We start from the raw sequence: 72,089 nt of genomic DNA on the forward strand, positions 1-72,089 counted from the left end.
ACATAAGTCTCAGGCCTGATGTTATTCAATAAGTAATGTTAACAGTAAACATAATTCAAGAATTAATTGTGCCCTTCGAAATGACTCAAGGATAACTGGTATCACCAGCTGATACTCAGAAAGTCACTGTTCTCGGGATTCTAATTTCACTGTTGTTACTGAAAAGGGGCTTGGCATTATTTTCTCCTTGAAATTTTCACTACTTGATATCAAGTATGAGAAAGCGAAATGAAGACATTACACCTTTTACTCAGAAATTGAGAACTAAGTATCCTAAAATGTACTTAATTAAGAAATCAAGAGGCTACCCGGAAGGCTCGGTTAAGTGTCTGACTCTTGATTTTGGTTCAGGTGTGGTCTCAGAGTCCTGACTGAGATCAAGCCCTGTCTCAGGCTCGGTAATCAGCAGAGAGTCCGCTTAGGATTCTCTCTCCCTTCGGCCTCACTCTTTCTTAAAAAAGAAAGAGAGAAAGAAAGAAAGAAAGAGAGAGAGAGAAAGGAAGGAAGGAAAGAAGGAAGGAAGGAAGGAAGGAAGGAAGAAAGAAAGAAAGAAAGAAAGAAAGAAAGAAGAGAAGAAGAAATCAAGAATCGTGTTCGGTATTCTAAAAATTTACATAGTTCATTTCATTAATATACTTTAGAGGTTTATGAAACTCAAGGGAAAATACTTAGATTCTTTTGTGTTTGATAGTTTTGAGAGACTGAATTTTCCCATTCAAACTTCAAATTTAGCTATAAACATTATAGATTTTTTAATAAAATTTAAGATAATCAGGTATCACCTGTATGTTGTTGATATTTTATAGCAAAACAGCTGATTAGGAATTGCAGGATTCCATGTTTTCCTGCAAAGCGACTGAGAAACATCTTATCTTATACTACAGCCATGATATCTAGTTATTATTTCATTCTGCTTGAATAAATAAGCAATATTGGAAAGACAATTGCAACAGGTTGTCCAATTTCTAAACACTGAAAGAATTAAATATATTTGTGAAAGAAAGACCATTGTCATAATCAACACAAAGGGAATACAGATATTGTAATTTATTGTGGAAACATAGCTGCAAGTAAGTGCTGGGTAACTGTGCAAAGATAAAGGTGTACAGATTATATGTACCCACTCAGAGAACAAGAAAATTACTAAAGTAAGCTTTGTCCATAAATATGTTCTTTGTTTATACCCTACCCTTACCACCAAAATTTAGTTTAATTAGAACAAGATAATTACCCAATTATCTTACTGGAAGAAGGTATGGATAGATTATTAAATACTAAAGTAAAAAAATCAGATAGAAATTTAATTTAATTTTGTGAAAACCTATGCATCAACATAACTCTTTGTACCCTCAATAATGCTACCCCATTTATATATAAGTGGATAAAAATGTTAAACTACTAGCCTTTGGCTCAAGTCATGATTCCAGAGTATTGGAACTGAGTTCTGGAGTCTGGCTCCCTGCTCAGCGGTGAGCCTGCTTCTCCCTCTCTGCAGCTCCCCTGCTTATGCTCTCTCACTATCTCTTTCTCTCTCTCAAATGAATAAAATCATTTTAAAAAGAAGCAAATTCCATTCAGCTGTTCTTTTACCATCTGACTGATGGGCCACTTCATTGGCTTTTTCACTGGGGAAAAACTATTATTATGATACAGGATAATTCACAGGAGAGTTATCCTCAAATTACACTTATGGACAAACGTGTCAAGTGTGTAGACAAGACAGAAGTTCATAACATTCACAACCACTCATTCTGCCATGAAGTCTACACTGTCAATCTACATTCATTTAAAAATTGTGCCCTAGCCTAGACATGTGATTTCTTTGCCACCGAAGAGAGGTAGTCCACTGCATCTCCAAGGTAGCCAGAACCGTTGCTATAGAGAATCCCTCTGTAAACAGATTAGTATGTGGCTTAGCTGTTCTCTGTACCACAAGATGGAAGATTTCAATAACACGCAATATTTTGGAATTTTAGATGGCAAGTTCCATGTGTTGCGGGCAGTGAAATTTTTGAACACAGGATTCTGTCATAAAGATCCAATTTGCTGTAGTTACTGGTGGAAATACCAAAACAAATCAGAAACATGGTTCATTTGCAGTAATTGTATAATGATATTGTGAAGGCTGGTCTCTTACCTGGGAATAGTCACCATGTAGAGGAGTAGTGAGAAAAAAGTGAACTATGGTATATTGAAGAGTATGTTCAACAAACAGAAGCTGTCAAAGAACTGGAGTATGATGACATGACGGCTCCTGATTCCTTCTTTCTACCTATCTATCTATGAATCAAGAACAAAATCACCATTCATCTCTCTCTCTTACCATGCCTTTTTTGTTTGTTTTGTAGAGAGGGGATAGGGAAGGACAGTAGGAGAGGGAGGCAGAATCTTAAGCAGGCTTTACTCCCAGAACTGAGCCCGAACCGGGGTTCCATCTCATAACCCTGGGATCATGACCTGAGCCAAAACTAAGGGCCAGACACTTAACCAACCGAGGCATTCAGGGTCCCTGTAACATGTTTTTTTTGACAATGATTTTCAAACAGTCTTACCCTAAAGCTCCTGAACATTATCACTAGATTCTCTGGGAAGGGTATGAATTAATTTAAAAATGGCAACCTTCAATATAATACAGAAATTCTATGAAGTCAAAATATTGGTAGTTGAGTGAGACCAAATCTCATTTATTTACATCAATAAAATAGGCACCTCAAGACAAATGGTCTCCCTTGAGTAATGTATTGCATTTCCCTCTGTTTTTAGAAGGAATGAGTAATGACAGTGAAAAGCTTAGGTTCATTAAAGAAAAACAAATTTAATGTACTGGACTCCTTTATTTAGAAGGAGCCTGTGATGTGAGTTGACAGTTGCTTTGTTTAGACAAGTGTCATAGTTTTATTTCATTGACCACATTTTCTGAAGTCCAATAGGGTAATCATTCTATCAGCATCCGACTTAAACATCCAACATCAACACAAAAACAACGGCTTCAAACTAAAGAACCAAAATATTCAAAATCAAATAATTATACTTTTTTTCAGTAATGGTAACATTTTACATAATTTGACCCATATGGAGCTAGATAATCAGTGTTGCTGAGGTGTAATCTAAGTCCAGATTTCCATTAAGGAAAATGTTTTTAGGAAAATAAAACCTTTTGAAACAAATCAGAGATGTGTAGTTAATTAACTACTGAAAGCTAAATATGCTATTTTGAAGTTTAATATGATGTAAATGTAATGCTCTATTGAATACCCCTTGATTTTGAACAAATGGATGCTACTTCCTCAGAGCGAATCAAAATTAATTTAGATATTCCCTGTCTCTACTAAGGGTGATACCAGCTGTCCTTGAATTGTTCTAATCTCCAGTAAATACCAATAATAGGCTGGAGCAGGTGAAGAAAGCTACATTCAGGGTAGAGTGGTCTGAAAAATTCTAAGTAAATTTATTATTCTTTTAATAAATTGCTACAATCCCTTTGCAAAGAAGATTCATCTACTAGAAAATATTTGAGGAAAAAAAAATCACCTATAATATAAATTTTAGAAAATACTGTCTTTGGTGATTAAAAGCAGATATTTATGAACTAATTTAAGCTATAAATGAACATTAGATTTTGCTTTCTAGTATAAATCATCATTTATGCTAGACATCTTTGTAGCTTCTGTCACGCTCAGGATATTAGAAACTGCCATCTCTTCTGCGTGGGGTATGTTCTTTCTTTAATAAATGTTTAAATAACTACCAATGTTCTTATACTATGTCTCAAGACACAAAACTGATCCACCGAACAAAAATGATTGTCCAGGTAATTTCAGTTAAAAATAATTTAAATAAATTATCTAAAATATAGTATCAAAAGTTTAATTTTATTATTCATTCTCTTTCCTCATCTAATTTCCTTTAAACATAATAAAATTTTCTGCAATCAAAAAATCAAACAAGTCATATGTAGAACCCTATAACATGTAATTAGCCTGACCACAAAACATAACTATTAGGCAAAAAATAAAAGCAAACTCTACAAGAAATTTTTGAAGATTGTACAAATAACTGATGGGGAGAAAAGGAAGATGATGCTGTTCAAATGCCCTTTGGCAATTTTCAAAAATAATTTTGTTTATTCTGTGTTACGAAAAACATAACATGAAGTATTGAATTTGACTAAACCTAGAGTTCATTTAAATGTTTTCCAAACCCATGATGAATAGTTTGTTTTAAATTAAAGCCATCACTCTCCCATTCAGTTTGTAGGAAATGCATACATTTAAAGGTACATTAGTTCCAAATTATGTATTTCAAAACCATCATACATTAAAAAATCGACTGATTTAGCAGCATATATATTGTCTATTAAATTATGTAAAATACCAATATAGAAAAAAGTCTGTGTCATGTAGTGATATTGTACATATTCTAGCTTTTCTCAATGCAGAGTGGTTGTGTGAATATGCAGGAGGGTTTTATCAAAGCAGCTCCAACAAATAAGTACTGAAAAAAAGTAAGGTGTATGGACGTGACTAATTCTTCTAGTAAATAATAAGAAGATAAAATGAAAATCACTTGGTGTCTTTGACCCTCGGCTGCTTATCTGAACACCTGGGGTTGGAAAGTTGTGATTTCTAAGTCTCTAATATTAAATGACCTTGTGACCTGTCTTATTTAAGTTTCTGAGATTATCTAATTGGGGCTTAGGTACACAGGACGGACTGTCTTGAAGGCATAGAAGATGCTGTTAACAGGAAATAAGTGGCAGGCTCCGGAGTCATTGGCTGGCACCCATGCTTCCAGGGAATTCTACTTCAGAGACCAGCAAATTGCCTTCCATTAAATTAGATGTGATGACTATATATTTAAGATCAAGTGATAAAGGTAACAGCTAAAGAACTAAAAACAAAGAGTAATCTATGTACGGATGACAGCCAGCTCCTTTACAAGGGTCGATTTACAATAAACTTGAGCCTCCTCAACATCATGGGAAGGGAGCTCATAATGTGGTCAGATGGTCTCATGGTTCTGTAAAATTTGTCAAGTTCGGTAATTTAACTATGATTTATGAAGATCACTGTCTCTTCTCACCCTGATTTCCATCCATTATACCATCCCTGATTTTAGTGGACCATTGAAAAGGCTACTGTGAATTTGGGGATTCAACTGAGGGCGGCTATTTTTGGAATTCTCTTCAACTGGGTTTGGTAATTCAGATTTATTTTAGGCCTTGTCATCACTTCCATGGCGAGTTTCTGTGGGCTGATCACGTCATGTATAGGGGACACCTTCAGGAAAACTTCTACTGTTTTCTGTGCTGACCTGTCCACCCTAGAGATTCTGGTCATTTGTATCATGTTGCAAGTACGTCCCTAGCCTTGACATCAGAGCCCTCACATTAACCCTGCTGGGAGAAGTGGAGCAGACATGAGAGCTGTGGAATAGGCAAGAACAACTCTTCCAAGCCCTAGAAATGCAGAATTGTGAGCAGAAGATGGTTTTCACTGACAATCAAAATAGAAATTCAACTCCTCTTGGTAGCAATACACAAAAATGTGTGTGTGTGTGCATGTGTGTGTGTGCATATGTATATGTGTATGTACATCATGTGTATGTGTATCATATATGATTAGAAAAGGACCTGACATTTTTTGCTTTTTTGATGGGAATTACTGAGAATGGAATTTTTTTTGAAGATTCTATTTATTTGACAGAGAGTGTAAGAGAGAATGAGTAGGGTAAGGGGTAGAGGGAAAAAGAGACTCCTGGCTGAGAAGGAAGTCTGACGCAAGGCTCGATCCCAGAACCCAAGAGTCATGACCTGACCCGAAGGCAGAGACTTCATCAACTGAGCCATCCAGGCACCCTGATCAGAATGAATTGATGAGAATCCCTGTGTTTACAGGGCACAATCTCAAAGCAGCTCTGCAAGGTTGAGGGGTGTCTTATGTATGCAGTGGCATGTTTTATGTGTGCCAACCTACCAACCTTGTCTTAGCATATCTGATGCATTTTTTTTCCTAATGAAATCTGGCAGATGTAGACAAAACAGCATACAAATTGCCACCAACTCAGCAAATAAAGTGAAGAAACAAGCACAGAGCACCTACACATTTTAACCAATAAATCAATATAGGATAAGAGTAATTTATTGCAAATTAGTGTAGCTCAGTGTACACAGCAACAATTTTAAAATGTGTTTGAACTGCTCTTGAGTATACCTTAATTTCAGATTACTTTTGTGTAGTGTTTTGGAAATATTAATCAAACCAGTAATTTAAAAATATAGTATCAAGGCAGGCAACTATTAATCAAAATATGCTTTTTTCTTCTTCTAGATTTCGTTACGTTTGTGACATTTGCCAGTTTTTTTTCTCAATTTAAATATTCTATTTTTTACTTAATTTTGGATGTATAATCTTATCCGTTTCCATAAGCATTCCCTGCAAATTATAAACAACGTGAAATTATAAAAGTTTCAGATCTCATAAGATCTAAATCTGTTCTCGCCTATTGCATATGTCAATATTGATAGAGAAGCTTTAAAGACTGAAACCCACTGGGAAGCATCAATTGTTTTAATGGCCTGTCTTGTCTAACATACTTGGATTCTTTGTAACTAATATATAATCATGTCTCCATTTTATAGTCACCACCATCATTACAGGACTATTGCTTTTATTCCACTTCACCCTGCCAGTCTCAATACAGGAGGATTTATCCTGGCTTAAATAGTCCATGTTTTAAAATATCTACAAAATCTATTGGCATTCATCATTAATCAAGCAAGTAAGATCTATTCCTTTTGTATTAATCACAAAAAGCACATGGGAGATTTTGACCAACCAAAACTTTTTCTTGGCAATTTTTAAGACACTAAAATGTTAGCTGGAAAAATGTCTTCCCTGAGGGTAAAGACTAATTCCCAAGCCGTTGCAGGAAGAGGGTTTGCGGATCCTTCCATCACTTTGATGTATGTACACCTGGAAAGCATTATTTTATTACTTGCCAAATGATTTTTGTTGACATTCATCAGCATTACTATTTATTTTTAATGATTTTATTAGTTGAGATGTTTTCAGCCACAAACAGAAACGCCATACTCGAGGTATTTTTTGGCAACATAATTAGAAATCTAGATGTGAGTAGACCTTCAGTCGTTATACAGTCATACGATGAGGGAAAGCCAGCAGGAACAGTTTAGAGATATAAGTGAGGCAATCCCATAAACTGACAAGACTATACAGATCTCTGATATCTTATCTAGTGAAAATAAAACAGCAAATAATTCAACAGAGCTGAAGAATGTTTTATATTCTTAAAGCCACAATGTGGAGAAGAGAATCCATGAGACGTTAGCCAAGCTGAGCTGAGCTCTAACAGTGGAAACATACGCACTCTGGCGACAGAACCCATGTCTTATAGTAAAGAAAATGGCACCAGAATGAGGAAAATAGCCCCAACCCCAATAGTATTTAGAGATTGTGCTCTGTTATGGCAGGCATTTGAGGAAACATTTAAAAGTTTTTATTTTACTTTTTGTTATTTCATTTTAACCATGGGGGTGGGGGGACAGGGCGCACCTATGTGGCTCAGTCAGTTAAACATCTGTTATTGGCTCAGGTCTTGATTCCAAGGTACTGGGATTGAGCCCCACGGAGGGCTACCCGGTCAGCTGGGAGTCTGCTTTTCCCTCTCTCCCTGCCCCTCTCTCACACTTATATGCACTCTCTCTCTCTTTCAAATAAATAAATAAAACCTGGAAAAAAAAGAAAAAGAAAAAATCAAGTCATAAGATTTTTTTTTTAAGATTTTATATATTTATTTGACAGACAGAGATCACAAGTAGGCAGAGAGGCAGGCAGAGAGAGAGGAGGAAGCAGGCTTCCTGCTGAGCAGAGAGCCCGATGCTGGGCTCAATCCCAGGACCCTGGGATCATGACCTGAGCCAAAGGCAGAAGCTTTAACCCACTGAGCCACCCAGGCACCCCTCAAGTCATAAGATTTATTTACAGATGTGGTACTCCAGAAGCCACAGATTTTTTTTGGATATGCAGAGTATTAATATATTTTTTCTCCCACTGATTTTATCGAAGCCAATATAGATTAAAAAATTAGTTGCATATCTACTTTATCACCTTTTCCACTGTTTGGCATTGTTGTCTGGAAGAATTCTTGGACTAGATGGAAGCAGAAGCTCCTCCAGTTTGTTTGTTTTTTGTTTGTTTGTTTTTTAAAAGATTTTAGTTATTTACTTAGAGAGAGAGAGAGAGAGCGCCTGAGAGGGGAGAGATCAGAGGGAGAAGCAGACTCCCTGCTGAGCAGGGAGCCCACTGTGGGACTGGATCCCAAGACTCCAGGATCATGACCAGAGCTAAAGGCAATCATTTAACCAACTGAGCCATGCAAAAGCCCTCCTGTTTAATTTGGTCCCATCTCGTAGCAAGGAGAGCAGCCACGGGACATTCTCATGCTTTCAGGACTGAACTGGTCATGTCCTCATCGTGTCCTGACACTGTCCCCTATCCCTATGTGATATTGCACTCGTGGTAGCTCCTAATTTATTAGGCTTTTAAAAGAATACATTAGATTTTATTAATCTTCTCTAATTTGTTGGTGGTGGATTTTTAACTTCTACCGTATCTTTATTCTTTCTTTACTTCAATTAATCTTGGTTTTTAATTTTATCATTTTTAATTTGCCTTTCTTCCTGAGCTGAAAATTTTCTTTGTTTATTTTAAAACTTTCATATTTATAGTAAGATGCATTTAAAGATACAACTCCTGGGGTACCTGGGTGGTTCACTCCAGTAAGAGTCTGCCTCTTGATTTTGGCTCAGGTCATAATTTCGGGGTCCTGAGACAGGCTCACACTCAACAAGGAGTCCACTTGTCTATCTCCTCCTGCTCCTCCTCTCTTACCCTGTTGGCACTCTCTCACCCCTAAAAATAAATAAATAAAATCTTTTAAAAATATATATAACTCTTTTTTAAGTATTGTTTTATCTAATTTTAATATATGTGCTGCCGAAGCGAGCACAGTATTGTTTTATCTATATTTATATAGGTAGTGTTGTCATTTGATGCAAATTATTTTAAAATTTCTGTTTCTTCTCTATCCCCTCAAATGGATAGAAATATGTATGTGTAATTTTTTTTTTAATTTCTAGATGTTACTTAATGTTACTTTCAAATTTCTTTGAACTGTGGTCAATAATCATGGGTTTTAATAACATAAAATATGAGAAATTGACTCAAATTTCCCTTGTGGTCTTATGTATGGTTATTTTTGTGATAGTTCACAATACATATTCACAGTTTTCTTTGTGACCATGGTTCTAAGTGGAGGTGGCACTGTTCCCTTGGGAACATTGGGGAAGTGAGTGGAGATGCTTTTGTTTGTCATAATAATTTTGGTGATTGGGTTTTCTGTGGTTTATTGGGTGTAGTCAAGGGAAACTAAATATTCAGTAAGACATATGACAGTTAAGCACATATAATTGTCCTGTGTCCTTCCTGTCTTTCTAAAGTTCTATTACACATTTATGTTGGCTAAAAATCTGTTTAAATCATTTGAGCCTAGAATCTAACACTATTTCACAGAGAAACCAAAGTCTTTTCACATTACTTTAACAGACACTTTGCTTTTCAAGAATGTAACTACAGCTGACTCTTGAACAATATGGATTCGAACTGCTTGGGTCCATGTAACACAAGGATTTTTTTCAATATCTGAAGCCAAGTACTCTAAAAGTATTTTTTCTTCCTTATGATTTTCTTAATATCATTATTTTTTTTTCCTGGTTTACTTTATCGTAAGAATAAGGTAAACAATACATACAACATATAAAACGTGTTAATCAGCTGTTTATGTTATTGGTAAGGCTTCTGGTCAATGGTAGATGACACATGAATTTTTGACCACCCCAGGAAGCTGGCACCCCTAACCCCCACATTGTTCAAGAGTCAACTGTATCATGTAAAATGAAAGAAGATTTTGCTTTTTTTGGATTTTTTTTAAAAGATTTTATTTATTTGACAGACACATCACAATTAGGCAGAGAGGCAGGCAGAAAGAGAGAGGAGGAAGAAGGCTCCCCGCTGAGCAGAGAGCCCTATGTAGGGCTCCATCCCAGGACCCCGAGATCATGACCTGAGCCGAAGGCAGAGGCTTTAACCCACTAAGCCACCCAGGTGCCCCTTTTTGGATCTTTCTAATCAAAGACTTCTAATCACAGTCACACCTCGAAAAACCACATTATCAGTGGAAAGCTACTTATAGTATTTGAGTTGACTTTAAAAAATGTGTATTTTTCCATGTTTTTTTGGCTGCCATATTCACTTGATTCTACATAGATTCGTAAACATCTAATTACTTTTTTCTAGTGCAGTCGTGCCTGTATCAAAATATGTATTATTTTTTTTTTGTATTATTGTATACTAAACTACTTGGTCTAGTGCCTCCTTTATATCACAAAACATTATTGATTTTGTATTTAAAATTTCTAAAAAGGTATGTTACATTAACTATAATTCTTTTTCTTTTTTTTTCTGGATATTAATTTTTGTTGTTATTTTTTAAAAAGGGGGGATGGGGTTGATAGAATTGAAAAAATCACACTTTTATATAGTACACATAGTCCTATATGGGTGTTGGCTCCCCCGGGGTAACGTTGTGATGGTAGAGGCATTGAGAGTGGTGAGGAGATTAGATGTACAATTTAAAATGGAGTGACATCCCAGGTTAATTTCATCATGTTTAATGATGTGAAGAATGAAAAAAAAGTAGAGGAATTTAGTTCCCCTGGCACCCTTACACCCTGTCAAATGGGCCTGGCTTAAAAGTCTTTCAGATGTGTCCCATGGAACCCAAGATTTATTCTTGCTTTAACAATTAATTATCTCATGTTTTTGCAACGGATGATTTACTTGTCTCCACTGAACTGCATGATCCCTGATCACAGAGACTCAACATACCCATTGCCTAGAACATGCTAAATGATATCCTTTTAATTACAGGCAACAGAAACACATTCTAACATGAGCAAAACTGTGGTTATAGACTTTAGTGGATGAGTATTGGGGAGACTCATATAATTTAAAGAAGAGCTCAACAACCAAGCCTCAGGGAAATAAGAAACCTAAGTAGCAGCAATCACATTCAGTGTCCACACTGTAGGGAAAAGTAAATATGATCATTCTAATTTGGGTCATTTGTTTTGGCAATGATCAGTCATCACTGAGGAAAAGAAAAAGTAGCACTGATAGAGTCTTTGGAGAAATTGTTGAAAGCTGTATAGTTGCTCCAGTTCATATCTATTGTAAGAACTCAATAGCATTTGTTTAACAGATGAGTAAATAAAAGAAAAGACTGTGGGCAAAAATGTTTTCCAAGAGGTAATGCTTTACATTTTTTTTTCTCTACTCTAGTTCAAAAAAATGAAATTTATACAGTTAACATTGAACTAAAGCATTTTATTTATACATTTTTATTTATATTCACATTAAGTGCATCTACCATGACTGAAAAGTAGAAAGAAATTATTCTGAGTACATAAAGGAAGTATTTTCAGAACTGGGAACTTTCATCATAAATTGATAAGAGAAAATATTTCACAACTGACTACACATTATTTTCCTCCAAGTATCAGATTGCATTGACACTTTATGATGATAAACAGTTTAAAAAGTCCTATTAGAATATGAGGTGGTTCACACTTTGTCTAGCATACTCTTAGACCAAATGACATTCCATTTCTTCCTTAATAAACTAGTCCTTAAAGCTTGGTATCTCATAGTAATATAGCTCATTCTAGTAGGATATTTATATAGATTGGAATATCTTATTTCACCAGCTAAATGTCATTGGGTTATGTCATATTTTAATTTGAACTTGATTAAATAAAAAAATACTTAAAAACTTAACTATTTAACAAATTAAAAATTGACATGAAAATGGAAAAGTGCAAATTATGACGTAATTTTGAACAGACCATTCCAATGTAAATCTACATAGTTTCATTTTTAATATAAAACTTTGTGTCCCATTGAATATTTTCCACAAAATAAAAGGGTCACTTGCTGGGCAAACTATTTACAATGAGAGTCAATGTGAACTTTGTCGAGAATCAGGAAAAGTCTGAGATTTCATTCCATTGAAAGCCAATAGCTCAGGTTGCCACATTCTCATGAGCACTCGGAAGACAGAAAAACCGAGTCAGAGCTGAAGCACGGTTGATTCCTCATAGCAATCACAGGAACCAAAAGTCAGCATTTCTGTTGCACTTCTCTGAACTCCATTCCTGGGGTAATTCAAAGAGGCCCAAGTGACATTTTCACATATGGTGGGTTGCGTGAAAGTAGGACTCTGAGACTAGGAAACCCAACTATTTTATTATGGGAAGTAGGGTTGCCTGGCTGTGGCTCAGAGGAAGACACCATCTCTATCTTCCAGTGTTGTGACTACCATACCTTAAGAACAGCTGTACCTGGGCACTCGGTGCCTCTTCTCCTAAGGATGCAGGAATTTGAGAGATCTATTGAGAACTATTTCCCAACAGCTTAGGAAAGCTGCCTCCAACTTTTCCTGGTGTCCTAAGTAAATGTGCCAATGTCTGTCTGAGATTGGAAGACACACATGATATAATGCTGGCTTGCTAGTGCTCCTTTCTTCTCCCATAAATGATGTCATGTCACTCAATCCCTAACAGACAGGCTAACTGTGAATCAAACAACCATTGTTAAATAAACACTATGCTCTGCAGACTGAGAATCCTGAGGGTCCCTACAAAACGTAGAGTACTCTGGCAGGAGGAGTTAACATATCCCGAATAAGATCATTTCTCATGGCTTATGCTTTTATTGGCCAATTTCTAAAATCTGAAATTTGCTTTGCTTTTTCTATCACCTCAGTTAATGTTAGAATTGCTTCCTCTTTTGCTTTACTGAGATTTACTTTTACACTAATACCAAAAGTGTTCTTTTGACTTTATTTTGTGCATGTTTTCTCTATTGATCTGAATAACTTCAGTTTCAGCTCTCTCTCCATCACCAAGTGGAGACTGTTGTATTACAAAGCTACATATATGATGTTAACCAACTAATAATGTCCAGATTCATGTGTGTATTGATTTATTTAGCTTGAAAAACTACTTTGAAAATGCTAATTTTAGAAACTTGTGTTGGAAAATCTCAATGCTGTTTCTCCTTCTCGTTTAAAAATAGATATTTGAAAGAAGTACCCTAGGGTAGCCTTCTGTCTAGTATAGTAGCCATTAATCACATTATTGGGAATTAGAGATGTAGCTAGTATAAGTAAGCAACTGAATTTTTAATTGTATTTAACTTTAATTTAAAAATTTAAATTTAAAAACTAATGGCCAATTTAGTTATTTGAAAGCTTTTATACATTTGGAATAATTGGGCTATATGAATGTACTTTGCCAACAGTAGACTTAATGAATTGTAATGACAGACCAAGTAGTTCCCATAAAAAATGAGCATCTAAAATGAGATGTGTTGTAAGAGTCAAATACAGAGCAGAAAATGCAGGGAGATTTTTTTGAAATTACCCATAAGGTTTGGTATATCTTGGATGGAGCTAGAAACTATTGGCTGTGTGTCTTCTTCAAGCAGCTGGTTACTCTTTATTTCTCTATCTTCAAATAAGATCTCTGTGTGGCTGCATTCACTGAGTAGGAATTAAGTGACATATCTTAAATAATTTTGTTGGAGTAACTATAAATATCTTTCAGTTTTATTAAATATCTCTTAAGCACTTTGAAAATCACTTCACGTGGGACACCTGGGTGACTCAGTCGGTTAGGCATTTGCCTTTGGCTCACTCAAGTTGTGATTCCAGGGTCATGGGATAGAGTCCCCGGTCTGCCTTCTTGCTCATCAGGGAGCCTGCTCTCCCTCTGCCTGCTTTGCCTGCTCTTCCTGTTTGTGCTCTCTTTCTCTCACAGATAAATAAATAAAATCTTTTTAAAAAATGTATGCAATGTATGTTTAAAAAAAAAAAGAAAATCATTTCACTAATAAATGATTCAAAATATAAGTGATTTAAACAAATCCAATTGGATTAATTTGTGTTTTACCTGATTAAGATTCTAAACCTCACATTGCTAGCCCTTGTTAGTGGTATTTAAATCAGTTTCTACATGGAAGCATCAAAATTATTTCTATGTAAACCCTGGTAGCATTATTAGGCTACAAAACAGTGCTACACCCACATACTTTCAGTGTCATATCTAACTTAATCCATTGACTTCATTTTGAAAATATCAAAACCAGAGAACCATTCGAAAATGTAATTTTCCCTCTGGAGAAAATTCTGCATTCTCTACCCAACTGGATAGTGTATCAAATTGATTAAGAAGTGGGCCAACACAAATGCAGATGTTTAGAAACGGATCCATTCATTGAGCGTAAGGTCCAAACTATCCCACAATATGTTTAAGATCAGGTCCACCCAGGGAGAAAAGCCCGGAGCACAAGCCGAGGGACCAAGACCCCCTTTGCCCCTCACTCTGGAATCCACCGCTTCTTCTTCTCTTGGTCCTTATTTTCTCCCTCACCACAGGGCCAAGAGAAACATCGGACCATAACTCGGAATTCTAAAACAGGAGACTGAAGAGTGTGATGTCTCTGATGACCTTGACTTGTGTATCGTGCAAATGTATGAGGACAGAAGCATTAGCAAATGGAAAAACAAAGAGAAACACCAAAGTTCATCATCACTGTGTGTTTGCTTTTCCCCTTAAACACGCTGGTCTGCCATCTACATGTTTGGAAGTTAATTTTAAACGACTTTTCTACTTCTGTTACTGCTTATTTCCCCATTAGCTGTGACTCCTTTTTACCTCGATGCTCCCCAATGGCGACTTCATTTAGCTTTTGGCCGACCACACAGTACGATTGACACATCTATGTTTCCACAACATGATGAACAGGTGGTGTAATTATTTTATACTTGAACATCTTCAATGGGCATTAAATTCACTGCTATCTTTGTGTAAAGAAATCCAATCATTACTCAGTTGTGACAGGGGAAAAAAATAAAAAGAAATAAAATATTGCTATCTGCTCTAATTAGTTTAAGTTGTCATAATAGAGGAGCTAATTTCTGATAGCTCTCAGATATTAAAGTTGAAATTTCCCAGCCGTTTGTGGAGAATGCCAAGTTTAAAAATCTTAAATATTTTCTTTAATAAATTATGGATATTTGATGGCTTAGGAAGTATTTTTTCTTTCTTCAGATTAAAATACTAGAATTCTATTTTTCCTGGTCTAGCTCTAAATATAATTAAGTATGAAATAAACAATGAGATGTTCTTAAATATCATTATTTCTCTGAAAGCCTTAATACTACCAAGTTATTTAGACATTGTTTCCCTTCATTTGTTCGTAAACTTATTCAAACCAGCAGTAAATGTTGTGATTGAATATTGATTCTGCAAAAAGAATTAAAACTTGAATGCATTCCATTTAACTTAGATAATTAAAATATAGACAATGAAATTACATAAGGTTGTAATGTACTTTTGTGTAAAAGTATCAGCCAAATTGAAGGGGGAAAAACAAATTTATCATACCTCTTCTGAGCTAGAAGGCACTCTTACATGCTTATGCAATTTTATCCAGGAAAATTATTATTAGAAGTCTTGGGGATAAGACAAATCTCAAGTCATTCTCAAACTTGAGCAGTTTAAGAAGCTATGAAATTTCTTGTCTCTAAATCTTCATAGCAATCCTGTGAGGTAGGCATTATCATCCTCACGTTGAAAACTAGAAGGCCAACTTTTAATTGCAAGATGACAAAATACAGTATTTCCTGACCCCTTATATTCTTGAAAATATCTAAACTGCAAATAAAATGCAAATCAACTTGATTTCCATATTCATAAAAAAATCTTTGATGTAACCTACAATTTAGGCAGAGAGCATGAAGAGACTGATAATGTAGCAAAGGGAAGAAGCCAAGGTCTAAAACTCATAAGGAGGCCACCAAATGAACAAGCACCAGTCATTCTAGAAGTGACAGCAAAAGAGGTCAGTTTGCCAAAAGTCTTCATAAGGGACCATTGGGCCATCATGGCCATCTTGGGCAGACAGATGTTTACAACTTCCTAGAATCTAGAAGACTCTTTCTGATGAATTGCAGAGGGTTAGTGCTATTAGGAGCAAGAGGTAGGGGGTGGAATTAAAGACAACCTCCATGCTGAGGGAAAAAACCACCTATGACCACCATATTCTCTGAACACCACCTGCAGGTCTCATACCGTGTGGATATCGGGAAGAGCCTTATCTGAAGATACTGAATGTTCCTGAATGATTTCATTGCTGTCAGCATGATGACTGTGCAAGTGTTAGGAAGGAAGGTCACTACAAGCTGTTTCTTATTTCCAGCTATCATAATTACATTGATTTCAATACATTTTACCTTGAAAAGGTATGTCCATATGTTGTCTCTATTTAAAAAAAAAAAATAGGTAACATAAAAATAAAAGTAACAATCACAGAAGTTAAAAATCATGCAAAGGAACCCCGGCAAGAAGGAGTGAAAGACAGAAAGTGTGCTCACACCTAATTTTCCAAAGCAAATGCTAGATCAGCATACAAGGGTGGAGCCCGAGCTCCTTTGTCTATATGCACATATACTAAGGAATAAATACTAAAACAAGGTGGTGTTTCTTGGAAATGTATTAAATTAAGAATTCAACATTCAAAAATCATTTGGAATTTTAAAAGAAAAATTTGGTTTGCAACAAAAAATCTGTAACAAAAAGTTGACATTTCAGAAAATTATTGTCAAGTTATCACTGAGCCTTTTAGCAAAATGATCGTCAACTTTTCTTACAACATAGATGGCTTGAAAACAGTTATCTATTATTACGACAAAATAGTCACTAAATTTTCATCCAGTAATAAAACTAAACTCACCCAAAAAATATGAAATAAAATAAAATAAAAAATAACAACGCTAGTGATTTTAAAATCTGTTTTAGTCTTTGTAGTTTTTTGGTTTTTTTTTAACTTTGATGCTACAAAATAAGTGACAATAATTTATTCATTCAAAAACACCTAGTGATCATCTAAAACACTCTGGATACTGGGTAAACTCATTTTCAGTAGCAGACAGATAGACATACAGCTATAACTCAAAGTATAATTCAGGGTTCAGTTTGTTCAGCAGAAATTGGGGAACTGGGAATGGCAGAGGTGGTGATTTGGGAACCAAAACCAATAGATAGATTACTGCAAGTTCACTGAGAAGTTAGAATGTGAAAAGCAATCAGGATTATCTGTATTATGACATGCAGGCATAAGAGTTCCTAGTGTTTTCAAAGAACTGCAAGTAACTCATTTGGGATGACATCTTTTGTTTTTGGAAACACATGAGTTCACAAAGAAAGGCAGGAGCCAAATCATTAAGACCCTTCTAGGGGAAGGTGAGAGATTTAGCCATTATTTTTGCAGGTAATGGATCCATTGAAGGTTTTTTAACTAAGAAAATAATAATTTAAAAAAAAATCTTATCAATTTGGAGAGTAAATTAAGACCAGGAAACTGAAGTGATAACATTGAAGAGAAAGGATTGAGTGGATCCGAATGCTCTTTGGTCCAGCGGCATGTGAGGGTCAAGAGGATAAAGATGAAGGGAGCTGGTGGATGGCAAAGGCGATCATGTGGTCTTGGTGCCATTCTCTGAGAAAGCCACTGTTGGATACTAAGTGAGATTTCATGTCTAGTGTATTTGTGGAATGCATTTATGAATTCATTTTTAAGCATTCATCTATTCAAAGATATTTATTAATTGCATTTTATATGTTAGGATTTATTTATATAAATGATCTTGGAATACCCCAATTAAGGTGAACAAAAATGTACTCTGAGATCCAGCCTAGAGAGAAGTATTAAAACTCTGATTTTATACTACCACATACTAACTCATGAAGATGGGGTGAATTTTCCTGGAGAAAAACATAATAATTAAGACAAATACGTCTTATTTTAAGATTCTGGCTGATGAAGAAAAGTACATGATATTGGTAAGAAGGGTCAGAAAGCTGAATGGAAAACTTTAAGAGAGGGACACATTTAGCTGAAAAATCTTGTGTTCTATTACAACAAATTTATCACTAACATTGCATTAATAACGCAAGCAAAATAAGCACTAATAAATGTTCAACTTAAAATTTAGAGGGAGATTTCATGAAGTAGAGATAATTGTTACTTGCTATTTGACTTTGCATGTGCGATCTGCGCATGAACGTTATTTAGACTGAGTCTCACGTGGAGGCCCAAGATTCATTAGAATAATAATTCTAGTGGAACATAGGGGAAACATAAATTCCCATGTGAAGTGAATCTAATATTTAGGTATCAAAAACTGTATGCAAACCAAACTGCATTTTTTTAAAGCCCAGCCCCTTTTTTCCCCCCATAAACTATGAATCAATATTATCTGTACTTAATAAGTCATGGCCTAGAGACTGTCATAAAGCATTGATTTATGTAAATACAAAAGATACAATATGGTCCAAAACAGCAAAGTTACACCATCAAAGTATCTTCAACCCTCCATAACCTACATTAACTACAATAGACTGCAATGCTCCTACTTTAAAAAATGTTCAGTACACTTCTTTGAGTATAAAACTACTTCTCTAAAATGTATGTTAGAAGCCAGAAATTAGATACAAATAAAAATTTTAAAAATGCATTTTTTAAAGGGATTTTGATAGATGTTTGCTCCTCAACATCGTTGAACTTGAACTTTTGTCAAAGATTCCAATATGAAATGTCTATATTTTATTTCACTGCCTACAGGAAATCAATTTCTAATGAAAATATGTTGAAATAAGAGATGATAAGTAGACATTCAACATGGAACACAAGTTTAAGATAATTTTATCAATATTATTTTTCTATAAATACTGAACACAGTTTCATGGAATCGTCACAGAATAAGGGAGTACAATCTTGATTCAAACTCTTTTTAGATGCTTGATTTTAGATAAGTTACTGAATTTTCACCTTCACCATCAAAAAAGAAAATATTTGGTTCTTTGGAAGAATGAGTAAAATCAAGCGAGTGAAAATGCCAGTAAATTAGAGAGAGACAGATAGAAATAACAGCTGTGATTGTACGGAAGGTGCTGAAAATAGCAGTGGAAGAGATTTCCTGATACAATTTCTATATTTGAAATTCAAGGAGAGGCAATGAGACTTGTCTAAAATCATTCAGAGCTGAGATCAAAAACTGAATCTAGCTCCCTCTTCCCTAACTTCTCCATTTTCATCAGTTGATTGCTTTACAAAGTACCATGATCCTGTTGTTGGGTTTTTATGATAGAGACCTTTCCTGTGTAGCTGGATGCTCTGCTGCTCTGCTAAAGAATGACTCTTCCATGGCTTCTCTAAAACATTTGTGTAGATAAATGACAAAGATCCTTGTCAGAGGTAGGGCAAGGGTGTTGTGGGACGTGGATAAAGGTTCCAGAGAAAGACTGAAGACACCATTGCTAAGCCCTTGCCATCACTGCGTGGCATGTGGAGATATTGGTTGGGGTTCCAGCAGCATGCTGGATGAAGATGATGTGAGTGACATTGGAGATTTGGCTCAGTGGCGGGGGCACATCATGAACAGAGTCTCTGGTGACTGTGGAGAAGCCATTGCAGACCTGGGTTGCTACTCCCAGATTCTTTTACGGGAAAAAAAATTAAAGTTTTATATTATTCAGTCGCTGTTACTTGGGGCTTTTAATCTTACACAGCTGAAACTTCTCTAATTGAAAATTAAATTAAATTAAATGTAGGGGTCTCATTAAAAGAAGAAGGAAAATAGATATTGGGATAGGCAATTAGGAGTTTCTGACACATTAATTTAATGAGCTTTTTTATATATTCAATCATTCATTTATTAGAAGTTAACCAAACATTTATTAGAGATTCTCTGCATGCCAATCTGTTTGCCACTGTGTATCTCAACCTGAGTAAAGACAGTGTTAAGAGGTAATGGTCCCCCACACCATAAACCTGCTACTCAACATGTGAGATGAAAACTGTTACTCATCTGCAATGAAATATTTACAGAAATTGGGAGTCTTTAATAATTTTTAAAGTAGTTTAACAGAGGGACACCTGGGTGGCTCAGTTGGTTAAGCAGCTGCCTTCGGCTCAGGTCATTATCCCAGCGTCCAGGGATCGAGTCCCACATCGGGCTCCTTGCTCAGCAGGGAGCCTGCTTCTCCCTCTGCCTCTGCCTGCCATTCTGCCTGCCTGTGCTTGCTCTCTACCCCTCTCTCTCTCTCTGATAAATAAATAAAATCTTCAAAAAAAAAAAAAAGTAGTTTAACATAGTAATTTATGTCTATTAAATCTCATAACAAATTGTTTAGGTTTATATTTTATTATTTTAAATTTTATTTTTTTCTATATTTTACAAAAGTATCAGTCCAAGATGGTGGAAACAAAACAGAAAGAAAATCAGTATGAAGACACTCTGATTCAGGACAAAGAGCAGACGGTGTTGAATCAGGAGGCATTTAATAGTGAAGGTTCTATTCGGCCATATTGAGATCATATAGAATCACATTTTGAAGATTACATAAGCATTATTTGCAAACTGGATGACCCCGAAACAGGTGATCTCATAGTCCTAACTTTGAAAAGAAAAATGGTATTTTCCTTTTTCTGAATGAATGGCACTTTTCCCAACCAAATGCAATTCTTCATGAGTCAGCTACCTACACACAAATGACTAATCATTCTACTTACAAAATGTATATTGAATAGGAACAATAAAAATATATTAAACAAAACAATTATAAATAACTAACATGTAATAGAAAATAGTATACAGAAGGAATATTGTGCATCCATGGTTCAGAGCATATCCTGTTGCACAGATATATCAAGGATTTCAGCCTTCACAGTGGGGTGAGTTTCTTGGTCCGTTAACCTGCTGTCTTCACATCTGTTCTCCAAAAGCACACCCCTTATTCAGTGTTTCATGGATATATCTAAGGAGAGCTTGGGGACTAGAAGATCACCCTGATGGGTAGACAACTATCTGCTAGGGTATATGACATAGGCACAATTTCCCTAAAATTGTCCTTGACTGCTGATTGAAAAAAAAGGGCCAATTGCAAAATCACGTATCTTCTCCATTCATGACACATGACCCAGGCACTGTACCCTTGAAGAATGTGTTACTTAGCTACAGACACTAATATTCAGCCTCTCCTGGTTCCTCGGCTTCCACCTTGAACTCTGCCTCTGAAACACAGGTATGGCAAGGAGTTTGTATTAAACTACCAGAAATTGACTTTTGTCTTGTTGTGTTGTGTTTTGCTTTTCAGCACAGATGTAGCCTTTGTCAAGCAAGAATTTCCCAGAATAATTGTATGATCAAGCATCCCTCTTTTTTCTGTCTCTGGCTGCATTGAAATCTCTTGTCTCTTGTGATTGATGATTGATACCATGTCTCTGCTTAGGACCAGGAGTTTGACATATTTTTTTAAAACTGTAAGACATACTGTTATGATTTTTAGACCTATTAATTGCCTACCACCAGCAGACAGTGTTTCTGGAAACCTGGATGTATTCTCTTTCTTCTCTTACTCCTGACGGTCTGTTTGGGCTAAGGCTCATTTTCTTACAGGATCTTACTGAAAGAGGGAAGTAGTCAACACATTCCAATGTCCTAAATTTTTCTATCCAATCCCCTAAAGCTAGGATCATGAAAGGTGTATTACGTGTGAGTCTCAAGGTACAACAGGTATTGTATTATGTGACAAATTGAGTACTTACTTTTCTGAGCTTTCAAGTCTTGCCAGTTTTATTTTCAGGCAGGTCTCTATCCTCACAGAGAACAGATGTAATCAGCAGGTGAGGGGGGAAGTTAAAAATACACAGCCAAAAAGAACCCTGAACAGACCAGCTTTCACCATTACTAGGCTGACTGGCTTCCCCAGGCAAGATGATTTACTTCAATCACTCTGAGTCATACACCCATCTCCAGGGTTGACAAACTTGAGTCGCCTGTTCTCAGAATGATGTGTTATGGGAAAGGAGAATTCCCAAGGGCAAGGGGATCAATCATCAAAAATTAGCAGATTTCCAACAGATGTTTAACTTCAACTCGGGAGATACTAAACACAAGGCAATGGAAAGCATTAAGCATTTATTAAAATTTATTAAATTTAAAATTTAATAAATTTAAAATTTATTAAAATTATACAATTCACAAGTTATCATTTGTTTCAATATATTTTTATATATTTGTTTCAGTAATGTTGATAAATCCATGGGGAAAATGCACTTCAAAGTTCACCTTCTCAAAAACAATTTTTTTTTCAGAAGATTTTGCATGAAAAACAGAGCCAAGAAGACAGCCATGGAGAGAGTAACTGTTTAGCAAAAGTCCTGTCACTATTCATCCTGCCTATCTCTAAATCCAAAACGTCCATAATTAAAATTGTTAGTTTAGAATGATTCAGCAATCTCTCACTAGAAAAACCTAGTATAAATGATGGTATGATGATATTACCTGAAAGTAAAAAGACATACATTTTCCCATATTTCAATCAATTATAGGACATTGGTGTTCAGCACAGGAACCCAAACAAATGTGAGGAACAAGTCTGAATAGTGATGGAATCTGTCAAAGATCTAGGAATTCAGGCATGAGGTTAGCTGGATAGAAAGGATTCAAAAAGTGGGAGCTTTGGACTGCCATGGGCTGGGTGTTTGAGCTGTCTACTGGCTATCACTAAAATGAAAATTCTTTTATTTTTCAACACAGCCATTGGCTGGCTCTGGTAAGTACTGTGTGGTGTCCCATGGGCATGTTAACCCGGGCAGCTTAAGACTAGCTTTGTACCCTGCACTCACAGAATACTTTAATGAATTAAGATTAGTGAGCCTAGCAACCGCTTTTTCCTGGCAAACATCAGCTATTTTTTAAATGTTTGGAAATAGCAAATCCTTGATTACATACCAAGACCATTCACCCTCCTAATGTTTAAACCCATGCATATTGTAATATGGAATTAATGTTTCATTTCTGATTCATTTAATCTTATCTCATCACAATGTTATAATAACAGTGCTATTTTATAGGCCAAATTGCTGTTGAGCTTTTAAATTAGGCATTTAAAAAAAATCCAAAAATAACATTTTAACCAGGTGTAAAAACAATTTGAAATCTACATGGCCTAAGCTAGCTGAAAACATGGATTTCGTGATTTCACATGGGCTCCATACCGTGCATTCCTCTATAACTACAGGACATAATCTTGCCAATCAACACCAGCAATCTTTCTCAGAGTCTTACATTTGCAACTTGTATAGTGTCTGTGTACACTACAGTTTCTTTATCATAAAAATTTCACTGTTTAAGTTGCAAATATTTACCCAAATTTTTCCCACAGATAAATTACTGTCTAGTATGTAAGGCTCCTTGGGACATCCGTAAAATATTTCAGTGATTTGTGGTATATTTAGTAAAATATTTCACTCCAAGATAAACAGCTACTCTGGAAAATGACATACCTTAGTTACTGTTGGGCAGTGCCGTATACATTAGCAGGCATAAGACATGAGTCTATTCTTCAAAAAGTTTGTCAACTAAGTACCCAAAATTACTAGTTCTGTATCTTTCCAATCATGGTGGGGGGAATAGAGCAGGTATGAATTTCATTAAAAAGTATATTAATGTGGGTTAAAATACATTGTAAAAAGAGTAATTTTGAGCTGATTCCAAATGATGTTACTATCACTGTATACAGGTTAATATGTCTTTGTAGGATTTATATAAGGAAAGGAAAGGCCATTGCAAGTAATGAGAGCTATTTCTAATGCATCTATCCATTACCCATGTGTCACTCATTCAACACTGGGCAGTCAAGAAACATTTATTGATTACCTACAGCACGTTCGTCAATGTGCTTTACAACAGAAATATGAACTGCATTCTGTGGGAAAGGCACACATATACGCAATGAATTAGAACAAACCGTGATAAAATTAGAGAAACACAAATAATAACAACAGAATGGGTCAGAAAAGTCTTCATGGAAGTTGACATTTTTGCTGAAACTTGTGAAAGTTGAGTAGGTTGCCAACAGGATGTGTGGAAAGAGTATTCCACAATAGGATTAACACCTGCCATGGCTCTGATGGTGACACATACTGGGAGAGAAGACGAGGGAGCTCCCTGATGAATTCACCAACTTCTATGTCTATAAAATTAGCTTCCTCAATCCTACGTCTGTGATTGTACTCAAGCCATTGCAGTATGGAGGTATTTTGTTAATAAGGAACTTCACAAAGAATGAGAAAATGTCATGTTATAGAACAAGGATGTCACTGAGAAAGGGTGGAAGTGGGGTTCATATCACACAGGGAGAGGCATTCCTTTATGGTTTGCTCAGAAACGCAAAAGTCTGGGAGTAGTTCTTATCTTTGCTGTTTCTCCAGAGCACTACACTAGCCTCAGTAAATTCAACACCTCTCACTCCCAAAGATTCTGGGATATTGACCTATATTAGTAAACCTATATTAGTAAATGAGCAAATATCAGATGCTTTGCATATATAAATCAATAGATGCAGATATATAGATGTAGACACACACAGACACATACATACATATACATATATATTTTGTAATCACAGTTCAGGAAAATGAAAGCAATTATGGAAAACAAACCTGAAAAAAACCTAGAACTGAAGACATAAAATGCTATTGTATCAGTTAAAAAGGCTTTAGTTGTACATATACATAATGTGTAGCATTACAAAGGCAAGTGATAATAAATTTTGCAGAATAGTGTGAGGTTTACAAATTTTACAATAGTCAAAATAATTTCAGAAGTCTATAGAGACTTTTTCCATGAAAGGAAGAACCTGAAGAAATATTAGTGTTTCGAGCAATGCATGATGAATTCAGTAGTGAAACAGAATATATATGGATATATGATCTGGTGAAAAAAATACTTTTCCTTTAATATTTAATAATAAGAAGGCAATCTATTCAAGAAATATGTATATAAACATGTATACCTATATATACACACATATATACACACACACACACACATATAGATATAGATATAGATTTATTTATTTGAGAGAGAGAGAGAGAGAGAGTGTATGCACAAGTAGGGGGAGCGGCAGAGGGAGAAGGAAAGAATCCCAAGCAGACCAGCTGAGCAGGGAGCCCAACACTGGGCTTGATCCCACAACCCCAAGATCATGACCTGAGCTGAAATCAAAAGTCTGATGCCTAAGGGACTGAGCCACCCTGGTGTCCTTCAAGAAATACGTTTCAATGGATGGAGACCTGAATAAGTGAAGATATTTACAAAAAACAAACAAACAAACAAACAAACAAACTTTGCTATAGATATGTTTATTTTTAAATAGGAATTAAAAATAAAATATTGTATATGCATTTTAAAATTTAAATATAACTTTTATTCTGCTCATTAGAATGGCTGATAGTCTAAATTTAGAGGGGATATCTAGTAACCATATGCGTATGTATGTGTGCATGGATGTACAGATAGATGACACGCAGACACATACACACATGGATAGAGATAAATGTGTGTATAAATGTTAGTGTGTATATGAGTGTATACAAATATACACACATACGTGGTTTGTACAGTAGGTTTTTTGTTTGATACATGCTCTGAACAATTCTCTCTCTTGACTATCCTTTTCTGACATGTTATGAGCTCATCCACACCCCTCCCCAAATTCCAGGCTTACTCAGATCTCTCACAGTTCCTCTGAATTCTTTTATTCTTTCTTTAGATATGCTAATATATTTAATCCTTTAGAGTTAAATCCTGCTGACCCTGGAGGCTTTCAGTCTCTCTAAATTGAATTTTCTTCTTTACATGTTGATTTTACAGTTTAATCTCCCAGGGCAATTTTATTCCCCTTTTACTGGTGCCTGGATGCTTCCTCATGTCTAACTCCTGTGCCAATTAGAGCATGTGGCATAAAAATGCATTGTGTGTTTGAGGAATGGTGAGTGGACTCCTGGAATTACAAGCCAGAAGTACTAGAGGAGGGGGTGGGGATAGGGAGAAAGGACTGGAATAGTAAATCAAGGATTTATTCAAAAGACCAAGATCAATTGTAATGAACAGTTGGCACTAGTAGATACTGAGCTTGGTCAAGGCAGGGTTTTCATATAGTGCACAGCATACAGACAGTCACATTTACTGTTTTGTCGAAACTCAAATCCAGCAAACCCAAGGTTGCCCTGCATTCAGCCCTCCAGAAATTCATTATTTCTCATAATATTCTTTTGAAGTTTAAGCTAATAACTCTGCTTATGTTATATTATTGCAATATTTTTTAGAGCAATAATATTTTATATATGTTCGTTCCCTCTACTCTCATTTTTAAATATTAGGCTCATTCAATATTTCACAATGACAGTGCCTCGAAGACAACACTTGGTGGGACAGAAATAACTTGATGATTACAAAGAATTTGCTTTGTGTTGATTTTCAACATGTAGCTCAGAGAATAACTCAATTAATAATTAATTAAAAAATTTAAAATAAGTATGTCAAATTAATGCTTGGAAATTCATAAGAGATGGTACTGAGAATCTAAAGTTTTCTCAAAATATGCATTGATATTTTTATGGAACACAGCAACACAAATAAAAGTTAGTTTTGTTTTGTTTTGTTTTTAATCAGAGTCAAGATTTTGTATAGACCAAGGACAAGCATTCAAAATAGTCATGAACTTTAGGGGCGCCTGGGTGGCTCAGTGGGTTAAGCTGCTGCCTTCGGCTCAGGTCATGATCTCAGGGTCCTGGGATCCAGCCCTGCATTGGGCTCTCTGCTCAGCAGGAAGCCTGCTTCCTTCTCTCTGCCTGCCTCTCTGCCTGCTTGTGATCTCTGTCTGTCAAATAAATAAAATCTTTAAAAAAAAAAAAAGTCATGAACTTTAAAAGCTAAATATTTACGTAAAAATAAAGAGACTGCTTTAGGGGATTCAAATTGACTCAATAAATCCATTGACATTTCTAGCAGATGGAAAGAAAATACAGTACCCTAATTGTTGATGCAAAAATCCTGTATTTTTTTATTGACATGATCAACCTGGTAAGGAACTCTGAAAAAAACTACACATATCTGAAAGGGTTTTACTAAAACTCTACTTGAAAAAGTACATAATGTTTGATGTAGAACACACAAATCTAGTACCTTGAAAAATAAAGGGCTTGGGGTTGCAACACATATTACCTGCCTTTGGTGTTGAACACTCCTTTCTGCCAATTCGAGAACTGAAAGAAAGACTCCGAGGGACATACAGAATATCAGTAGGAAGGAAGGGAAAATGGTATTCCTCCAGGTGCGGTTAGAGTCAGAAAGTACTTCAGTGAAAATATGGTGGGGGTCTCTACCTATTCTTTTCAGTGACTTTTACAGTAATGTTTTACATTTATATAGAAAAATGTGATTTCAGTAAGTGCCAGCATTACAGTCTGGGGCTTTAAAAATCAAGCTGTTCTTTCTGCTTGTCACATGGGGACTAATAATAAAGCTTCTTAGGAATTACTTCATTGACAATTTAGTTCATGATGGGCAGGAAGTACGGAATGCAACTCACTCTCCTGTAACTATATTGACTTTATTCTAACAGCAGCAAAAACAACTTGTTCTTGTGTAGAGCAAACAGATTTATGACTGAAAATAACACCAATAACAGATACGTTGAGAACAAAAGTGTCAATTTCATATAGTTTCTTTTCTTCATGAAACTGCACTTATAGTCCATCTGAAACATTTTATTTCTCAGTGATATAAAGAGAAATGTAAGATTCAATAGAGCATCATTGAGCCCTAGCAATAGCAGAATAAACTGTCAAAACTACATAGTTTGGAACTTATTTTCTCTATGTCTTAGTTGCTCCCCAGATTTAAGTTTGTTGCCTCAACAATAGAAAGAAAAGGAGAGGAGTGAAAAGAAGAATTATTGTTTTTTGGTAGGAATTGAAAGGACGTTTCTTTTTTTGATACAGGAGAACTCACCTACATTCATTTGATTTTTTTAAATTTGAAAATTCAGAGAAAAATTTAGATCTGTTTTGAATATTAAATATGTGTAACTTGGAAAAATCTTAATACTTTTTTAATTCAAATTTTAGGTAGTTAACATACAGTACACTGTTGGTTTCAGGAGTAGAATTCAGTGGTTCATCACTTACATACATTGCGAGAGGTCATAGTAACAAGTGCCCTCCTGATCGTCATCGTCCATCTAGCCCATCCCCCACCCACGTCCCTCCATGAACCCTGTTTGTTTTCCACCATAAAGAATCTCTTATGGCTTGTTTCCCTATCGCTTGTTTTTCTTTTCCTCCTTCCCATATGTTCATCTGTTTCTTTCTTTAATTCCACATACGAGAAAGATCATATGGTTTCTGTCTTTCTCTGACTGATTTATTTTACTTACCATAATACACTCCAGCTCCAGCCACCTCACGGCAAATGGTAAGATTTCATTCTTTTTTATGGCTGAGTAATATTCCATTGTATATATACACCACATCTTCTTTACCCATTCATCCAACAATGAACATTTGGGCTCTCTCCATAGTTTGGTTATTGTTGATGCTGCTGCTCTAAATATTGGGGTCCATGTATCCCGTCAAATATGCATTTTTGTATCCTTTGAATAAATACCCTAGTAGTGCAGTCACTGGGTCATAGGGTAGCTCTATTTTTAACATTTTAAGGAATCTCCATTCTGTTCTCCAGAGTGGCTGTACTAGTTTGCATTCCCACCAACAGTGCAAGAGGTTTCCCCTTTCTTTGTATCCTTGCCAACACCTGTTGTTTCTAATGTTAATTTTAGCCATCCTGACAGGTGTGAGATGGTTTTAATATCTTTCTTAATTCTAAAAAGAGTATATTGATATGTATTTGTTATAAAAATAATTGCCTTTATTTTTCAAATGCCTTATGAAAATCGCTGCACTTTGACCTGATTGTTCATGTCTAGAAATGTTATCCTAATTAAAATAGAAATGCATGTCAATATTTATTGGATAAGCCTCATCAAAGAACTACACATAGAGGTGAAAACATAATTTAAACGTCAAATGAATCATAAATTAAATTATGATTAATCCATACAATTCCTGGAATTTATTTTCATTTTCTAAATTAGGAAACTATCTTTAGAGAATTCCATACATTTCTTTTCTCAAATTCCATTATTTGTGTAAATAAAACCTGTCAGTACTCATTCTAAATAGTACTCAGGACCGCAGATGGCAGTGACCGAGGCTTCTGGTTCTGCCTTCCTGCTCCTCCTTCCCACTTCTTCTTCCTCCTCCTCTTCCTCTTCTTCTTTGTTGGGATTTCAAGCTTTCCTATCAACAGTGTTCTTAAAATAAAATAGCTTCAACAGTTTTACTCAGTAAATACTTAACTTAGGTTGCCTCTAATAATTCACGCTAACAAACAAGGCTGTAAAGAATGTCAGGTACATGGTTTCACTCATGTGCGGAACATACGGACTCGTGCAGAGGACCATCGGGACAGGGAGGGAAAACGGAATGGGAAGAAATCAGACAGGGAGACAAACTATGAGAGACTCTGGACTCTGGGAACAAACTGAGGGTTACAGAAGGGAGGGGCGTGGGGGGATGGGGTAGCTGGGTGATGGGTATTAAGGGGGGGCACATGTGGTGATGAGCACTGGGTGTTATATACACAACTAATGAACTGTTTAACACTACATCAAAAACCAATGAGGTACTATATGTTGGCTAATTGAGCATGATAGAAAAAAGAAGGTCATGTATATGATACATGTGTGGTGTGTATGTATGAAGTGTACGTTTGTGTGTGTATGTAGTGTGCACTATTCAACTATTTACTTGAGATATATCCCTAACTTGAATTGCTAGGTTAAATCTTTTAGAGATTGTTTGTTTGCTGTTGTTGCTGTTGTTGTTATTTTAACGCATATCCCCCACTACTTTTTCAGAAAACTCATACCAACACACTCTAATACCAGGATGGAAGTACAAATCTCTTACTGACTTGCCATTACTGATCCAAAACTTTATATTCATGCCTTCTTAATCTAATCAGAAAAAGTCTCATCCCTTTGCATTTTGTCTTTCAGCTTTGTTTAAGGTGACTTTTGTCACAGCTTTTAACTTTTTATACCGTCAACAGTTTTCTTTCAGTATTTCCATAGTATTTAAAAGTTTTGTCCTTTGAAAGATACTTTTAATATCTCATACTTTACCATTTCAGATTTTACATGTAAACAATTTCGTGTGGAATTTATTTTGATGTAGGGTTTGCATTAGGAATCTAAATATGCTATTTTGAAATGATTAATAGTTTTCACATCATTTATTAAGCAATCTTCCTTTATTGGCCTACCTGTCTCACTAGAATTATATTTTAAATTCTTAATTATTATTTAGAGAGCTTCTGACCTTTTTTTAATGTATAAGAAATATATTTTAGTGGCATTTGATCTCACTAGACCCCAATTTTTTTGTCTTTATTTATTTATTTAAGAGAGAGAAAGAGAGAATGAGCAGTGGGGAGGTACAGAAGGAGAGAGAGAGAGAAGTTGACTCCCTATTGAGTAGGAGGTCCAATGCAGGACTCAATCCCAGGACCCAGAGATCATGAACTAAGCAGAAGGCAGACGCTTAACCGACCAAGCCACCTAGGCACCCACAAATTGTTTTTTTTGTAATGTTCCCTTTGCAATCCTGAAATCATCATATTTAATACAGCCAACTTCACATCTATCATAAAATGATAAAATTATAATATAAATGAAAAAAAGTGTGATTTACATTAAAATTCTACATCTATATCTCAATAGATAGAAAGTTGTTTTTTTTTTTTTTCCTCAAGGCTGAGGCACAACTAGCCTCACAGCCAAAATGAAGTGGTTAAAATCTTACATTTACTTGCAACGAAGAATACTGGGTATGATATGAGTAGAGAAGGAACACGGTATTTAACTTCATATTGTCAACGTGGTCTTTAAAACACAAACACATACAGTTAATTTTCATTACGTATGGTAGTAATGTTCTATAAAGTGGCTGTAAACACTAAATTAGTAAATACCAAGCTCTTGTTCCTAAGGAAAATATAGGGTTAGTTTCCTGTGATTCTCTGGGCACTTGCATCGACTGAAATTCCATTTTTGTGATATAAGTTTGCCAACATCCCTGTTTAAAAAAGAAAAAAAAAAGGAAAGGAAAGAAAATCAGTCTCATCAATGTAGAAAACCTGTTGTTCCACATAACCCTCTCCTGTAGGATATTTAAAAATTCTTCCACAACTTCCTGATCTGCAGGACCCACCTCTCCTGTAAGTATCATATTTTTCAGGCCGTACTACCTTAGGAAAACGTGGGGACCACTCAGCATTAGCAGAGAACAAAGCTTAACATTTTTCTGACTCTGGGTAATGTGTAAACTTCTTTGGCTTTCAGCCTCACAATGATGTTGCCTGCTGTAATTCATTTTTTGTCGGTGGATAGCTCATGAATCCACGAAGTTAGCTGCATTTTCCGTCTTGTTCACAGTTTTAGCACTCACTGTAAGCGTTAACTTTAGCACTTTGCAGAGCAGCGTCACATAAAGATCAGCAAATACCCTCTTCATTTCTTGAACGTACCGCATTGTTGATTCATTAGCACTGAACTCACCCTCAAGAATATGAGAACTGCACATGTGAACAAAGCTTATCTCACTCATATATTTCCTCCGTATGTCATATCCCAGCCTTCTTATGCTTAAGAATACTAGAAAGCGCTTTAGCACTATGCTTGGGAGCCATTCTAAGCAGCAAATTCACTAACAAAAAAACACCATAATGGAAAAAAAAAAATCTTAAATGAAGACAACTGGTCTATAATATGAAAGCTGATCTAGGGAAGTACAGTGTGGATGCTTTGTCCACCCTTAGCTTAGAGCATGCATACTCCACAATTCAAAAAAAATTTTTTTTTAAAAGATTTTATTTACTTATTTGACAGACAGAGATCACAAGTAGGCAGAGAGGCAGGCAGAGAGAGAAAGAGGGAAGCAGGCTTCCTGCGGAGCAGAGAGCCCGATGCGGGGCTTGATCCCAGGACCCTGAGATCATGACCCGAGCCGAAGGCAGCAGCCCAAACCACTGAGCCACCCAGGCGCCCCCACAATTCAAATTTTTAACTACTTTTTTTTTTTACCCAGCACATGTTCCTGAATGACCATGCAAGCAGTGGAAACACTGACTTAAGGTCATAAATAAATGCTAGTGATTAGGTAAATTCACAATAAGTGTACCCGTCCCCCTAGCCATAAAATCATCATGAATGTGGCATCGGAAGTACAGACCGATGCAAGCGTTTTCCTTGTAACTTGAAAACCAGGAGTGGCATTGTCCTAGGTCATAAGATTATCAGTAATTGTAACTAAGTCTTAGCAATGTCTAGGTAGCTCACAGTAGTTGCATTTTTTGAAAATTTATTCTATGCTTACAAAATATTTTCTGTTTATTTCTTATCAGGCATCTATAAGGCTGCATAGAAGCCATCAAATCATTGACTTAGTAATGGGCATTTTTTTTTTTTTTTTTTTTTTTAGCTCACAGTTCTGTGAATGAATGATTCAGGCTGGACTTAGTTAAATACATCTTCAGGTCTTGGTGCAGTTCTGTGTCACCTGATCCAAAATGAGCTGGACCAACAACTTTGACTTTGCTCTGCATATTTATCTGGCAACAGGTTTGCCCAGGTATGTTCTCACCGGCAAGAGAAACAGGCAAGTGTAGGCAGGTCTGTTTACACAGTGCGTGTGACACCTGTGTTCCTTCATAAGAAGGAATTTATATCCCTGTAGCCCACAGCCAGAGCAAATCAGTGACAAGGGGCTGCAGCGTGACACTGTTAAACAGCCTGGATACAGGGGTTTTGAGGACATTCTAGCTAATTTAAGGGAAATATATATTTATTAATGTACTACCTGTTTGTAATAACTGAGTATGTGTTCAGAATGAATACAAAGCCAACCTATATTTTGAAATATTTCCAACATATTTTGTGATTAATATCAGATCTCTGAAAAAGAAAAATTAAAATGGGTATCTTGGGCAAGAAAAAGCATTCAAAGAAAAGCAAATTTTATGTTCATCGTAAAACAATTAGATAAAGTAATTATACTGGCTCTGAGAGGTTTGGTGGGTGAACTAGTATTTAAATCTATTAACCTGGTTAAGCGCCTTAACTGTTATGGTTCTTGTCTGAGTGTTTTTGTCATTCTCCTGAAGACATAAGCCGAAAAGGAAACATTATTATATTTTAAATAATCATTTGGAAATCACCTGGAATAAACAAAATGTGAATGTTATATTCACATTTATGTTCCTTGGTCTGCTGACTGGACCAGATTAGCCGAGGGGGATGGAGAACTCAGTATCATCCTACAGAGGACGTGTAATAGGATTTCTGATTTGGGATTTTGGAGAGGTCAGCATGCTCGAATCCTACCAGGGGTGACTACTGAAGCACTGGGAATAAATGACTTCCCAGTTGCTCAAACTCAAAACATTTTGAGGTGCCTGGGTGGTTCAGTTGGTTGAGTATCTGTCTGAAGCTCAGGGCTCAGGTCATGATCCTCCAGGTCGTGGGATCCAGCACGAAGTCACTTCTCCATCTCCCTCTGCCCCTCCCCATTGCTCATGCTCTCCACACCCCCACCCCGCCTTCTCACTTTCTTTCAAATAAATAAATAAAATATTTTTTTCTTTTTTTTTTAAGATTTTATTATTTTATTATTATTTTTTTATTTGAGAGAGATAGCACAAGCATTGGGGAGGGCAGAGGAAGGAGGAGAAGCAGACTCCCCGCTGAGCAGGGAGCCTGACACAGGACTCTATCCTAGGACCCAGAGATCATGACCTGAGGTGAAGGCAGACACTCAACTGACTGAGCCACCCAGGCGCCCCATAAAATACTTTTCTTAAAAAAAAAGCATTTTGTAGACTTGTGAACTTTGGAGGTCCTTAGGTGTTTCAGGCTTAGGTAAGGTCCAGTAGCTGTCCTATGCCCTAGGTAACTCAGTTGTTAAGTGTTGACATTGACATTTAAACAGACCAAATATAAGCCTGGTCTCAGAACAACACTGTATTACATCCCAGTATGTTCTACATGTCCTCTGATTTTTGACATTTTGGGGGCTTTTATTGAGTTTTCTTTCTCACGTTAGTATCTTCAGTCACTCTGCAAATGAACATCCTTGTGCATATAAATATTGCAACACCTAAGGTCAGTGACATAATTCTCAGATATGAACAATCCTGAGACTTTTCAGGTTTCATCAAATTGATTTCTAAAAACTCGGTACCCTCATTTTTTATTTCCACCAGCAGAGTCTCAGGTGTGAGGGCCATAAATATTTTATATTATGTCTAACTCTTAAGCACAAAGTAGTGAGCTAAATGCTTTGGCCATTTACATTTTCTCACTATAATTTAGTATACTTGGCACTAATCTATGTATTTATTTTATTTCCTATTTGGTGAATTGACTGTAAAGGTACTAGAACTAGAAGGTACTAGAAACCTTCTCAATAAATATCATAATACAACATTTTTACAAATTATGGAAATTCTGATATATTTGCACCTGTTCATTCTATGAACGCTAAAAAGAGAATTTACCAGATTAATTTCTATAGAAAGAAAACAATTATATGATGTTAGGGACAGTCTAACAATAAGTTATTGGAATATAGATTGAGAAGAGTTTAATCAACAGATCAAAAAAACAGGAAAAAATAGCTAACAGATAAAGCAGCAACATAAGAAGTTAATATAACTGAGTAACAGTTCATTAGAGGAAGAAGTTCATAAGCAAATACACTTGAAGTTGAATTTTGGTTTTAGTCTCTGTAATTTAAACTATAGAGAAATCTCCTCTGGGAATAAACAAATAAGTATGCAAATAAATGTACATGTTGTTTAAATCTATTTTTACATCAAAATGCAAAAGGTAGCAATAGCTAGGTCAGTCTTTTGAAATGTGTCATACATACTTCATGGGCCATTCAACATAAAAAAAATTACATGCAGAAATGAGGGAATTGTTCAGATAACTCTTACTCAAAAGTATCCATAGTGATGTATCCACCTAACTTAATGCAAGATATGAAGGTTTGATTTTTTTTGGTGGAAGAAAGGTCATGTAGACATTTTGGACTCTGGACACTTGATGTTTATGGATTTTGTAGTGGAATTAAAAGAGCACTTTTGTTAATAGTTAACGAGTCTCAGAAAATCCATCAGCATTGAATGTGATAAAGCTTGCTGCAATGTATGATAAGATCTTTATGTGCAGGTGGAAACATTTCATTATAGTTCTTTGCTGTCTCAACTCACGGGGAACAAAGCCCATTGGGCATGCTCATTGAACCAACCAAATGAAATCAATCAAAAGACTCACATAGCATCTGCAAACATCAGAGAATACAAACAAAGAGAGTGCAAGAAAATGCATCTCAAGGGCTCTGTTTGTATAGGTCTGGCCTCTCTAAGATCCAGCCAAGCTCTGTGCACTAGCTGGAGAGGCTTTGCTTAATGCACTGCCTAATGGCTTGGCTCTCCACATCCGACACACTCCATTACGGTGCACATGTTAGGCTGCCAGTGTAAAGACTACAGGACAGGACTGAAGCAACAATCACATTCCCAACCCAAACAAACTAAAAAATTAATGCTGCAAAGGGGAGAACGGTATTCTGGATCTTCATGAACTATTATCTGTGCCAAATTAAAGAAATGGCAAAGGGGCAATAAAGAGGTATTATAAGGAATAAAAAAAGGAAAAGGGAAAAGCCCCTTTGGAGTTGAGTACTTTAATGGAGGGAAGAATACTTTCCACCCAAAGTGCACTTGAAGAAATGCATGGGAGTCACAGGTGTTTGAACATATGTCTTCAACCACTGATTCAATTCCTTGCAAATTATTGACCTTTACAAAACCGAAGGCAGTTCTCATGTCAAGGTGAAGTATAAATAGAACAATACAACACAGCCTCTGATTTCAGTGAGTTTCGAAGCTTATCGGAGAATCAAGACACTCATGTTTAGAATTAATGCAAAGCAAAGATCATTAAGAAAGAATTGTTTAGAATAGAAAAAATACGCTATTTGAGCTTATAAGTGGAAAAATAAGGAAGAAATCTCAAATTGTTTTTTCTATTATTGTGACAAAGCCCTGATGCATTATTTGTTAGTTGGCATTTTGCCCCAAAACGAAAAAGATAAAATTATGCTTGCACTGTACTTTATGGAGTAAATGACGATATAATTAAGGGACCTGGAAATGTAAGTATCTCTAATAATTATGTGCTTGTTCCTGATAGAAGCACACAGCCAGAATTTCCAGTTATATGGTCCTGATGTGTAAGTGCTACCAGTTCCCTATAGTGCTGGTCATACATGTACCATTGTTTTGGTTTTCAGTAAGAAAATGAAAACTGGGTGAGAAATGGGTTGCTCAGTGATACTGTGTTGCCAGGTGGGATTTTACATAGTATTCAAAACTTTTCACTGGTTTTTAAAGGTAATTATTACTTTTTTTTCAATTATGTGGTTCACACATGCAAAAGTACCCAATGGTCAGATGCTCTGTAACCCACGTGACTTATACAAAGTCCTAGTGTTACAAGATTCAAGTGGAAACATTCTGCATGATGTTACTTGAACAAGCTCTGAAGGTACAAGTCTCCAAAATACAAATTTTCTTTTAAGGGCCTAGTTGAGTCATGGTCCTAGTGCATTTGAACACATCATAACCTTAGGTTCAACTCTATTTATGTATGTATGTATGTATGTATGTATGTATGTATGTATTTAAAATCAGGCATTGTTACAGAATGGAAAGAAGTATGGAAAATATTCATTAAAAGAAACTTCATATACTTTACCCACTAATAATTATTAAAGTTTAAATACTTGTACTTACTAATCTTGAGTCCCCTTTTCTCTTTAACAGTATAAACCTTTTTAACAATATTAGTGGAAACTGTGGTATGATGCTTTTGCCTGGTGTTATCTATTATTACTTAAAATAATGTATTTTTGGATTCATGTGATATTCATTCTTCACAATTTATGCTTCTATAGTTATTTTAATTTGAGAGAAAGGATGAAGTAATATCAACAGTCATTAAATTCAGCTACTATATTTTTGTTTAAATCTAGGAAACAGAAAATTCTCAGGCAATGAGCAAATTCTCAAAATTATTATGTATAATTTAGGCTAAGATTAACAGGATTTTTTTTGTCTCACTGTGAAAGATTAGTGTTGCTTTAACTAACTGACTGGCATTGAGCTTATAGGAAATCATAAACTTTCAGGAAAACAGAATCTTTGAAATGATTCTGTTAGAGTAGATTCTCAGCGACATTAAGCAAGACACACAGTAATCAAGGATCATATAATTTTTTCCCCCTTACTTTAGTGGGTTAGATAAAGAGAGACATGAGGCTGTTCATTGAATATTATTTCTTTCCAGATGGTATTATGCAATGCATTGACTCTTAACACTATATGATAGGTGTCATTGATTCCATTTTGCAGAAGAGACTACTAGAGCTTATGAAAGCAAAGTAACAGGATCAGATTCATGCAGAAAAGATGGGAATTAGATCTATGAACATTGTGATTACACCTGTCTTAACAAACCAAAAAAGACTTTGTTAGGGTAATAAAAAATAAGTGGTCATGGGGAAGTGCTTGGCCGAGAACTCATAACCAAGAAGATTACATACAAAGTTGAGGCACCTGTGAAAGAAGTGTGTAATTTCTCAGAAATGCAAAGGCAAGGAGGCATCTGGGGATAGAGGAGTTTAGACCATTGCACTTGTTGCTATCCAGAGTCCCTAAAGTCTGGTGTAGTAGATACAGAAAGCAAATTGTACTCATAAGGGAGATTTTTCTTCTCTAGAATAAACAGGAAAATTGACTCCTTTCTTCTGGTACCTTCCATAAGCAGGAGAACACATTCAATAATGAGAAACAGACTTCACCTACGTGCCATCTCTGTCCACCTGGTATTAGTGGTTGGGACCATTAGTGGAATAGATTGTAAAGCAAAGTACTTAGATGAGTGTAAATTCTCCATATGACCTTCAAAAGTGCCAGAGAATAGATGCATAGTAAGAGTAAACTGATGACGATGACTCTCAAATAATTTTAATATATAAAATATGTAGTTCCATGTATGTATTTGTCACTTTTAATATAGATATTTGTGCTACTGAGGGCACCCGGGTGGCTCAGTGGGTTAAGCCTGTGCCTTCGGCTCAGGTCATGATCTCAGAGTCCTGGGATGGAGCCCTACATTGGGCTCTCTGCTCAGCGGGGAGCCTGCTCCCACCCACCCCCACTACCTGTCTGCCTACTTGTGATCTCTGTCTGTCAAATAAATAAATAAAATATTTAAAAACAAAACAAAACAAAAGATATTTGTGTTATTGAAAGGAGTGTTTCCTGAACTGCATTGTTCACGTGTATCTGCACAGGAGCTTGCTAGAAAGATTTCTGAGACTCCATTAATTGAATAAACGGTATGGCTCATGAGCCTATATTTTAAAAGGGCTTAGGACATTCCATTGCAGGAGTCAATTAATAAAATAAAAATATCTAAAAACAGTGTTTCAGTATTCTTTTCTTTCTCTCAAAATAAGACAAAATGCACACTACTGACAAAACTCAATAGCCCATTGTCGACCCCATAACCTCCTGAACATACTGTCACATTTCTTTGGCCCTCTTCACAGGAATCAAAAATATTCGTGGCAGATTTTCTACTAAGCTATTCTACTTTCTTGCATTCCATTCATTGTTAATTAAATCTGAGTTTGTTTCCAACTTTAGTATTCTATTGAAACTCTTTAGTCAAGACCACCAAAGGCCACTTGTTAAATCTCTTGAAACCAACTGACACCATCTTCCACAACCTCTCTCAAGGCTTTTAATAGTTCTGACTGCTCTCTCATTTCAGAAACACTTTCCTGTTTATTTTGGGGAACGATGTTCTGCTTCCCTGTTATTCTCCCATCAAGCTATTTATCTCTTGTCTCATTTTTCCTGTTCACTTCCTTTGTTTTATCTATGAATGATACTGCTCTTTTGCTTTCTGAAACTTACATAAATGATACATCTTTGCAACTCCAAACCATGGGGCTCCATCGCACAACCTTGAAATCATGTTCTGAGTCATGCTCAAAAGTCAGACGCTTAATCAACTGAACCACACAGGCACCCTTCGGCAAGGCAGAGTTTATTCTTATATTTAATATGTAACATAGAATATAGAAGTGTTTATGGTAAGTGGTTGCTTGACCATTAAGCAATGAATACTATGCATATATTTGCAATAGTTACATAAATATCACATTTGGTTCTAAAGAATTGATTATTTATTACTGTTCTTTAAAGAATCACTAGTGTCATGTGGACACAACCCAAATCTTCCACATCCTTTATATACTGCTTAGTGCAACTTCATTGTTGTACTTTTGACTCTCTGAAGGTTCTTCAGTTCATAGATGTCTATGCAATCCTTTCAAAAACAAATATATTGTGGTAAAACAAATTTAAGCTTTCTAGTCAGAGAGACCTCAGTTTTAGGCATGCCTCCTCAAATTTCTTGATACATATATCTGGAAAAATAACCTGGCTTCATTGTCTGATTATCACTATTTAAAGATAGAGAACATCAGAGCAACTAGTATGGACATTGTGAAGAATCAAGATACTATGTGCATAAAAAGTATCCAGGAAGCACCTGGGTATTTCCAGTAGGTTAAGTGTTCAACTCTTGGTTTTGGCTTAGGGTATGATCTCAGGATCATGAGATCATGCCCTGGCATTGGCTTTGCATAGAGTCTGCTTAAGATTTTCTCTCCCCTTCCCTCTGCCGCTCCCACTGGTTCTCTCTCTCTCAACAAATAAATAATTAATCTTAAAAAAAAAAAAAGTATCCAACCCATGTGGTGTCAACAAGCAATCACTGGTAATATAATTAATTATTCATCCCTGGTGTTTAAAGAGTAAAGAAAAGGGTAAGTAGCAATTGGCTAGGTCAGTAAGTGGCAGGAACAAGATGGCAGCAAGACGTGAGTTCATCCAGTGATCTTTCAAATATACCCAGGTTCTAAGGCCCTCACAGTCTGCCAGGACATTATTATATTATCACTGGGAGTACTATAATAATACCTTCCTTTTTGGTGCCTACTTAATCTTTGTGCAACCATTCGCTTGCTCTGTCGCCTTAGACATGGAAATAAACCTTCCCCTGGGTCTCCATTTTTCTCATGTATAAAACTGAGCTAATATAATAGTCATATTGTGGTCATATTGTTTCATTATATAAAGCAATTAGTATAGTATCTGGGAAATATGTGTGCTCAATAAACTTGAGCTATTATTATCCATGCTCTTATTAGAAGTAAGTACTGGGCTCTCTACCAAACACCTAATGTATACTGTCCATTAATTCTTACAGATTTTCTGTGGAAAAGTAATTTTTTTCCCATTTCAAGATGAGAAAACTGAGGCATAAAGAGGGCTGTTTTACTCAGGGACATATAGCAAATAAATGACAGAGCTGAGGTTTGAAGCAAAGTCTATTCTTTTTTTTCCAAATCTGTACTAATAAACACTCTGGGTAGCTTGCCACTATTATAATGGTCAATATTTGTAAATCTTTAAGCAAAATTTTTAAATGTTGAAATGATGTGCCTTTAAAAAAAAAAAATCCATGTATCCATTCCTGACGTTTAGGAAATAAAAACATAGCGTCATTATTTCTTGACATTCACACACATCCACAGCTTATGAACCTGGTGCTGTGGTTCCATTTTGTAGATGAGGAACTAAAACAGATGAATTTCATGTTTTCCCAAGGGTAAATCATAGTTGTAATGAAAATACTAGTAGAAGCTTCAGTTTAATTTCTTTGTCACTTTACTAACACTTCCCATACATTAACTCCTATCATACTTCTAAAAGTTTGTTGAAGGATTTACTTTACAGAGGAAGGCCAGGGCTCTAAGATATTATGAACCTCGCTCAAAATCACACACCAGTCATGTGACAGAATCAAGACTCAAATCTAGGTTTGTCGAATTTCAACATCTTTGATTTTACTGTTTTGTAATAGTGCTTCCTGCTTACATCTGTGAACAAGTGTTCAGTTAAGACTCAGAAAGTCACACAGCCTGGGACAAAGATGAGCTGATTCTTGCTTGGAAAATTTTAGGGACAGATATTAACCTTCAGCATCTTGAGTTACAAACTAACTTCAGTGTGGTCTCCATAGAAAGTCTGATTTAAACACCTCTCTTTGTTAATGGGCCTTCCAAGAAGAGTCAATTGTCTATGGTCTGCCAAGTACTTAAATGAATTAACTTACTGTGGGAAGTTATTTTCTAATGTCAAGGTGTCCTGGAGGAGGAAATGAGGTAGAAAATGACAATGCTTAACCCTAGCATAAAAGCTGTCACAGTAACTTTAGACCCTACCTGAGACAGTGTTTGAAAGATCTGGGTTTAGAGACTAAGTAAAATAGTGCCACTTGCTGTTCTTTCCATGGAAAACTGAGGTGACAGATGTTTTTATGGTCAAGGAAGGGAAATAGAAGAAGAGAGAAAAATCACCATGACATTTAAGACTCCCAGGCTGAATTTTTTTTTACAAAAAGACGGAACTCCTTAAATTTGAGAATGCCAGCACCAAAAGCCTGGTTGCAATCTGAAGACATTTAGCAAAACCATTAATTTCATATTTCATATGTCCCAATTGACTTATCCATTCTCTTTGGCTAGGCACCATCATTATTTCAAAAAATACTGATGGGCTCTTATTAGTTAAAATTCTTGGGCTATTGTGGCCTTTCTATAAGTGTTTTCTTTCCTTTTGTGCTAAAAAGAGGTAGTTGTTCAGATAAACATCCAAATGGTAAATTGCAGTCTCTTTTAGAAACCCTTTTTTCTAACTTCTCTGTGCATACGGCCTCAATTTCTATTAAATCCAATCCACATTCTCTAAAGGCAGAGTGTGCTATAAGCACTCAGGGAAGGATCAACTCGTAAAATGAATGGAACTGTTCATTACTTTCAAGTGTAAGTACATACAGAAACGAGAGAATCCACTAAATTGGGGGTGAAAAGTCCACATACACCCAGCTAAGAGCTCATCTTCACATTAGCAAAAAACATTTCTATTCTTTTTCCTTTGGGGGAGGTAGTAGTATTTCTTCCCTAAGGATAATGAACTATGTGCATCCAACTAGACTTTAAAATATGTCCAAGTAAGGCAATCAGAAAATCAGTGTGACACATTTTATTTTTGTTTTAGAATATTTTTATTACCCAATGGAAAACCCTTTATCAATTTTCATTGTTTAAGAATGTTCATGTACTATATTGAGGTAAATAAGCACATGGTAGAAATGTTAAGGAAACTGGAGTGGACGTCAAAACTCAGAGAGGTGTCTCTTTTGAAGTTAACTCATTGTATAGTATAAATACATTACAAGGAATTTGCAAATAGCAATTTTGAGAAGTTTCTTAGGAAACTGTGAAAGTAGACTTTTTTTAGTATGTTAGGAGCACATGGACCATACTCGTGTGCCCAAATCCTTAAGAGCTGAAAAAGAGAAAAATTCCCCTTGTCCTGCCCATTTTCAATGCTTGTCCTATTTTATGTCTCTGGGATGTACCGTACCCTGACGTGCATGATCTATAGTGTATCGTAGTCATTTTCCAGGCTATGGACAAGACAGATGATGTTATCTTCCTGACACTCCAATTTCTCCAGGCTCTAGTATACGCACAATTCTGTGCACCAGCTATAACCACAACCTCAGCCCTTCCCTCTCAGAAAAATACAGCAGGATGAAAATGAGCTGATATTTTTGCAGGAATAATCCTAAATATATTGCAATCACTTAAAAGAATTTAATGAGTTTATTAGGGGAAACAAATTATTTATGACACACCAGGAACTAAATGGAACTCACTCATGTGTCAGGCCACTGAAGGTGGGACAGGGAGCAAATGTAGGCGTATAACCTAATGATGGTTGTCACTGTCTCCTCAATCCCTGGCCATAAATGAAAACTTCAACTCTAGGGGCACCTGGGTGGCTCAGTGGGTTAAGCCTCTGCCTTCAGTTCAGGTCATGATCTTAGGGTCCTTGGGTTGAGCCCCACATTGTGCTCTCTGCTCAGTGGGGAGCCTGTTTCCCTTCCTCTCTCTCTGCCTGCCTGTGATCTCTCTCTCTCTCTCTATCAAGTAAATAAATAAGTAAAATCTTTAAAAAAAGAAAGAAAGAAACTTTAACACTAGACTTTAATCAGGGTGAGTCTGAATGATAAGGGGACACTGGCCTTGAGATAGCTATAACTCAGAGATGAAGTTCAAGTTCTCCATAAAATTGGCATGAAGTACAACATGTTAATACTAACTTGAGTTGACCTTTATAGATCTAAGCCAATGTTCATAAATTACAATAGAAAATCTGTATAAATATATATGGTGAATATATATATATATATTATATTTTATATATTTTATATATATATATATATTATATATATATATATATATATTTTTCCCCCTAAGCAGAAATGAACTATAAATGTCATGACACCAGGGAAGAAAATATTTCTTCTGGAATCATCTCCTTGCCCTTGTCAAACCATGTCCTAGAAAAAGGGCCTATTGTTTCTTTAAGTCACTCCTTACCAGAAAGATAGGCTGCACCATGGCATATCCTGGTCCCTGGGAAGACTATGAAATGTAGAGCAGGATGAAGCAGAACACTCCAAGCAACAGCAATGTATTTTCTTTTATTTGCTGTCTGATGGAAATATTAATTGTATGCACATTTAAAAAAATATCTTATTTATTTGACAGAGAGAGAGACAGCACACAAGCAGCGGGAGCAGCAGCTGAGGGAGAAGCAAAGCAGAGAGCCTGAAGTGGGGCTCGATCCCAGGACCCTGAAATCATGACCTGAGCCGAAGGCAACTGCTTCACCCACGGAGCCACCCAGGCGCCCCTTAAGCAGATTTTTAAAAAGAAAATAATGCAAGTTCAAAGACTTAAGTAGAAAAAAAGTGACTCTTGAACTTCCTAGTGCAATTTTTATAATATTCCAGAATGTTTCAAAGGGATAACAGTTTTTGAAATTACTCAAAACAAATTTAATTTTCATTCACTACCTAAACCTTTAAAAAGTAACCATTCCCATAATACTGCTGGAAAAGAAAGCACATCCCAAATTTAAACAAAGAAAGATTTTTTTCGAGGTGCCTGGGTGACCCAGTCCGTTAAGCATCTGACTCTTGATTTCGGCTCAGGTCATGGGCTCCAGGTTGGACTTGGAGCCTGTTTCACATTCTCCCCTCCTATGCCCTGCCCCTGCTCTTGCTCTCTCTCTCTCTCATAATTAAAAAAAAAAAAAAAAAAAAAAAAAAAAGAAAGGAAGAAAAAAAGTAAAAATAAATAAATAAATAAATAATTTATTTTTTTTAAAGTGAATAAGAAGCATAAGAAGATGGCAGCCATTGGTGTAAGGAGTCACATCTTAAAAGTATTTTAGATATATATTTTTTAAAGGGTCATCATAGATTTTATTTTCCTTAAAATATTTAACGTAGGATTATTTTCAGAAGCATATTTTTTACATGCTCTGTGGTAGATAGCAATAATTACAGTTTAGCCCCTGAGGTAACTATTCTATACCTGTGTGTTACATACCAGAAGTTATAGTAAATAATTGGAAATTCCTTCTTTGGTCCATAGTTTCCCCCTATTTTATAACCTTGTGGCTATGAAGCGTTCAAGTATGGAGAGGATTTATTTCTTTAGTAGCTAGTGCACTATTTATGGCCTTTTCATTCACTGTTCAAATCTGAAAATACTGGACTTATGGACAAATCCAGTCATAAGGCTAGTTTTGACAAGCATGATTGGTATGCTCTGAAAAGAATTTATGGAAGATACAAAAATGAGACTTTCGTTGTTATCAGGTTTTTGTTGTGTGTTTATTTTGTTGTGTTTTAAATAGATATTTTTGAAGGAGGTCAGAAAACATAACATTTAGGAAAGAAATATAACAGAGAGAAGTAGATTATTTACAGTTTAAAGAATTCAGAATCATCTTTCATGTGGATTATATTTGTTTTAAAAAGAAACTGTTTCCTAGTCCATTGCAATTGTTTTTGTTTATGGAAGTACTGATTTACAGATAAATTTGGTCACCCAGCACATGTCTTCTTTATCAGAAAAAACATACACATGAGACTGAGACTAAATATTCTGTAAGCTTATCAATTAAACGACTAGCTATTAAAATGAACATTTCTTAAAAACTTTTGAGATGAAATTTAAAATATCTCTTCCTAATTTATAGACGCTAACTTCTCCTGTTCTAATACCGCTTTCAAGACAAATTTTCAACCCCTCTCTTCATTTATTCTTGCTCATTAAGTCCTGGGTGCCAGGATGGTGTTTCCTTCACGCACATCACTGTTAAGAGAGATTTCATGCCCTTTAAAGCTGGACAGGTTTTACATTTAATTCCTATCCAATGCTTTTTTAATGATATGAATAACTCAAGACACAGAACTGCACTTGTCACTGATTTGTACATAAGACTTGGAATTCTTCAACCTGCGCATTAACTTTTTTTTTTAAACTTCAGTGTTAGCACACAGTTACAGCTCTGTAAGAACCATGGTGCGGGGAATAAGGCGTTCTTGAGTTGCCAGTTGGGTCTATGCATGCATGGATGTGTAGACTGATGAATGAACAAATGAATGAGTGATGGTATTCAGATTTAACCAGAAAAGGGAAATGGTATTTGCACAGAGAACAGAAATAATCTTCTAGAAGCGGTTTTTAAAAGGTCCTGACCAGGTTCACTGTGAAATCTCTTAAGCTGAAATCAGATTTCTATCTCAATGACAACTTGTCTTCTTGGCTTACTGTTCTCTGAAATGTCAGATCGAATTTCCCAGAAGGCATTTGTCTGTTTACTCCGACTCCCAGCACTTGTCCTTCCGTGCCAAGTTGTCAGCCACCTCGGTTTTGGTGTGTTTCCTTAATTCCAAATGTATAAACCTGTAGTCTAATCTCCACTTGTTATCTTAACTGTTAATTGTATTATTGACTTTTGATAAGTATCTTGCTTAAGAATGATTCCACTCTTCAGTATGACAGAAATAAAGCATTTTCCTGCTAAAACAAAATGATCTGATAATCTTATTTTAAGTTCAGTCTCAACACCAAAAAAGCTTAACTTGAACCCCATGCTCCTTTTGCATAGAGGTGTAAATTAAAACATAGATTTTTTTTTTAAGTAAATGCCATTCCATAAAAATTATCCTTTTCTTGCTACAATGATTAGAATAAATGCACTCAAATGAAAATCAGACAAACAAAAAAGTTTAACACTGGTTAAATATATAAGACTTGAATCTGAAAAGGCCAGGTTTGAAACTAGTTTTACTATCTGTGTGACATCAATCACACAGACCTTCCTGTGAAAATCAAGGGAAATAATGGAGCACCATCCCTGTCAGGTGATACACTGAACGAGAACTATGAAGACCATTCTTACTTACAAGAGGTTAAGGCAAAATTTACCAAAAAACATTGTTAAGACATAAATAGCATATTATGGGAGAGGATAATAAATATACCCACAGTCATGAACACAGTAGCTGTGTCTCTTAGCATTTTTGCATTATAGCAAAGACCCAAGGTGGACTCAGGACCATTGATTTTTGATAGTATATACGTAAGTCAGGGAAAGTCAAGAGACAGAATGGTGGATGGTAGGTCTGATCAGAAAACTGCTGTTAAATTAGAGTCTGTACAGGAGACACTTGGGGACAACTGTGGGAAACATCACCTGGACAACAATACAGTTTAGTGAAGCAGGCTGATCTCAACATCGCTATCCCCTAATATATTCCATTAAAAAGGATTCTAACCGAGGTAAAACTTTGCTAAATAATAGAAAGAGGGAATCTAAGATTATTATTGAGGGTAAAAAAAAAAAAGTGGGTGCAGTTACTCTTGTAGAAACATGATTTTTACAAAAAGGGAAGAGATGCCCTATAGAAACATGTCTTACCCCATTAAAAAGACTGACTCTCTTGAATACTTAAGGCCAAATTAGACATTAAATTTAGTAATGGTACCAGGTAGGGCACATTTTAAGTATTTTTAAGGGCTAATGTATATTTAAAAATATGATAGCATTTTTTAAATCTTCAAGCCTCCTTTAAATACTCCTATGTTTTTGTTTCATTTTAAGTAGGTGCCCGTAAGATGCATCATGTGAATAATTTGCTGCAAGCGGTTTCAGTTCAGATTGATGCTATATATAAAATGAAGACATTCGTACTTACTAACTGATGGTACAGAAGCTCAGAGGACACTTGAAGGAGCACAAGAATTGCTTTTCCTCCTTAGGACAAATTCACTAGGACTGTGAAATATTTTTGCTAGGTCAATATCAAATCTGTATCTCAAATGACACTAAACAACCTACATTCCAAAAACACAGGCTTTGTATCAGGTAGGTTTTATGTGTTCGAGTCGCTATTTTTTTCAAAGTTGGACCACCACAAATAAGACTTTTGTGGACAAAATTCCTTCGGTGCTCCCCACAAAGCCTGTGAAATGAAATCATACCCCTCAGCTGAGAACTCAGTAGCTAACCCAGCGTGGTTCTAATCTAGTTTTTCAACTATGTTTACTTCTATTTCTCTAAAGAAAAGATCTAGAATACATTAGTTTTATTCATTTTCCCTTGCAGATGACAGATGCATTCCTTTGTGAGAACCTCTTTTAGTTTTCCCAAGTGCCCCAAGTTTCTTGTAATGTTCTTTCTGTCTTCCATTCTTCACCACATCTTTCTTTCTCTCAGTCTCTCCCTCTACCTTCCCATCAAGCACCGTTCACTTCTTTTTGATGAAATATTCCGCACATCAAAAAAGCATAAAAAGTAATATAATTGGCACATCACTCATCACAAGTTCTAAGAACGAAAACACTACAGATATCACAGTAGCTCTCTGTTTATCCCTCTGACGGTGTTTTGCTCCCTCCCTCCTTCACCCAGAGGCTGCTACTATTCTGAATTTACGTCAGAGCTTGCAGGAAAGACCCAGCCCTGGGTTCACTCTGGTGTTGTAGATGAGGGAAGGGCAGCCCGTAGCCCTGCTATGAAGGACCCCTTCCAGCTGCCGTTGGAAACACAGGGGTGGAGAACCTTCAGCTTCACTCCTTCATGATGGCTGGACCTCACATGTCCACCTTGTGTACGTCATAAGGGCGTGGAAGGTTTAAAGTCCTGGCAATTTCTACTTGATGGAGAATAACTTTGAAGGGTCATTCCACCTCCAGAGCTCCTTGTGGGGATGTCCTGGTGCCTTAGTATGCCTGCCTCACAGACCAGTTTTACCCTCAACCCAATTTCTTTTTTTTTTTTTTTAAAAGACTTTATTTATTTATTTGACAGAGACAGATCACAAGTAGGCAGAGAGGCAGGCAGAGAGAGAGAGAGGAGGAAGCAGGCTCCCTGCTGAGCAGAGAGCCCGATGCGGGACTTGATCCCCGGACCCTGAGATCATGACCTAAGCCAAAGGCAGCGGCTTAACCCACTGAGCCACCCAGGCGCCCCTCAACCCAATTTCTTAATGTTGGACTAGAGTCCCTTTACTACAGCACTGAATAAAAGAACCAATGAAAAACATTATGTTTTATTCCTTTTATTTCACCCTTTGGTAGGATAATTGCCAGTTTTTGTTAGAATGCTTTAGAGCTGTGTGATCCAATAGCCACACGTGGTTACTGATCACTTGAAATATGGTGAATCCAAACTGCAATGTGCTCTAAGTGCACCAGAGGTAAAAGAGTATGGAAAAAAAATGTAAAACAACTCATTGATAGTTTTTGAAAATCTGGAAATTTGCTGAATAATATTTTGTATTGAGTTTAAGGAAATATATTAATTTCATCCGTTTTTATGTTTTGAACATTGGCTACTAGAAAGTTTAATATTGAAGACATTTTTATTCAAATTTATTTTTATGTGAATGGGTGTGGAAATTTCCTCAAATGCTTTTTCTGTATCTATGTGATAATATTTTGCTTTTTTGCATTAATCGGTTAATGTAGTGAGTTATGTTGCCAGATTTTTCTAAAGGTCAGCCAGGTCTGCTCTCAAGTGATTTGGCCCAACCTTATTATATGCATATTTTTAAAATTTATTTTTAAAGATTGATTTATTTATTTGAGAGAGAGAAAGAGGGAGAGTGAACACGAGTGGAGAGGCAGAAGAAGAGGAATGAATCTCCAGCAGACTGCCCACTGAGCTCAGAGCCCAGGGTGGGGCTAATCTCATGACCCTAAGATCATGATCTGCGCCAAAATCAAGAGTTGGACACTTAACTGACTGAGCCATCCAGGCATTCTTATATACATATTTTTTAAAATAATGCAGGATTTGCTTGATAATATTTTATTTAGGGCTAATGACTCTGTTAATTAATAAGGTTGATGTATAACTTTCCTTTCTGGTTCTGTCTTTGTCAGGTATTGGTATGAAGGTAACATCAGCCCACTAAAAAGATGAGTGAGTCTGATGAATTTCATGGGTAAGTTTTTGTTCAAGATTAAATTGCTTTAATTTGGTCATAGAACTCTCAATATTCTTCAATTTTACTTGTATTAATTTTGGTAATCTCAACCTTTTATTATTTATTTTTCTACATTCTTGAGTTAATCTCTTATCTTTTTGAGAACTTCTTAGTCTAAAAGCAACTCATTTCTGCTTTTCTAGTGAATGCATTTTTTCTTAAAAATTTTCCTCTCATTAACACCTTATGTGAATACCAGTTGAATGAAACTTTTCAATTCTTTTGTTCTATTTTATTTATTTGTTTTATTTCAACTTTTATTATTTTAGCCACACATTTATATGTAATATTAGAAAAATCTATTAATTTCTGAAGGTACTAATCCTGATAGTTTTTCCACTGATTTTTATTCATAGCAGTTATTTTTCCTTCGTGTATTTATAATTTTGGAGGGAGGCTCTTGCTTGGTGGGTCTTTGTCTCTGAGATTCCTCTGTGCCCTCTACTGAGGGTCTACTGAGGTCTTATCACTGGAGAAATATCTGTGTCAGTTTATGTCTGGTGTCCCATGTGTTAAAAATTTTTTATGTTAATTTTGCTGCTTGAAATTTCCTTGACTATCCAGGGTCTATGAATATCAAATCTAAAGTCAAGCTTGGGGTAATACGTGTTTAAGAGGGATGTTTTAATATGTATCATCTTTTCTACCTAGAGCAGGACAGACAAGTTTCCTGATTTCTCTCTATTCAGTTGGCAGATTTCGTTTTTAGAAACCAGCTCATTATTTTATACCATTAAACGTAGTGACCAGTTCAATTTCCGTCTTTTGTGGGCCAAAGACTGTTCCACCAGCTCTCACTCTGAGAGCCTTTGAATCTTCAAACATCCTGCGAACAGCCCCACAAAGAAAGACACTTCTATGCTCATTTTACAGATTCCTGTCATTTTGTCCCTCGGCAATTTTCTTTATTTTTGTGTCAACTCAGTTAATCCGTTAAAGGGTTGTTACAGGTTAGCCAGCATTTTTAAGTGTTTTATTATAGTACGTAGTCTGCCTTTTGCTCAAACCTTATTTGTTGATTCTCAGTGTACCTGCTTTTCTGATTAACCTTTAAAATCACAGCCATGACACCTGTTTTCTCTACAGGTTTCTAATATGGCTCTTAATTGTATGTTTCAGCTTAGCTAGGCAAGATACTTGGTCAAATATGTCTGCATGTCACTGAAGATATTTTTAGGTGAGATTCACTTTAAATCAGTTGACTTTGGGTAAACTTTATCCTTCACGATGTGGGTAGACTCATCCAATTAGAAGAAGACATTAAGAAAAATACTGGTATTTCCCTAGCAAGAGACTGTCTTTGGATTCAAGCTACAATTTTTCCTGGGCTCTCCAGCTTGATGGTGTACGTACAGATCTGGACTTGCCAGCCTCCAGAAAAATCTAAGCCAATTCCTGAAAATCAATCTCTTCCTTTCCTTCCTTCTTTGTCTGTATCTCTCTCTCTGTCTCTGTCTCCATTTCTCTCTCTCTCTCTATATATATGTTCTCCAGAGAACCCTAATACAGTTCTACCCTACATTCAGCTTTCCTCTCTTAAATGCATGAAAACACAGTATGAGAGTAGAAGGTACTGATGCCTTTCATAAGTTTACTGTTTTAACATTTTTTTGTCTCAGCATACTTCCCCAGGTCAGAAAATTCCAGAGCTGATGGTCGAATCAAATGTTTAGTCCAGTTATCTGAATCCTGTCTCCCCAATTCTGAAAAAAAGTTTGTCTATTTTTCAGTCTCCTTCCTCTGTCATTTCGCTGCCTTGTTCCATTCTCAACAGTCCAAGTATTTTCAACTAGATATTTTATTAAAAATTTTAAGACATCAAAAAAGCATGGGGGTGCTCAGTTGTATTTGTTATTCCTAGTGCAGATAGAATTATTCATGTACAAAAATACAGTAAAAAAATCTAATTTGGATAAATCTCAGATCAACTATTAAAAAAAATCATAGCATAGCAGTGGTATTCCTCATATAGAAAGAACAACATATTCTGTTTACAAATATGTGTCAGTAAATGATGGGTAGTTCCCAGCCCTGTTCTACAGCTGATTTTACTTTCCTTTCTTCAAACATGCTGTGATTTATGCTTAAGGGGAACTGTGTTACTGGTTTTGAGATTAACTGTTAATAGTTAGAGATTCCAACACAAGTTTACCTGTCCTTATAGTGTCTTTGATTCTTTGATGATAATGGTAGTATGTAAATGTTGTAAGGTTTTACAGGCAAGGTACACAGGACACCAGGCGAGACAGGCACAAGGCAAGGTTTACTAAAGGCTCCCTTGGGCAAGGTTCTGCAACTCTGGAGAGGAGAGTCAGGGAAGTCGAGCCCAGGAAGGGGTTGAGTGAGCTTTTATTGGGCCAAAGCAGGGCGGGGGTTGATAACCATATTTGGTAAGGTTAGAGGTTGGGGGTTGGAAAGCCAAAGTGGCTGGTTTCTGTTTCTCGCATAAGTTTCGGTTTACTCAAGGTGACGTGTCCTTGACAGATGTCCTTCTGGCGGGAAAGTCCTAGGTAGGGGGAAGACGGCGGCCATTTTATTGTTCCTCCTGCATTCCCAGGGCCGCCGACCTAACAAATGTTATTTTAACTTTATTTATTAAGTGCAACTCTATCTTCCATGAAAAATAGCTGTATTATAAGCCACCAAATGTTGGCTCTATTTTATTCACTGTCTCAGGATGTGTACAGTTTGACAGTGTTTTCACTTCAACTCTCTGAGTGACATAGCAGCAATCATTAAAGAAAGAAAGTTTTGGTTACTAATTTAACTCTTTTCCTTGCTCTTCCATGTAGAACTTGAATTCTCACCAGAGATCGTAATGCACCAAATGGTATTTTTAAGGCTTGTGTATTGGTTACCATTAGCAAGCTATACTGATTAACTTTTTTTCCCAGCCCACACTCAGGGGTTAAAATATTCAACTTAGATGAGTCATGATTTAAAGGTAATTAAAAATCTCATTCATTTCCAGCTGGTGATCCAAGGCTGTCTCATCTTCAATGCTGGTTTCTTAAAATGGTAAGTGTTAGAACAGCTTGTGGTTAAATTATCTTTTATAATATCTGACAGTTGTTTAGATAAACCAGGTTCTTTCCTTGGCCAAAGTCAACGTACATTTAGATTGTTTAGGTAACTGAAGTGTAGAGATAAATGTAGAAGAACCTCTAAACAAACCAGTTGTTTCTTTCAAATGTACAGAGAAGAAATCCCAGGCCTCACATATTTGCAAAACCTTCAAATACCCGACAAATATTTTGTTTTCCAACTTTTTTTTTTTTTAATATTGCATAAGAATGAATTCTGACTACTGTTCCCACAGACTCAATACATAGTGACCCCTCTAGCTGTTTGCACAAAGATTAAAGACAAAACAAACAAACAAAAATGCACCTCCCTGACTCAATTGCTTTCTTTATGTTTGAAGCACCTCAGTGCTAAAAGGGCAGTTTATATCAGGGAAACATGGAGGTAGAATAGCATTTCTCAATCCATATGGTTTAATCCCTTTTTTGTGAATCTGCCAAATGTATCAGGGCTTCACAGTTTAACCAAGAGGAGGAGAAAAGTATCTTATATTTGAAAAGCAATAACAGAACAGTGGGGAGCTCTGTTTTTTTCTCCTTATTACTTTGTAACCTGATGAGCTCTAAGAATTTGTCAAGATTTCACTGACTACACACAGCCCTAAATATTCGCTGCTTCTTTTTCTTGAAGGGATTTGGTGAATACTAATTTTTTATTTTGAAATATAATTTGGAGATAGCTTGTCATATCTATTTTTTTAAGATTTTATTTATTTATTTGACAGAGAAAGACACAGCGAGGGAGGGAACATAAGTAGGGTGAATGGGAGAGGGAGAGGCAGGCTTCCTGCTGAGCAGAGAGCCCAATGCAGGGCTTGATCCCAGAACCCTGGGATCATGACCAACCTGAGCCTAAGATAGACACTTACTGACTGAGCCACTCAGGCGCCCTGATGTCATGTCTATTAATTCAAATTTCTCTGTGAGGTATTTTCCCTGGCACATTGCTGTGAAAGTCTGCCACATATGATATCTAATCTTGCATACAGCTCTTTGGGATCATATAGAATTGTAGGATTTCAGAGAAGAAAAGGATCACATGAATTAACTCAACTCCTAAAATTACATGAGGAAACTGAGATCCTGACAGGCTGGGTTAGGGACTCAAGGCTAACCAGGGGAAGAGCTGGGGAAAACAGGGGAGACCTTCAAGAAACAACCACTGGATCAATGAGTAAATAAATGCATCAGTGAAACTTAATGCACATGAAAACCAGTGTTCTGGGTTTGTTTTGCTTTCAGGATTCCATGTTGCCTCCTATGGAAATCATGTCCATTTCAACTTTCATTCTTCAGCAGAGTAGGTTTATAAGACATATTGAATTAAAACCCAGAAGTTAATTAAATTCATAAATGAAGGTTCTAATGCATTTCATTTCTAATATTGGCCTTTAATATTTTCAGAATTTTATAGCTCCTTGTAAGTGTGTGATAGAAATACGGCTATCTTTGGTAGATAAACTGGTTTTGATAATCCATATGACCATTTATTTTTAAAGCCCTCCCTTAAAATGCCTTAATTTTTACCATCCTTTCTAATACAAGATAATATAGAAGGGAAATAAGCATACTTTGTGCATTTTTGAAATTGTATATCACTTTTATACATAGTCCAAATATAACGATACCAGCTCATTGGAAGAAAAAAATATATGGAAGAAAATGCATCTTATATTGGAAGAAGAAAGAACTAAAGAACTATATTTAGATATAACATAGAACAGCAGTTATGGTTTGAGGAGTCTTCTCAAACATTGGTTCGTTAGGTCTCATCATCTTCAATTTTTATTTTAAAGAGTCTTCACCTATTAAAGCTCGGATAAAATGCAGGAAAGTGCCCTACTCCCATTACTACCTGATTACACTGCTATGACTAGTACTAATACTATCTGCAGTGCTCCCCTCGTCATTTATTGAAATCTTACTCTAAGCAGGCCCTGCTCAAAGGGCTTTCCATGTAATAACATATTTAATCATCACAGTCATGCTACGGAGTATTTTTATCTCGACTCTCCAGAGGAAGGAACCAGCGGTCTAAGGCGTTCAGTGATTTTTCCCAGGGTCACCCAGCTGCTGAACAGGCGAGCTCGGTTCAAACCCTGGCACAGTCTGGTGGTAGTTTCAGCGGCAAAGCAGAACCGCTGTGAGTAATGCTGAACACAGAAGCATTACGGTGAGTAGTCCCGGTGCTGTTCGACCTGGGTCAAACCTCCCACCTAAGGCTGCCGTTCCTGCAACTAGTCTTGGACTTGGAAGGACCAACACCAGGAAGGCAAGTGGAAGGGCCAACTCGCTCCCCCGCCCTGGCCTCAGCCCCGAGCACAGGCACGCCCCGCAGTCCCCTGCTGCCCTTCACTGGAGCCTGAAGCCCGACACTGGCAAGCCTGAAGGGGGCGGTCAGTCGGATCTCCCCAGAGAATCAGAGCAGGTAGGAGAGAGAGAGACCGACGTCAGCGGAGACTCATTAGAGGAACTGACTCGCGTGATGATGGAGGCAGAGAAGTCGCCCCATCTGTTGACCTGTGGGGAAGCGGGAGCCCCAGGAACGCCCGTGGCGGGATCCAGGCCGAGTCTGAAGGCCTGAGAGCCAGGGGAGCCAGGGGTGCAGCTCCCGGTCCCGTCGCACAGGCTCAGGAGCTGGGGAGGGGGCGGGGGGCTCGTGTCAGTGACTGCTGAGTCCGAAGGTTCTTGAACCAGGACACATTAAAATGCTGGATAAAGCATATAGAAAATTATTTTTAAGTGCAAAAATGGTGGGGTATGAAATTGAGGAATATCAGATGCCAAATGATAATTGAAAAAGGAAACCAGAAAAGATGTGCAATGCCATGAAATGGGAAGAAACGAGGAATAAAGTTACCATGGATGAAATCTAGCAGAAATGAATCCTCAAATATGATATGTAGTGGAATTAACAACAATAAAACCTGACATTTGAGTATTTAAATGATTAAATCAATGAGAGAAAGGGTTAAATATGTGAATCTTGGCCATTTGTTATTCTTCATGATAAATTTAGAAATAAGGCTGTTACACTTCTAGAAATGAAAAATGTAATGCCATAATTATGTAAAAGTTAGGATAACTTAAGAACAGATTAAATGCTGCTAGATGAAAGTTTATTGAATTGGAAAAGAAAACAAATTGTCAATTATAGAAAGTCAAATAGGTAGGAATAATGAAGACTGGTGAAACTAAGATAAAATCTAAAGAATTCAAAGTATTCTAGAAGGAATGATAGAACAACCACTATAATCATTTAGAGGGAAACCGACTAAACATTTTCTATAGCTAATGAAAGATTTCAGCCAAGCAAAAGTGTTAGTATTTCTAGAGGACCAACTGAGCGCTTGTTAATATCGACTACTGTTTCTTCTCTGCATTCTGTTAGCCTGCTGTCCTCTGACCTGTCTCCTTCCATCTGTATTTCAATAACATTTCGATCCTCCGTTCATCCTCTCTCCTTCTTCCTCCATGGGTCACGCCAGCTCCTTGTGGGATGCCGTCTTTCTGAAGTTTGTAAGTGTCTCCTTTTTACTCAGAGTAAGTGCTAGCGTTCTTATCCTGATCTTCAAAGCCCGGCACGATCTAGTCTTAGCCTGTTGCTTGCTACCTTTTTGACTTGATCCTTTTAACCACTATTTTTCCTGGCTTCCTTTCTTAGGCCACACTGGCCAACTCCCAGCTTCTCTACACATTCCTGCCATAGGCTTTGCTCTTACTATTCTTTCTGCCTGGAACCCACTCTCTCTCTCTCTCTCTCTCTCTCTATATATATATATATATATATATATATGGCTTTCTTCACCTCCTTCAGGTCTCCTAACTTGTTTCACTTCATAGCACATATCAACTGCTAACATTACATATTTTCACCGTTGTTAAAAGCTATTCCCTCCCTATGGTAAATTAGCTCTTCCTATGAACGGGACGTGTCTTGTTTTATCCAACGTTGTATTCCGAATGCCTAGGCAATTCTTGGCAAATATTATTCACTCATATGAATATTTTATTAATGAATACAAGAACAAATGAATATATGGAAATAAAAGGGTCTCAAAGGTTTTTGAACTGAAATTTGGCTGCTAACTGGACTTCTCAAAATTGTAGAGTGCCATTTTCTTCAGTTACATTATGAAATGGCCAGGCACCAGGGGGACCACGGAGGTGAGCTAATTGCACTGAGTTTTATAATGACCTTTAAGGAAGGCAATGGTAAAAATACAGAATGATACTTTAACATTACCTTGAAGTTACCATCTGCTTCGAACAATTTCTACTTGGTAGTACTTGTGCTTTTTTTAATATCCCATAAATTATAATTGTGGGGAAATCTCTCTGTCTTTCCACTGAAACTGAGATAATTGCTGTTCTTCTATTTAATAAGCAGACTGCATCCGGACATTACAGGTGAACTTCATACTTGCTTGACTGTAGGATTCAAGGATATTGATTTTGGCCTATGTAACAGTTAAATCCTTGGTTACTTCAGAGATTACTTACTTACCTTCATGATAGCCACCTTTGGAGAAGGGGGATCAATAGGGCACTCCTGCGCAAGTTGAACTTCTGCCATTTTCCCCAAAGGACACACATATCTGGAACTCATTTCCTCTTCATTACAACAAAGCCAAGGTCCTTGCCCTTTGGGGAACTACTCAATACTAATTTGTTTAGTTAAGCTTTTACCTAACTGATGAGGTGGAAAAGAGTAATTGAATTGGTAGCAAATTCTAATACATATTCATTTTGCTATACTTCTGAACATATTCATATATTTCTATCACAGAGTTCCATTTTATTAGTTAAATTTAACAGCGATGACTACTCACTATTTCCCTAAAATCTGCTGTGAATTTATTTGCCTTTTCTAAAATTCTATTTTTGAAATATCCTGTATAGATTTAAGAAGGAAGAACTACATTCAAACCAACATTTGAGTATAACATGGGAATGCTTATCCACTTACTGTCGTTAACAGTCTGACAGGACAAGATTGTTGTATAAAAAATGGCAGTGCTGCGCCCCCAAACATAGTCATATTTTAATACTTCATTATATTTAAAAATATAGGAACCAAAGTGATATTATTTCAGTATAAAAAAAAAAAACTAAATATGTGACCAAGCATGATTTTATTCAAAAAATTCTTTATTAGACATATAAGGAAATCATTTTATTACTTGTCTATTACATTAATGGAATTGGAAAAATAAAATTTGTTAAACTTGTAGATTTCACAGATGTAAATGTATTTGAGTGGATTACTGGAATACACCATTTTAGAACCAATGTTAAAAAACGCTGCTTGACTCTGTTTCCATTAAGAAAAAATACTGTACATGTTTTTTCCAGATACTTTACAATAAACACTTCAAAGTGAATCTTCATGTGCTTTAAACATTTAAATTAATAGGGTGAAAAAATTAATAGGTTAATGCTTTCAGTGTATCTGATGCAATGGTATTTTATGGATAATGGCATGTCTCCATACCTTCTGTTTGTTGTAACACAAATGTCCAAAGAGTTGTGCTCCTTCCTTTGCTTTGCTTTAAGATGAATATCAAAGGAGCTGTCTTTCAATAAGGTCTTATTAAATTCAGTTGAAGTAAAAACTAATGATGTCCTGCTCAACTGTAAAACAAACAAAACAATCCTTGACAGACACGCCATGGCTACAGAGTATGGTCTTCTTTTGCCAACCCTTGACAGAAAAATTATGCCCAGAATTTTCAAAATCTTACATGGGGTTCCTGGGTACCTCATGAATAATGTCCAAGAACTGGGCAAGCCCAATGGCATACATGACTGAATCATATTTACTTAAACCGGAACATTTCTGCCTCCCTTTTCCCCAAGCTGAATAACTCTTACCACACAATGGGCACCAGGGACCCCGAGTCTGTCCTTTAGATGCCATCTGCGAGGCAGCTGAAAGTGGCTGAGCCTTCCTTTGTTGTGCTTATATGATGTTGTGCCTTAGTTAATAACTGGGAATTCAGGTTAAAAAGAAAGATGAATCCCTCTGATGTCATTCTCTTTATTGTGTCTGCAGATCTGTGCCCCACCACCCACCAGGCTTTCCCTGACTGACCCGTGTTTACCTTCTGTCGGTGCCACTTCCCACTGGGTTATTGATGTGCTTCTCTGCCCAGGAAGCCAGCTCTCTCAATGTACTTTGTTAAGCTGACACCAGGGCACACACAGGCTTTTGTTGTACTGTGAAGGCGAAGAAGAATGTTTGTGGACGGGAATGCTGAATATCTCAGTTAAACTCTTCTTAGAGAGGCAGGAGAGACAGACAGACATCTGATTACACATTCTCCTTATTCAGAGGACACCTGAAAGCCTATTCTGTTCCCAGGGAAGGCAAAGTTCAATTCTTGCCTCTGATTAGGAACCCTTTTTGTTTAATACGTGACTGGTGGCTTAAGAAGGCTCCCAAAGTAAAAACAAACCTGTGTTGATGAATCAACAGCACATGAAAACTTAGATCATGACTTGTTTGTGTTTCCTGACTTTTGGTATGAGAATGTTGCTCTCGGCTTTTTCTAGATTTAGTTGGGGTTTATCCAATTTGCCTAAAATCACTCTTCGTCCCTTTTTGTTTCTTGTAGGAGAAAAAAAAAAATCAAATACCATCATGGAAATTGGTTACATATTTTAGAAAAATTTAGAAAGCGTTACTGACTACATGAAAATGTTCTTTCCCAAAATATGAGTATTCATTTCTGTCATTTTCACTATTTTATACTCCCCACACAAAGCCTAGATTTAAAGAAAACAAAAATATCTTCATCATGGAGTTGCTTCGTTTTTTAAAAAATTCTACGTAAAAAAGTCTTTACTATAACAGGTTAACATTTGACTAGGTTTATTAATGTTATGCATTATATAGCAAATATGAACACAAAATGGAAGATACTTATACAAAATAAAGGGGAATAAACACTATGGTTTGTAAAAATCTGAATATGACACTAAGTCTTCTGACCAAATATAGATGTGTTCTCTTTCATGTTCAATTTCTTTATCTATAAAATAATTGGATTTAATAATATGGACTCTAATGTATTGCTTAGCTGTAAAACATGCAACAAAATACAACCGACAGTATTTATAAATCAGAAAATAAAAGTAAAAATATTACTCACAGTCTAAACATGGTTCATCATTTCTCTTGTTATTGATATTCTGGTTTTCAGAAATGTTGTGCTAATCATCCATCAATGTACTTGTTTGCAGTCACAAGGTAATGTGTTTCAGACAGCAGAGTTTCTATGATTTGTGCATGTTGCTTCTGCAGTTCATTGAGAATACTTACACTTTAAGACATACAGTGTACTTATTTTGAAGTTTATGTTTTTATGCCCTTGGTTAACTCAGACTCGGCCTAAAGATACAAAGTGGGTAACTGAGTTGTTCCCCTCCTATATGAAACTGAATAGTGGTGTTAGACATAACACCTAATTGGGACTGTGAATTATTTGATGACTGCCTTGATTCCCTTATTTCCACGTGGAGTTGTGCTAATGAGTAGTTAAATTTTACATCATAAAAGACTGAGGGAGTATGTATAACTTCTGTGTAATGTGTAAAGTTGTAATCTCTGTCCAAGAAGACTTAGAAGTGCTTGGCTATTCAAGAAAGCAATCTAAAGGGTCTCCATTTGGTTCTTTAGGAGTCCATGTATATGTCCATGGGGAGGGGGAATTGAAGTAAAGTACCATAGTACAGGTTCCTTAGAAAGCAAAACATTAAATTTTTACCAAAGGCTACTACCATCTGCCTTTGTCCACTACAGTCCTTGGCATTGAGTTACAGATGTATCTTATACAGATAGAGATGTTTATATCTATATATCTATATCTAGATATAGATATATAGATATAGGTATCTAGGAATAATAAATATAGGAATTTATATTTTATAAATATAGGAAAGGTTTTGTGTGTGTGTATCTACATATCTACAGATATAGATATAGATATAGATACACACACAAAACATTTCCTATATTTATAAAATATAAATTCCTATATTTATAAAATGTATATGTGTAATATATATATATATATATATATATATATATATATATATATATATTTCCTGATGTGGGAAACAATGGCAGAAGAAAAACTATTAAATTTCCTTACTACCTACAGCCCACTGACAAGTCTTTGAAACAAGCAGAGTTACATTCCTCTAGGGACTCAACTGCCTTGATGCTAGTACTTTGCTAAGGGTAAAAGGCAACATTAGCCCCAGGATCCTGTAAGTCTAATTTAACATATAAAAATTCCTTTAGAAATTTCCTTTATCTCTAAACCACCCAAGATATGTGTTGGTGGTCATCTCCCAAGCATATGGCCCACCGATATATATCTGAAGGGTTTCATGACTAAGGTTTTATTATGCAGTAATAAATGACCTTTTCCCAACAATAGTTAGCCTCCTCAAGGTCCTGGAAGCCTTGCTTCCCAAATTCCTTAGAGACTTCAGTTATCCCTAACCCCTCCCTACTTGAAAGTATGTAAATGACACTCCTCTTGATCCCAGTGGAGGTCTTTCTGCCGTGGGTTCTGTCCCCATGTATTAATAAAACCACCTCCCTGTACCAAAGACGACTCAAGAATTCTCTCTTAGACAGTGGTTTTGAACCCTAATGTTCTTTCCTACATTATTTCCTATTTCTACAAGAGACATAATCCAATAAGAACAGAGTTTTCTAAGCAAAGTATTATTTTGTTACAAATATTAACTTAGTAAAGACATTTTTCTTTGTGAGGACATTTTTCTTTGCAAATATATCCGTATCAGAATGATTTTTTTTTTTTTCATTTATCTTCAGATGGAAAAGAGCAAACATTGATAAAAGAGTTGTTAAAGAAATGGTCCAGGGTACTTTGCAAATATGTAGAATATTTCCTAATGGAATTGTTCATAGAATGCGAAACTAAATTACATTAATGGATATGAAGATCGGGGGTAATAAACAATATTGAAATTACCTTCTTTAGAAAATATGTTTTTTATGATTTGTCATTATAGATTAAAATTTGAATTTTTCACTTTATTTTTTTAATTAGGCACCTAGCACCATATATGTAGCTTATATATGCATACATATTAAGCTATTTATATATAAACTATTTTATATATATTTGTAAACTATTTTTATATAATTACATGTAGTTTAAATCATCTGCATGATTAGATATAATTTTTATAATTTTGAGTAACTAAATGAAAATTATCTTCACAACTCAGAGTTTTGCCATCTGGAGATTAATATTAATTATTATCCTATCATTTGCAATTTATGTGTGTTTGAGAAGTTTCACTTCCTTTTCAATAATATGCTGAATTCTAAAGCAGAATTATCGCAGAAAACCGAAGCCAGAAAAAGAAGGTAGAAGAGAAAACTTCAAGTTCTATTCAAAACCTTTCAAACTAGAGCCATAAGGCTACAAAATAAGGTGCCGCTTCCCCTGTCTGCATTGTTTGGTTGAAATAAATCATTTTCTTGAACTGATCTCAGACCATTCTCTTGCGTCTCCAATTTCTCTTCTTGTGAGATGATGGCCTCTCTGTTGCTTAGATGAGAATGGAAATAATTTTATCGTCCAAATTTTGAAGGGTTATTATCCGTACCACCTTATAACTGTTAGTTAAAATGTATTTTACCACTGATGAGATACAATGTTTACAAATCCTCTAAGGACAAATATGTTATTTGTAGTACAGTCAAAACTGCCTTATTCGTGTAGTAGCTTGAACTTAATTATGATGGAAAATAAGACCTCAGAAAGAATTCATTTTTGTTTGTTTAATAACTTGTGTCCTTTTGACAGATTAGATTGAACAAAAATACCCCCCAAATAATTCCTACTGGTAAAGGAGTGTTTCTAGACAAAAAGAGCATCTCTAAACTTTCAGAACATTAAATAAATGCCAATAGATAAAACATCCTCAAAACCGTATTGTCCTAAAAATATACTTACAACTAAGTATACGTTTCCAATCCTAAATAATAGAAACTTACACACAAGGAGACCAAACTTCATGGTCAATCCATGTATCTCAATACAGGCACGGATTACTTTTTACAGAGATGTTGGAATTAATTTTTTTTTTAAGATTTTATTTATTTATTTGACAGAGAGAGATCACAAGTAGGCAGAGAGTCAGGCAGAGAGAGAGGAGGAAGCAGGATCCCTGCTGGGCAGAGAGTCTGATGGGGTGCTCGATCCCAGGACCCTGAGATCATGACCCGAGCCGAAGGCAGCAGCTTAACCCACTGAGCCACCCAGGCGCCCCTGGAATGAATGGTTTTGTTCCAACATTTGTATGTACTTCCCAAAACATAGAAAAAGTCCCGTTCAGGGGAATTAAAATAGCTTGAACTTTGGAATAATAAGCCAACTGATTTCCAGATGAGTTTCTGCCCAAAAAAAGTCAATGTCCATCTCACTGTTTTCCAAGAGTATAAGATACGTCTGCAGATGACATGCTGCAGGATGGCATCCCAGTGAGACTTCAGACTCAGAGCTGGGCCCCATCAGTGTTCATCTTATTATATTTCAACATAAATGAATATATTTTCTATGTAGAATGAAAAAGTAAGGTTCAAATATACCACAAGTTACGAAAAGAGAGATATTTTAAATGTGACCATTATGGAAAATATGACTAATCCAGTGCATTTCCATTTGAAAGAGAAATGACTAATAATTGATTGGCCTGAATCCAAAGTCACAGTGGGGTTCAAAAAGCTGGTAAGTGGCCTCATAAAAATAGAAGCTGTATCAACCAATTGAATTTAATTATATATGAAGGTGATGATGGGGCTAAACGGCCTGTAATTGGCGTCCAATTACTCAGCTGGTCTTCCATAAAATTAATTCATCTGAAAGTTTGCCATTGTCCTGTGCTCCAGGTCTGCCGCTGGTCTAATTAGTTAACACTAAGGAATCTTGAAACAGTAAATTATTTTGTCTTTATTGCCAATTACTGGTTAACGAAAATTGTGTATAAAATATTAACATCTGCTACCAGCTCAAAGAAGAAAGGGCAGAGTGAAGACCCTTTTTTGGTTTTGTTTTGTTTTCCACGTAAAAGTTGCTGGAACAGAGGAGGGTAAGCCTTCCCATGCACTTAGACTTCTGTAAGAGAAATTTGAACTTATCAGCTATTAAATATGCTGCCACGGCTTATACTATTCCATAGGCACTGATTTTATAAGTCTGATGCTGAGGACCCTCATGGTGTACACATGTAAAAATTAAGTTTAACATCAATGGGGGAAAAAATCATAGGTAGAGAACATTCCTGAAGAAATTCCCCTTCAGGGCTTTAAATTACTTTGAGCAATACTTGATAATGCGTTAGCATAATTTAAAAATGATATTGGCTGACTCGTGAGGTTTGATAAAATACGCTATATTAGATTTTTCACAATTACCTGAATTGCACATTAGGTTAATAGTTGAGCAGTTGAAACTATGAAAAAATTGATCAAATGGCTTAAAAACCCATTCCTCATTATTGTTCTTCTTAATGTAACAAAATGAAATACATCATCAATTGTGCTGAAAAATATGGACACCCTTCCAAAGCTGTTACGTATTGATAATACGTAGATACAACTCATTTCCACTTAATAGACTGCATCACATTGTACCTTCCCTTAGGAAGAATCACAGTTCACAGTACTGTTTAATTCCACGAGCAGTAACAAATTCAAAATGAAATGTAAGTGGAAATATGTAATAATAAAAAACTATATTATAAAATGTTGACTAAGCGGTATCACAAGAGCATTGGTCTGATCAGACCAAAAATAAAATAATCTCTTTAAAAGTTGTAGTGGAGCAAACATTACAGTTCTCTGTACATAAACCCCTCCTTATGTTGGAAAATGAAAAATTAGATTACATAAAGGTGAAAAACATATTTTATATATCTTCTTTCTGAGAATATAGAAGTATTTAGGGCAAGATAAGGTTGTGATTAATTATAACACTGCCAATTGTAAGACATAATTTTAAGTGTGGAAACAGACCTCTTCAGAGTTATAACATTTACAATAAATAGTTCTCTTACTACATTGTGCAATTAATGTAAGAATTGTCGTTACATTTTTTTCTATATTTCTTCCAAAAATAACACTGCAAGAACCAATTACCTTTAAAACCCTTGCATTTGATCCAAAATGTCAAGATGAAACTAAACTTTTGCAGGAAAACTGAAGTCAATCATTTTAAAAAGAAATGTGCCTTAGTTCAGGAGAAGCATGATACAAAATGATCCTGAAAATATTGTTTCTCTTTGCAAGATTCCCCTAAAGCTCTAAAAGGGAAATGCTTTATTTAACAGATGAGTAATTATAAGCCAAGTTAGCTAGATTTTATCAACTTGATAGAATGTTGGCAATTTCTTTATATAGTTCGGTTGTTTTATTTTATCCTATGCTATTTCAATTTACATCTATATATTTTGAGAGAATCCAGGTTTGCCAAATACTATTACCATGGTTAACATATGCATTTAACCACATCTATAATGGTCGTTTTAAAATAATTTAACAAATGTGCCTCCAAAACCAAAGACAGAAATGCCTTCATTTCAATTTCAAAATAGAGATATTTGCCAAAATATTTGTTTTAAAGACATCCATAGATAAGAAAAGGCTGGAAAGAGTCTTAAGTTTTTCTTCATTGCACTGTTTTTAGGAAGCTTTGCACACCATGTGGTTGCTAAGTATTACTGAAGGAGAGAAAGCAATATTGAAGGGCTCCCCATTGAGCACAGTGGCAGGATATGGGCTCCGCGAAATGCCACTGAGCACCACTGGGAGGAAATGTGAGTGCTAATGCACGCTCTTTTGTTAAGGCTTTGAGTGCTCTCTATTAAAAGAAGTAAACACACTCTATGTAAAAAGTGGAGATTTTCTCACTTTACACAAATAACACATTTAAGAGGAAATAACCCGTAATGAGAAAGAGGTGTCACTAGTCTCCTGGTTTGTCAGTAGCTTTTCTCAAGGAGATAGCTCGCTAGGATTACTATATGCACCCAGCTAAAAATTAAATGTAGAAGGTTCTCATTTTTTTCTAACTTGCTGAAATAAATTATGAAAAAAAAAAGGCTCCTGTATACTTGAAGGTATCTGTTATGTATGCCTTTACGTTTATTTAAATAATTGTCTGCCTTATGCCTCATTTCACTGAGACTCAGTCCCCCAAAAGGGAACTGCATTTTTTTTTTCGCCATATGCCCCAGATCTATTGGATTCCTCCACCCCTAGGCATGCACACGCACATACACATGCATACGTGTGCACACACGAACAGTCTATCGACCAAGAAAACGACATTTGTCCTAGAGACAGGACAGACTTTTTCCTTCTTTCCCAAAGTTCCCAAGAGTCCTACACATTTACTAGAGGATGGGCAAAATATTCCCAAGGAAGTCATAAATGCACAAATAAATGTGCCTTTATGATGGAGATATAAGCTGTTCACTATTTATAAGTGTTAGATAGAATCTTCTTTTCCTCTCTGTTGAATTTTCAGGCAGTGGCACCCCGGCTCTGCAGAGGATATTAAGAAATGCAACCTTGATCAGGAAAAGTAATAGTAGCCGTGGGGAATCAACTAAACACTGCTGGAGAGCCAAAAATCACTAGAGAATTTTAAGAGCTTTGATTTTTTTTTTTTTTTTTTTTTGTGAAGAAAAAATAGCCTCTTTTTTCCTCCCTAGTCTTACATTATATTACTACACAGAAGAGGGGGAAAAATATTGGTTCTGTCCTGACAAGCCTCTGCTTCTGAACAGTGGGATTCTTTTTCACATCAAATCCAAAGTAGCCTGAGACTTGCATGTCCTGGGGTACCCAATCTACAGAACCTCAACTTGAGAAAGTCAGAACTAGAAACAGAACTGTTGGAATGGTGGTGACTGGCTGCTCAACTCCTGAAATAAATTTTCAAGGTTCTGCAGGAACATATCTGCAAATTGGTTTTCTTTCTTCATCGGTTCACAATCATTGCCCAGAGGGCTCCTTACCCACAGCCCAGGGACATCACCTTCATGCCTCACTTCTGAAATTTGCATGGATGTTTTATCTTTAACAAAATAAATATAGATCGGGTCTACAAGAGATATACGTTCATAATGAAAAGTTTATTAAATGAAAAGGTAAGTAAGAAATTTCAGCGAGAAAATGTGTTTAATTTTTTCTGCCATGTTTCTGACACTTGGAGGTGACATTCATTTTATTCAGTTGGACGTGCATACCCAGTAAAGACAGTTTATTATTTCCAGTTAACTAGTGCTTGTGAATATCTAGGTGATGAATTTATCATCAGGTGGGAATCAGATTATTTCCAAAAACAATCCATTCGCTTGTATATTCATTTCTTCATTCAACAAAGGTTTTGAGCACCTGTTACCACCAATCCGGCAGTGAACCTGACATTTTGCCCTTTAGTTACAGAGTACTATGAATTGATTGTAGGTCACGTACCAGCATTTAAATTCATACATGTGTCCCAGATATATTGATTGATTACCTATCATGCAGGTACAGATCTAGTGTCTTATGTTAGTTAACAACCCCAAACAAACCTTGGCAGAATTTCTATTCTATTCTATTCTATTCTATTCTATTCTTTACAGAATGGTTATTGATAGGGCTCAGAGTGTTAAGCCTCTGCCTTCAGCTCAGGTCATGGTCTTAGGGTCCTGGGATCAAGCTCCACATTGGGCTCTCTGCTCAGCGGGGAGCCTGCTTCCCCCTCTCTCTGCCTGCCTCTCTGCCTACTTGTGATCTCTCTCTGTCAAATAAATAAATAAGACATTAAAAAAAAGAATGGTTACTGATAAACATAATAAATAAAGACATAATGATAATCTTCTATAAGGAGATGATGACCAGGAAAAACATGTAGCAGTTCAGTGGACGGAGTAGGGAGGAAATATAGTGTTAGAAGCACAAGCCTCCTAATAACTAGAAAAGAAAATGCCATCTTTTGTGTCGTCTGACCAGAAGTACTGATGCTCTCTCTCCCCCAACCCCCATCCTTGTGAAGATGGAGGAATGACAGAAACTCACAAGGAACTATCAGTGAGTTAGAATCCAGGAAGAAATGCCAGCCACTACAAAGCCTAACGGACCTGGATTAAAATATAAATTTAAGCCTTTATCTATAAAATATAAATTTTATGCCCACATGCTATGGGAAGCAGAGCAAATTCCTGGTGAGCATGGAGCCCGATGCAGGATTCGATCTCACAACCTGGAGGTTCAAGTTTTTGAATAATAATGCTGGTAGAATGACAATGAGAAGGCGTGTCTTGCATTTTGTGGGCACAAGTGCATTTTGTATTTTTGGAAAGTAACTTAGGAACATTGCACAAGACCTCGAAGCAGCGATTTATATTCCACAGTGAATTTTTAGAGTCCACACAAAGAGTTAGAATCATTACAGCACAAAGACTGTTACAACAACTTGATTTGTCAGATGTAAAACAGGAAGCAAACTTAAATGTACAATAATAGGAAAATGCATAAGTAAATTAGGATGAAATCAAACACTGACTATTGAAGAACTCAAACAGCACCATTTAGTTCTATGAGAATATTTATTGGGCCCTAAGTCAAAAAATAATGCAATAGCAGTTGCATTGTAAACTCAAAATATATGAAGATTAATAAGAATAAAGAACCCTAACACTAATCAATAAAATGTTGAAATTTTTGAATGAAAGATTTATGACCGACTAATTTGTTTATTTATTTATTTATTTATCTCTACTTTGTAAATACTCACTAGATAATACACTTATGGCTAAACGTAAAAGGAAACTTTGTATTCTGAAAATTGCCACTCAGGGTAAGATTTAGTTAAAAACATTCCTCACTTCATGATTGCTAACATAATTAAGGATCAAAATATGGTGTCTTAGAGAAGAATGTTATTTTCTTTAATTTCTTTAAAGAAGATCCCACAACTCTCTTATTGGAGGCTGATGGAGTCCTTGTATTTTTTTGTTTGTTTGTTTCATTTTAGGTTTTTACATACTTTGCTGAAAAGAAAATCTCTTATCCTCAACCTCCCCTCCCTTTCCCTGGGCTGCATAGTTCCTCATTTCATGTTTGTTTAGTGATGTCCAAGGAAAGAAAAGAGGCAAACTCAAACAAAGCTGAGCACCTTGAACTGAAGGTATTTTTGGTAACACAGGAACTAGAGCAATTTGATACTTGAATACTTGAAGAATTATGGTGCTTCAACACTGGACCCTGTGGGTCCCATTAAGTTATAACTACAAAAAGAAAATTGTTTTCTTTACTCTTCCCAAATACTCCATGTAGCAGACAGACCCTAGGGTGGTCAATAATTCCTGTCACCCCAGTGTCCAGACTTCTGTGAAACCCTCTGTTCTGGAGTGTGGGTGGGCCTGTGATTTGCTTCTAATAGAACATGGAAAAGGTGATGGGACATCACCCCTTGACATTCTGTAGCAATAGTGAAGAGAGGTGCCTTTCATGATACATTCTCTTAGACTCTAGATTTAGGACTAGAATGAGAGACTCCCATGTTGACCTAGAGAGCAAGCTGCCATTGTGGGATTACCTATGGGCCACCCACATGATCAGGACCTGTGTGGGCAGGCAGCCGCTGTGAGCTGAGGGCCTCAGCCCTCCAGCTGCTGCCAAGAACTGAATTCTGCCAAAAGCCCCAGAGCTTGGAAGAGGACTTGGTGGGAGAAGAAAATACCTTGACTGCAGTCTTAGGAGACCCTGCACAGAGCATTTAGCTAAGCCATGCCCAGAGTCCCGATCCACTGAAACTAGGGAATAATAACTAACTGTGTGATGTTTTAGTTCTTAACTTTCTGGTAAATTATTTTATACCAATTGAAAACAGTAGACCCCATCATAACTACTTTCACATTTTTTTTTTTTTTTTCCCAAAAGACACTTTGGAAACTACTTCTGTTACCATGGAGCCTAAGGTCTGTGGGTTTTTGGGTCAGTTCACTCCTGCCTTTCCTAAATCAGGGGATCGAACACATTTTGATCCTCTTTTCTATTGGAGACTTGGCAGTGAGAATATGCATTTTCAAATGAAAAGCTCAAACTTATTGAAATACCGGGCCGACTACTATAATCCACCAAAACATATTTTAAACATACAAGAAAATTTTGTCATAATTATGCAGAATAAATTCCTCATGCTGCCATAAATGATTTTCTTTGTAACATCAATCACTGCCTGGAATGATATATTCTACTTGTTAATTACCACTCATCAGAATTTCAGGTCCATCAGGACAGGATTTCATCTGACACGTTCACTGCTATTTCTTGGTTTCTCAGTGACGGACACACAATAAACATTGAATATGTAATTATCAAATAATCATAAACATAGTCATTTTGTATAGAAACTACCTGAAGCTTCTAAGGCCACATAAGAAATCAAGTTAGAAAGTGAGGGATCCACTCAACAAATTTGCTGCTTTGAGACAAAGATGTGTCGGTTGATTTTCATCCTTGTCTAGACATCGTGAAGGAATGAGAAGAGTGAGATCAGGTTGGCAAAGACAGAGAAACCTGGAGGTCAGAGGCAACGTGCATAGAGCCTGTTAGGAGCTTCCCTCCTACGCCACTTCTAACTGACCTTCCTGCCCGTAGCATCATCCGTCCATGCCCAGTAATAAAAGGAGCCCTGCCAGCAACACCAGCATGAACAACGACATTGTAGGAAGAGTCAGTATTTTTGTCAGTGATGCTGGCATAGATATCATGAGAAGCAAATCAAAGAGCAAGTTTCTTAACAGCCAGATAATAGGCGAGGCTGTCTTGTTATACCGAATCCCCCAACCATGTTTTCCTTAGAACAAGTTGAGTGTGCCTTCCTTCCTTCTATCCAAAAACCTCTGAAGCACTAGGCTTCCTGTGAATAGCTTGCCTTCTCTGCCATTCATGTTTCTGTGGAGATGGAAGCCAGACAATTTCTAGACATTCAGAAATGTCTAGAAATTTAAGATAAAGAAGGGGAGACACTATAACAGGAAGATGATTCAGAAATGTCTAGAAATTTAAGATAAAGAAGGAGAGACATTAAAATAGGAAGATGATCGTGGTTTCTGTGTTCTTGGCACTGTGCCTTCCTGACAGTTAAATCTTCAGTGTAGATTTAAACATGCGTAGTCAGCAAAAGGCTGACATATTCCTACTGGGGTAGTGGGAAGCTTACCCTTTCTCTACCCATGACCCTCAGAAAACTATCAAGGATGTCTGTCCCAGGCTTTCTAGGAGTAAATTGAAGTTAAATGTGAATCTCTCTGGAGACAAGGTGGTGATGGTCATAATTTTTCTCACACTATATGTGATTGCATACCATTTGTGCTCCTTAAAATTACATATAATGGAAAACCTTTTAGTTATACAGTCCTCTGTAGGGTGCTCAGAGGAAAATGCAGACAAGACAGATGATGAATGCATAGATAATCAAATAGTAGGAAAATGTTTCTTGTCCTTTCTTTCCTACACAGCCATGATGTTTAGAGCTGTTTAAAGCTACCAATTTTCACTTTACATGAATTCACTTGAAAACTTGGGTTTTGCAATGATTTGAAGATTTAATCCAACACATAATGTTTCTGTCAGTGAAGAGATCAAACAGTAACTACAAGTCTGTGCTTCCGTGAGCTCTCACTAATACTGCTAACAGAATACAGTAGATACACTCCTGAATATTTAAATCAATCAGTTATTTGAGATGAAGTCACCCTTCAAATGATTTTGGAATCAAGCTACTAAAGGATTTTTATTGTCAATTTTCAAGGGCGTCATCAAATCTCAATTTTCTATATATTCACTAATGTTGCACAGGTATCCATGCATATCTTGTTACATGTATCACCTTATACATACACACACGGAGTTTTCTAACTCTGTACATAATTCTCCTTTTATTTTCTCTATGGTTGCAAAGAGAAAAACGAGTCTCCATCCTTGAACTTTGTGTTCTCTGGTATGACTAAAATCAGATCCATGTGCCCATTTCCCTGTGAGAGGCAGTAAGAAGTCTCGGTGTGGGGTCTAGGGAGGATGGGAAGATGCCTCATCCCCAACCATTCCCTGGACACTGCTTTTCAGTGGTGTGCTTCCTCACACACCCTTGTCTCGAATG

The sequence above is a fragment of the Mustela erminea genome, chromosome 15 (assembly GCF_009829155.1).
Source record: "Mustela erminea isolate mMusErm1 chromosome 15, mMusErm1.Pri, whole genome shotgun sequence".
In the NCBI taxonomy this organism is placed as follows: Eukaryota; Metazoa; Chordata; class Mammalia; order Carnivora; family Mustelidae; genus Mustela; species Mustela erminea.